Below are 72,089 nucleotides of genomic sequence, written 5' to 3' on the forward strand. Positions count from 1 at the left end.
GAGCACCCAAATATGTAAGTCAATTAATCATCAATTTCAAGAAACTAATTGATAACAATACAATAAATAGGGAACTTTAACACTCCACTCACAGCAATGGACATATCATCCAAGCAGAAAGTCATCAAGAAAACAATGGCTTTGAATGACACCCTGGACTAAATGGACTTAACAGACATATTCAAAACATTTCATCCTAAAGCAGTAGAATACACATTCTTTTCAAATGCACATGGAACATTCTCCTAAGTAGATCACATACTGTGTCACAAATCAGGCCTTGGCAAGCACAAAAAACCTGAGATCATACCATGTATATTTTCAGACTGCAGTGCTATGAAACTTGAAGTCAAGTATAAGAAAAAAATTGGAAGGACCACAAATATATGGAGGTTAAAGAACATCCTACCAAAGAATTAATTGGTTAACTAGGAAATTAAAGAATAAATTAAAAAAAATCATGGAAGCAAATAGATATGAAAACACAAGAGTCAAAAACTTTGGGGTGCAGCAAAGGTAGTGCTAGGAGGGCAGTACACAGCAATACAGGTATATCTCAAGAAATAAGCAAAGTCTCAAAAGCCCAAAGCCAGCAGAAGAAGGGAAATAATAATGATTAGAGTAGAAATAAATGATATAGAAATTGAAAAAATCATTAAAAAGATCAATTAAACTAGGAGCTGTTTTTTTAAAAGAATTAACAAAATTGACAAATCCTTAGCCAGACTTATTAAAAAGAAAAGAGAAAGGGCCCAAGTAAATAAGATCATGAATGAAAGGGGAGAGATCACAACCAACACCACAGAAATACAAACATTTTTAGGAGAATATTATGAGTAACTGTATGCCAGCAAATTGGGCAATCTGGGAGTAATGGATGCATTCCTAGAAACATAGAAACTACCAAAACTGAAACAGGAAGAAATAGAAAATTTGAGAACCATAATCAGCAAGGAAATTGAAGCAGTAAATAAAAAAAAACTCCCAAAAAACAAAAGTCCAGAGCCACATGGCTACTCAGGGGAATTCTACCAAACATTTAAAGAAGAATTAATACCTGTTCTTCTGAAACTGTTCTACAAAATAGAAATAGAAGGAAACCTTCCAAACTCATTCTATGAGGCCAGCATTGTTTCATAATTCCAAAACAAGACAAAGACACCACTAAGAAGGAGCATTATAGACCAATATCCCTGATGAACTTGGATGCAAAAATTCTCATTAAGGTACTAGCTAATTGGTTCCAACAATACATTAAAAGTATTATTCACCATGATCAAGTGAGATTTATTCCTGAGCTGCAGGGATGTTTCAATCAATGTGATACACCACACTAATAAAAAAGGATAAGAACAATATGGTCCTCTCCGTATATGCAGAAGAAGCATTTGACAGAATACAACAACCTTTCTTGATAAAAAAAAAAAAAACCCTCAAGAAAGTTGGGATAAAAGGAACATATCTCCACATCATAAAGGCTATATGCAAAAGATACACAGCTAATATACTTAATGGGGAAAAACTTAGGGCTTTCCCCTAAGATCAGGAACATGACACGAATGTCTGCTCTCACCACTGTTGATCACATAGTACTAAAAGCCCTAGCCTCAGCAGACAACAAAAAGAAATAAAATAAATCCAAATCAGAAAGGAAGAAGTCAAACTTTCACTCTTTGAAGATGACATGAAACTATATGTAAATCTGAAAGACTCTACTAAAAATTTGCTAGAATTGATACAGGAATTCAGTGAAGTTGTAGGATATAAAAATCAATGTGCAAATATTTGTTTTACACATCAATAATGAAGCAGCAGAAAGAGAAATCAGGAATCAATTTCGTTCACAACTGCACCCCAAATCATAAGATACCTAGGAATAAACCCAACCAAAGAGATAAAAGGTCTGTACTCTGAAAACTATAGGACATTTATTAAAGAAATGGAAAAACATTCCATGCTCAAGGACTGGAAGAGCAAATATTGTTAAAATGTCTGTACTACCCCAAGCAAGCTACACATCCGATGGAATCATGTTGAAAATAACACCAGCACTTTTTCACAGAACTAGAACAAACAATCCTAAAACTTGTATGGAACCAAGAAAGACCCCAAATAGCCAAAGTAATGTTAAAAAGAAAACCAAAGTGAGAAGCATCAGAATCCCAGACTTCAAGCTACGTTACAAAGCTGTAATCATCAAGAAAGTCTGGTACTGTCCCCAAAACAGGCACATAGATCAATGGAACAGAATAGAGAAGCCAGAAATAGCCTCACAACTACATGGTCAACTAATCTCTACAAAGCAGGAAAGCATATCCAATGGAAAAAAGTCTTTTCAACAAATGATGTTGGGAAAACTGGACAAAAACATGCAGAAAAATGAAACTGGACTACTTTCTTACACCATACACAAAAATAAATTCAAAAAGGATGAAAGACCTAATTATGAGACAGACAACAGACATTGGCAAGGACACAGAGGAATTGGAACCCTCTTGCACTGTTGGTGAGACTGCAACTGGTGCAGCCACTCTGGAAAATGGTATGGAGTTTCCTCAAAAATTAAAAATAGAACTACTCTATGACACGTAGGACCTCTAAATCCTACGTGTTTATCCAAAGGATGCAAAAATGCTGATTTGAAGGGGAACATACACCCCAACATTTAGAGGAACGATGTCTACAATAGCCAAAATACAGAAAGAGCCCAGATTTCCATTGACAGAGGAATGGATAAAGAAAATGTGGTATAAGTGACAAAGGAATATTACTCAGCCATCAAAAAGAATGCTATCTTGTCATTTTTAATAATGTGGATAGAACCAGACAGTATTATGCTAAACAGAGTAAGTCCATCAGAGAAAGGAAACTATCGTATGATTTCACTTATATATGGAATTTAAGAAACAAAACAGATGAGCATAGACTGAGGAAAAATATCTGCAGATCATATATCTGATAAACACTTGTATCTAAAATATACAAAGAATTCTCAAAACTAAATAAGAAAACAACCCAATTTTCTTAAATGAGCCCCAATTTGAACACATATTTCACTAAGGAACATATATGGATGGCAAGGTAACCCATGAATAGGTTGTCAACATTATTAGTCATCAGAGAATTGTAAAGTAAAGCCACCATGAAATACCACTTCATACTTATTAGAATGAGGAAATTTAGGAAGAGTTACCATAACAAATGTCAGCAAAGATTAAGAGGAACTGAAATTTTCATACAGTGCTGATGGATATGAAATTATTTTGGAAAACAGTTCAGTACTTCCTTAAATAATTAAAAAATCTATATGCTTGTATGGCTTAGTACGCTAAGCATCTGACTTGATTTGGACTCCAGTCATGATCTCAGGTTGTAAGATGGAGCCCCAGGTCAGGCTCCATGCTGTGTGTTAAGCCTACCTAAAATTCTCTCTCTCCCTTTCCCCCTGCCTCTCCCCATCACTCTCTCTCTCTCTCTAAAAAAAAAAAAAAGAAAAATTAAAAATTAAAAAATTAAAAACTCACCTACCATCCAATTCCAAACTTTCCACTCTTAGCTATTTACTTAAGATGTCTGAGAGTGTATGTCCACATAAACACAAAGGTTCATAGTGGCTTTATTTGTAATAATCAAACACTGAAAACAATCCAAATGTCCAACACCAAAATAGATGAATGAACTATTGATTCATTCATTTTTTGAGATTCATTTAACATAAATGAATCTCAAAAAATTACACTCAATAAGAGAAGTCGATGCAAAAGAAAAGAAAAAAAAAAGGAAACAATCTAATTTCATTTATATAAAACTCCAGAAAATGAAAATGAATCTATAGTGATAGGACAGATAATAGCTGCTAGTGTGGGTTGTTGGCAAATGGGAAGGATTGCAATGGAATGCAAAGAAATTGGGAGAATGTTGACTATCTTGATTGTGGGGATGGTTTTATGGGTACATACATATGTCAAAACTTACCAAACTGTATTCCTTGAATATGTTAAGTTTATTGTATGCCAATTACAACTCAATAAAACATTTTAAAATTAATTCAATTTAAAAAATCAAGTAACATATAGTGTAGTACTGGTTTCAGGGAATTTAGTGATTCATCACTTACATATAACACCGAGTGCTTATCCCTGTATGTCCCCTCCTTAATTCCTATCATCCATTCAGCACATTCCCCCATCCTTCTCCACTCCAGCAACACTTACTTTATTCTCTATAGTTAATAATGTCTTATGTTTTGCCTCCCTCTCCATTTTATCTTAATTTTGTTGTTGAATGAAAGGAAAGGACAGAAACAAACTCACATGCCATTATTCCTGGAGCCAAAAACCTTAACTCTCCTTCCTCAAAGTCGTCATGCTGGCTTCCTTGGAAGAAATATTTTCAATCATTAAGTTATAATTTACCCATCAGGGTTTTTTCTTTGTTCCACAGAAATGTCATAGGTTTGATTATCATAACATCATAATTATTCTAAAAATCTGAGGTGTCATTATCTTCTTGCTTTTACCTATGAATTGTAATTTTCATATTTGGAATATTACTTTTTATTTTCTTTTGTCATTAAGTTGGCAATAATGGTAGTTGATTATACTCTACAATTAAAGAATAAAGCAAAAACATCAGTATAAAGAAATTGTATCATTAGGAGCTCATTAAAATCTGCTATTTTAAAATATAATAACACTTTTAATTAACTTACAATGGACTCTTCAATTACAATGAATTAAACTCTTAGATATACATTAAAGTCCTGCTAAGCAAATCAATTAAAATTACAGGAGTCAGAAATGACATCCTGACATTAATAACACCTTATATTATGAAAGGGCTAGGTTGAGGAGAAACAGAATTTCTTATTCCATTTCACAGTTAAAGTAACTGCTTTTTGCAGTAAAGGGACTGGATCAGGCATCAAAAGACCTGGATGTAGAATCCACCTTTACTTCCTGCAAGCTATCTACCAGGCTAGATCTGACTTTTTTCTTAATATAACATTTATTTTTTAAAAAACTTTATTTTCATAGAATATATTTTTACATTAGAGAGTCCTACAGTGAGAAAATTATAATTTATTACTTATAGTTTTATATTTGTAGACAGATTATTTTAGGACAAGTAAAATAAACACATTTGAGGACTAAGTCTCTGATTAGATTCTGTAATATTTTAATACATCTATTAGGGGACCTCTTCCCTACATGGAACTTCTCTATACTCAGAAGCTCATCAGGCTCTTCTTCCTAGGATTTAGAAATTAGTCATGTGAAATATCACTATTTCCTAATTTTAAAGTTTCTCTAGAACATGTAACTATCAGTAACTGGTATCAACTGAAGAGAGAAAAATGTTTTCAAAAATTAAACACTGACTAATTTTTTGCAGAGTCTTTACTTATGAAAGCTTTCCCTTTCTCCATCATTCCCAGGACAAATACAGAAGTTTGATCAGGTATTAAAAGCAATAAAGCTTAATTCCCTTAAAAAGTTTGATAAGCTAACAGGCAAAAGCTCATACATAGTGGTTAGTTATGCTGTGAGTCTTGTAAGTAGCTGAGAACAAGGAACTCAGTCTCGAAATTTCTTGGATACAATTCCTCTCAAGTCTTTTCCTCAAAGACTAAATTCTAAAAATAACCAGGTGATTAGGAGAAGAGGTTTTGACTTATCTGTTATTTCCTCCTTATTGCGAGTTGAGTAGAATGACAGACCAGAGGCAAAGAGGTGTGCAATCAATTCTCAAGGTATTAAGTCCAAAAGGCCAGAGCTTCCATAGCATGGCGATAGCTTTGCAGATACTCACATCATCATAGTTGAGATAACGTAGTCCAACGAAGATTAAAGCTGAGAATACCAAAACATCTGCCTTGGCGTCTGCAAAGTATCCCCTCGAACATAGTTTGTAACCATTTGTCAAAGGCCCCAGTAACTATGGAGAGGAGGGCAGCAGCCAGGGGTAGTCATTGCACAGCCAGGATTCAAATAAGCAGCTGAAATTAGGCTCAGGAGCAAAATATTAACAATCCTCTAACCAGTCCTGTGGAATGATGCAGCCTTGGACCAGAATGGTGGTTGAATGACAGGTGAATGTACTGTGTTCTACACCATTCTGGGGTAGGTTGATCCTGGAGAAATGCTAAAACAGGAACAGGTATGACTGCTGGGATTAAGAGGAACAGAGCTCAGCCTTCTTGCACACTGCACAGGGCATTCAGCCTCCAGAGACTCGCCGTCTCTCTCCTGAGGGCTGGAGGTCCTAGGATTGACTTTTTTTTTTTCCTCTCTAGAGTGAGATGGGGAGGGCTGAGGGGAGAGGGAGAGCATCCCAAGCAGTGTGGGCTGATGCAGGGCTCCATTGCGCAACTCTGAGATCCTGACCTGGGCTGAAATCAAAAGTCCAAGCGCAACCAACTGAGCCACCCAGGGCACCCTTAGGACTGACTTTTAAAGGATGCAGGCCTGCCTGCCCCTTTTCCTAGTCAGAATCTGGTTGAGAGCACAGATTCAGAGTCAGTCTCTTAGGTATTTATTTCCTATGTAGCCTTGGGTAAGTTATATACATGTATAATCATCAGTTTGTCTATAAAATAAGGATAATAAAAATAACATCAATTGTATAGGATTGTTGTAAAGTTTAAAATACAGAATGCAAATAATATGTTTAATATAATACTTGGACAAAATAATTATTATTACTACATCACATGCTTTCATCTTAGAACATTGTTATGGAGAACCAGGATTCTTCTCTCCATCCCTTGCTCTCATAAATTATTACATTTCTGAGAAAGTGGGCAAGAAGTAGTCTGTGGACTGTAAAAGATACCTTTCTGCTACAACAATGATTTTTTTTATTGTTAGCATCTCTTGAATTTCTGGGCTAATTCTTTATATAAGCTGTTTTCAGATTCTCTTCTGTTTTACAGAATTTATTTAACAGGGGTTGGGCAAGCAGGCCAAACTCAGAGATCATTTATTCAGCTGCAAATAAGTTCCCACTACAATTTTATTTAAAAATAAGAGAGTGGATAAAATATTCTCAAAATATTTTTGATTTTATTTCTTAGTGCTAATATGTGCTACTATGGACAAACAAGATTTGTCTCTGTTCTGCATTATGCTCTTAGTTCAATCTAAAATTCAAGTATATAATTCAAGTATATTTGTGGGTGCAATCGTATGTGGGCAAGAAAAGGCCCTAGATTGTTCCCCCTCTCCCATTTAGGTAGCACAATAAACCAAAGAAATACCAAAAGGGACAGAGAAATAATCTTTTATTAATAATATAATGACTCATGAATATAATAGCAGTCATTAGATTTTCAAAAATGTATAAAAACATGTTTTAATTCGTCATCATTTAATATGTGTAAGACAGGCATTCATCTATCTGATGCAAGGAACATCTTTTCTTTCTGGAGGATGTTTGAGTCCTGTTGATGCTGTGTGACCAGCACACTTGGCCCAACTGCCTGCTCCTCCAGAACATGGATTCACCTGGTCATTGGCCATAGCCTCTCCAAAGAACTTGTTCATATGTTCCTGCTCTGTCCCAGATCCCTGCCTCTGTTCTTTCCTGACCAATGTCAGAGAGTAACCCAGAGTAGTAGAAAAACTCTTTATAGACAAGAATAGGTGGAATAAGCAAGGCCAATCAGATTTTCTCTTTTTTAAATGGACAGGGAAGTATGGAGAGAGGAAGGTCCAATCAGTTTCAGGAGAAGGTGCTGAAATGAAGGGGCAAAGAGACCATGAGGGAGCTGGAAGTTTGAGTCACCAGAAACTGCAAGAAAAAGAAAGCTCTTTAGGAAACCAGGTGAGGTGTGCAGGTGGAAGAAATAGGAGTGTTACAGTGATAAGGAAGCTGAATGATCAGAGAATGAAGATGGCACATCCTACTGCTGCCTTGAATCCTTAGTGACCTGCCGCTAAGATTTCTGGCACAATTATGGTTTTCAGTTTTGTGCAAGGCCCATTGACACCCTATTCCTGAGTTCCTATGAGATTCTGCCTCCCTTATTTCCATGTTTATCATTATTATCAAGGCACCACATTTTCTTTCTATTACCCAAGTGACCTAAATAACCTAACAGCCATATTTCTATACAAGAGTCAGCACTGTCAAAGGGAAGATCCCCTATGGTGCAGTATAAGTCAAATGGCCTCATTGGATATTAGAATGTGCTTTCATGTCCTGTTTTGTGTTGGGTTCAATCTGTTTCCATGGGGGAATGGTTCCTGAGGCTTTTCTGGGAAGAAATTACACATGTGCCTAAGTCTGAAAATTGTAAATTTTCACAGAGACTCATCTTCATAACCTTCTTTCATGACCAGGAATTAGTGTAGATATAAAAAGCTATTTTACAGGGAACACAACATGGACAGTCCTTGGCAGTACAGGACTATAAAAATGGCCATCTAACCTGGAACTATGCAAAGAACAATCAAAAGGACTCTTCTAAAACCTTTAGAAATTTTTTCTAACATCAAAATTTATTGAAACATAAAACATTAAAATATTAAACATTAAACATTGTATTTTCAAAGATTTTGTTTTTTTTTTTTTATTTGAGAGAGAGGAGCATAAGTAGGGTGAGGGACAAAGTTCAAGCAGACTCCACACTGAGTGCACAGTAGGACATGGGACTCTATCCCAGGATCATGACCTGAGCCAAAGGCAGACACTTAGTCAACTGAGCCACTCAGACTCCCCTAAACATTAATGTTTTCAAATATAATTCAAATTTTAAAATTTAATGTTAATGTAATTAAACATTGCATTTTAATTTCTTAATTATACTTTAATGTAATTCAAATTTAATATAAACTATTAACATTAAAATTTCAATTAAACTTTAATATTTGTTGAAACATTCAATTTTGATGACACATTAAATGTGTAGGGACATACAGTAAACAGTAAATAAAGTGTATACTATACAATAAATAAAAAGTATACTGGGTAACAGTTTTTTGTGAATTATTTGTTTAAAATTAATTTTGTTATTTCAAATCTACAGAAAAAATGTAAAACTAGTATATGGAACTTTAGTCCATTGTTTCCATTTTATCCTATTTGCTTTCTCATTATTACTTTTTCTCTTTCTTCTTTCTTCCACACTTCTTTTAAATCATCTGAGAGAAAGTTTGGGACCACTCACTGTCTCCAGAGTATATTTTCTTTTTTTTTAAAGATTTATTTATTTTTATTTATGATAGACACAGAAAGAGAGAGGCAGAGACACAGGAGGAGGGAGAAGCAGGCTCCATGCAGGGAGCCCGACGCGGGACTCGATCCTGGCACCCCAGGATCGCGCCCTGGGCCAAAGGCAGGCACTAAACCGCTGAGCCACCCGGGCATCCCCAGAGTAGATTTTCTAAGAACAAGGAACTCTGTATAAAGATCAAAACAGGAAATGTAATATTGATACTGTTACTAATCCACAGTCTGTGCTCAAGTGTTGTCATCTGTCCCAGTAATATCCTTTAGAGATATTTACCCCATTGCAGGATCCAGTCCAAGACCATGCATTACCTTCAAGTGTCACATCTCTTTAGTTTCTTTTAATCTGGAGCAGGTTTGCAACCTTTTCCTTTTTTAACTTTAATTCTTTCCAGCTTTATTGAGGTATAATTGACATATAATATTGTGTGTGTTTAAGGAGTATATTGTATTTTTTTTAGATTTTTAAAAAGTATTTATTCATTCATGAGACACAGAGAGAGAGGCAGAGACACAGGCAGAGGGAGAAGCAGTCTCCCCACAGGGAGCCTGATGTGGGACTCGATCCCAAGAACCTGGGATCACACCCTGAGCTGAAGGCAGAGGCTGTTAATAACCACTGAGCAACCCAGATGCCTCGAGGAGTACATTGTAATTTAAAACATTAGAAATCCTAAGAACTTTTTTTTTTTTAAAAAAAAGAAAACCATATCTGGGGGCATCACAATGCCAGATTTCAGGTTGTACTACAAAGCTGTGTTCATCAAGACAGTGTGGTACTGGCACAAAAACAGACATATAGATCAATGGAACAGAACAGAGAACCCAGAAGTGGACCCTGAACTTTATGCTCAACTAATATACGATAAAGGAGGAAAGACGATCCACTAGAAGAAAGACAGTCTCTTCAATAAATGGTGCTGGGAAAATTGGACATCCACATGCAGAAGAATGAAACTGGACCACTCTCTTGCACCATACACAAAGATAAACTCAAAATAGATGAAAGATCTAAATGTGAGACAATATTCCATCAAAATCCCAGAGAAGAACTCAGGCAACACCCTTTTTTAACTTGGCCACAGTAACCGGAGAAGGACAAACAGTGTATGTTCTCATTCATTTGGGGAATATGAATAATAGCGAAAGGGAATATAAGGGAAGGGAGAAGAAATGTGTGAGAAATATCAGAAAGGGAGACAGAACATAGAGACTCCTAACTCTGGGAAATGAACTGGGGGTGGTGGAGGGGGAGGAGGGTGGGGGGTGGGGGTGAATGGGTGACGGGCACTGAGGGGTACACTTGACGGGATGAGCACTGAGTGTTATTCTGTATGTTGGTAAATTGAACACCAATAAAAATTAATTTATAAAAAATAAAAAAAAAAGAAATCCTAAGAACTTAAGTGTTTATTTCACTGCAAAAAGCTTTCTGGGATCAGTTTGAACAGCACTTGTCTTCTCATGGTGTAGCTTATAATACGGAGTTAGCATCTTTTCTACGTCCTGGTGAACTGTCACGGTCCGTTCTATTTGGATCACTTCTACATTTTATTTTTTGTGTTTTTAATGCTGTAAAATATCCCTATCACATAATTTTATTTTGCCCACCTCACACTTTCTGGGACAACTTTCCTTCTCTTTGTCACAGACGCTTTTCTAATATATGCCAATAAATTCTGCACTAAGATCATCAAGCTGTATATCTAGTTTCTCAAGTGGCAGCAGTGACAACATTCCCCTGGTCAGCTCTTTCCTCTATAACTCTATTCACTTTCAATTCTTTTTTCCCTTCCACTTTACCACTTTTCATTTATTTCTGCATTTTCATCTTTGTTGGCCAATTCTCTTTCAATGATACATTTTTTTGTAAAATGTCAGGTGGGTTTATCACTGAGAGAGGAAGCAACACAGTTGTGTGGTTTGCTGTTTGTGTGTGACTTGATAACAAATGCTCAGTGACCCATCAGCAGCAGACTTGATCCTGCTGCACAGTTATTATTTATGGAGTGGTTTGTAGACTGAAGAGTTAGCAGCTGAGTTCGCCTTTTATGAAATTATTCACAGTCAGTATACCATGTATCTAAAATTCACACATGTGGGAACTACGCAATGTATGAACAACCTGTGTCTGACCCAAATTTCCATTATCTGACAACTATTGAACACTATTTAAAAAATTAAAGTGCTCTGGGACAATGGGACATAATACTTAACACCAAGAAGGACCTAGAAATTGCTGACTACATGATTGATAAGTCAGACTATGCCAAAGAATCAGTGCTATCTCGGAGATATATTTGAGCTCTATAGTGTGTTAGCTGCTTTCTGCTAGCTTTTCTATGAAATATGTTAATGTTGTGATTGTCATCTCTATTAGTTGTGTCTGTTGTGGTGGATACAGTGAACCTAGAAATCACTGCTCAGAGGGAACGCTTTCTGTGTGAAATACTAAGTACTACATGTTTAACTAAGTCAGCTCCATAACTACCTCTCAAAACATGCAATTGTCAGACCAATTTACTAAGAAAGTGATAATATTGTCCAGTGATACCAAACTTTTATGAATTTCATTTTATACTTCATTCTACAAAGAAGGCCTCAGGAGTTCCTTCTGAGATTAATTTAGAAGAGATTTTCTTCTTCATGCTAGATTTAGATTTTTGTGCGCACGACAGCTGCCTTTGCTCCAATCTAATGTTATCTGGATATAACCATAGAAGGAGTATTATTTTCAGCTATATAATATTCAAGTAGACATTACTCAATCTGTAGCATCAGTAGTAAATTGTTTTCTTGCTGTTTCTCATTAAAAAACTAAAAATTAAAAAAAATAAAAAAATAAAAAAAATTTAAAGCTAACATCCCTTGGCTCATTTATTCCACAGGTATTTGGTTTAATTAAGAGGTGTTTTTGTTTGTGTTTTGTTTTTAGAGAGGGGGTGTGGTAAAGGGCAGAGGGAAAGTGAGAGAGAGAATCATAAGCAGGATCCACACCCAGTGCAAAGCCTGTTTTGGGGCTTGACTCCACAACCCTGAGATTAGAAACTGAGCCAAAACTGAGAGTTGCGAGCTTAACCAACTGAGCCACCCAGGTGCCCCAATCAAGAGATATTAAAAAAATTTTTTTTTAAAGATTTTACTTATTAATTTGGGGGGTGGGGCAGAAGAGCAGAGGGAGAGAAACAAGCAGACTCCACACTGAGTGTGGGGTTGGAGGCAGGGCTTGATACCACCACTCTGAGATCAGAGCCTCAGCTGAAATTAAGAGTCAGTCGTCCAACCAACTGAACCACCCAGGAGTCCCACAGGAGATATTTTTGGATAAGGATTATACAGCTTTTGAAAATAAAGATACTAGAATATTTCTGGGAAAATTCTGACTCTTCTATAAAAGGTTTTTATTGTCTTTAGATATAAAATAGATTAAAAATGATATTATAAAATCCGTGTAAGATAAAATAATTCTACATAATAAAAGTTCTGTGCAGGCAACATAGTTTAGGAAAAAGAATGTGACACATGTAAATCCCCTAAGATATTCTTGCTTCCAACTCATTCCCATCCCTGCCCTGCAGCATCCGAGGAAACTACTGTGCAGAATTTTGTAATTTTCATTCTTTCACTTTTCTTTATAATATTAATGCATATATCTGTGTCCCTAAATTGCGCATTGTTTAGTTTTGCTTTTATTCTCTCCAGCTTTATAGAGGTAACATACTGTGTAAGTAAGTTGTTAATTTTTGTTATACAACAATTATTAATTGACATATAACCTTGTGAAGATTTAATATACTCATACATTGTGAAGTGTTTAACATAGTAGTTAGTTAACAGCCCCGTCATCTCAGATAATTACCATTTCCTTTTTGTGGTGAAAGCATTTAAGATCTATTCTGTTAGCAACTGTCAAAAATATAACACAGTATTTAGTTACCATACTGTACATTAGTTCTCTAGAATTTAAGAATTTATTGGTCTTATGACTGAAAGTTTATATCCTTTGGCTAACATTTCCCCATTTTACCTATCTCTCAGCCCCTGGGAACCATCATTTTACTATCTTTTTCTAGAAGTCAGATTTTTGAGATTCTACATATGAGATCATACAGTGTCTTTCTCTGCCTAACTTATTTTACTTTGCATAAGGTTCTCAGGGTCTATACTCAAGGATTTCCTTCTTTCTTATGGCTAAATAACATTCCATTGTATCCTATTGTGTGTGTGTATATATATCACATTGTTTTCATCCCATTTGACACAGGTTATTTCTGTATCTTGGCTATTATGAATAATGCTGCAATGAACATGGAAATGCATATACTTCTTTGAGATTCTGGTTTTATTTTCATTCTTTCATATTTTATTGTTTTTACTGCTGTTATGAATATATTTGTTTTCTTTATTTCTTTTTCAGGTATTTGATTATTATTGTATAGAATCACAACTGAATTCTGTAGGTTGATTTTGTATCCTGCAACTTTACTGAATTTATTAATTCTAAAAGTTTTTTGGTCTTTAGGATTTTCTCCATATAAGAAGAATATATCATTTGCAAACAAAGAATTTTATTTCTTTTTTTCTGATTTGGGTGCCTTTATTGTTTTTTCTTGTTTTGATTGTTCTGGCTAGGATGTCTATTACTATGTTGAATAGGAGTGGTAGAAGTAGGCACCCTTGTCCTATTCCTGATCTTAGGGGGGAAGCTTTCAACCTTTCACTGTTGAATATGATTTTAGCAGTGTACTTGTCATATATGGTCTTTGTTATGTTGAGGTATATTCCTTCAATACTGAATTTGTTGAGATTTTTTTAATGAAATGATGCCATATTTTGTCAAATGGTTTTTCTGCATCTTTTGTGATGATCATTATTTTTAAACTGTTATTCTATGAATGGGGGTATAGCAAATTTATTGATTAGCGTATCTTGAACCATCCTTGAATCCCAGGAATAATCTCTCTTGATCATGGTGTATTTTGTGGCAGACAACATAGTTTAGGTACCAGAAAAGGGTACCTGTGTAGCCAAGACTTTCTCTTTTTTAGAATGTACATGCAGGTAACAAATGCATCTTTCACAACCCTTCCTGAAACTTATTCAGTTTCCCCTGCAAGGCTCCTGCTCAAGAAGGGGAGTCAGAGAAATAGGATCAAGACTCAGAGAAGAGAGTGAGATACTGAGTCCAACAGAGTCTCTTCTCCTGGGAAGGTTGGCCCTAAAACCCATTCACAGGGTAAAAATTGCATAGTGCCAAATTATCCTTGAAAATCCATTGTAAAGGCATTATCTTGTTTGCTGTACAATCTCATAGTAAAAAAAAATATATTTTAGAATTGTTTTTTTTCTTGTTTTTTTTTTTTGTTAGATACCAATATTTTAGAATTTGCTGAAACTCATCGCCCATTATCTAGTCAATAAATTCTTTTTGTGTTTGAAAAGTATGTGTAATTTATAGTATCACATGTTCTGTATATGTTCAAGTCAAGGTTTAAATTTTGCTATGCAAATGTTCTATTGCCTACTTTTATATTTTTGTCTCTTTGGTCTACAATTACCAAAAGAGGTGTATTAATACCTTCTATTAGTATGTTGGATTTATCCCACTTTTCCCTGTTATTCTATCAGTTTGGCTTACCATATTTTAGACTATGTTATTATTTTAAGACTTGTTATTAGTTGCAAGTTTAGAGCTGTTATAGCTCTCTGGTCTTGAATAATTTTGCATTATTTAATGACCTTCTTTATCATTTGTAATGCTTTTTGCCATCAAATTATATTGTCTGATTTTAATATAGATACATCAGATTGTACTAATGGCCCTGTTTTTAGTGGTTAGAACTTGTGTTACTTAATTACTCTTCTGTACTCCAGTTTTTTTGTCTCCAAAATGGAGAGAACAAGATCGGCCTCACAAAGTTGTTTATTCATTAGTTTACTGTATATTTATTAAACATTTATCATGAGTTAGGGCTTGTTCTGTGCTTGGGAGAAATGGCTGAAAACAGAAATTCCTGTCCTTGTGGAACTTAGAGTTTAGTAGATTTAGTGGATTGTTGTTAGAAATAAATGAGTTAACACATATAAATTGTTTACATAACTAACTAGCACACAGTGAGTATTCACTACATCATACCTGTTATTAACTTTTTTCCCCATTTTTTTCTTCCTAATATTTAGTTGTCCTATTTTGGATATGTCCCTTAAACAACATATAGCTGGATTTGGTGTTTATCCAGTATGATATTTATTATTCTTTATCACTTACTTGGTATTTATTCCATTTTTATTTATCCTTATTACTAGTCTATTTATTTGGATTTATTTTTTCTATTTTTCCCCCGGTCTTTCTTTTCTCTTTTGACTCTTTATTATCTTAAAGTTGGGGAAGAGTTCAAGAGATCTTAAACCAGTTTGTAAATATTTTCTTTGTAAATTGTCCATGCAGTGATTTGGTTTAACATATATCATGTATCATGACTTGGTGTCTTTATAGAAACTTCCATTTTAACTTGTTATTACATAAGGAAGTTCTCATGTAATCCTTCATATCTAGTTGATTGATGGTGTTGTTCAGTTTAATTAGGTGTTTACAGATTTTCTGCCTAGGGGATCTGTCCATTTCTGGTAGACAAGCATTAGAGTCTCCAACTCTTTCTTTACTTAATATATCAGTTGTACTTTGTTTTTATGTTTTTTTTTTTAGTGTTTACCCTAGAGTTTGCAGTATACATTTACAACTAATCTAAGTCTACTCTCAAATAACACTATGCTGCACAATGGGTAGTGCAAATACTTTATGTAAAAAAATAATACTAATTCTTCCCTCTCATCCTTTGTGTCATTCATTTGTTCATCACATTTTACATATCCATAAGCACAGATATAACAAAAACATTATTATTATTCTGAACTGTTATGGGTTATATTAAGAACAAGAATAATGAAAGTTTTAAATTTACCTATACATATTTCTCTCCAGTGTCCTTCCTTTATGTAGATCCAAGTTTCGGATCTATAATTTTCCTTCTTTCTGAAGAATTTCTTTTAACATTTCTTACAGGCAGAACTACTGGTAACAAATTCTTTCAATTTTTATCTGAGAGAGACTTAATTTCTCCTTCACTTTTGAAAGATGAGAACAGAATTCTAGGTGCACTTTTTTCTCTAATAAATATTTTACACCATCTCTTCTAGCTCTTGTGATTTCTGAGAAGACATCAGATATCATTCTTATCTTTGCTCCACTATAGGGAAGGTGCTCCCCCCCCCCAGCATCTTCCAGGATTTTTTCTTTATCTTTGACTTCTGTAGTTTGAAAATGATACAACTAGGTACAGTTGTATTTTTTTCTTCTTTCATTCTGCTTGGTGTTCTCTGAGATCCTTATCCTGTGGCTTGGCAGCTGATGTTAATTTGGGGAAATTCTCTGTCATTCTTGTCAGAGTTTTTTTTTTTTTTTGTGTGTGTGTGTTCCTTTCTTTCTTCTCCCTCTAGAGTTCTCATTACATATGAGTTACACTTTTTGCAGCAATCTCACAATTATTAAATATTCTGTTCTCTCTTTTTGTAGGTTTCTTTTTTCCTATTTGTTTTTTAGTTTTAGAGATTTCTATTGAGCTATCCTTACACCCAGAGGTTTTTTTCCTTAGCCATGTTCAGATTACTAAATCCACCAAAGGTATTTCTTCATTTTTGTTAGTGATTTTAACTCCCAGCATTTATATGTTTTTTTTTTCTTAGAATTTCTGTCTCTGTGCTTACATTGCCCATCTTGCTGTTTCCTTTTCCATTAGAGCCCTTTGCATCTTAATCATAATTGTTTTAAGTTCCTGGTGTGAAAATTCCAACATTCCTGTCATATCTGGGTCTGGTTACAATGCTTCCTCAGTCCCTTCTAACTGTGTGTGCTTTTTTGTTTTGCTTTTATTATGTCTTATAATTTTTTCTTGATAGCAGAATATGGTGTACTGGTTAAAAGAACTACCGTAGGGCTTTTACTAATGTGGTGGTGAGGTGGGATAAAGGGAAGTGCTTTACAGATCTATAATTAAAGCTCAATCTTTTAGTGGACCTATGCCTCTGAACTGTGAACTTCATCCATGCTTCTCAGTCTCCTCCCTCTTATTGAAGTAGGACAGGATGGCTAGAGTGGGCTGGAGTTGGGTGTTTCCCTTACTCAGGTCCATAGGCTCTAATAAAACTCCAGCAAGCTAGGTTCTGATTAACTAGTTTCTCCTGGGAGGAGGGGCAAGATAGCGGAAGACTACGGTCCCCAAGTCACCTGTCCCCACCAAATTACCTAGAAACCTTCAAACCATCCTGAAAATCTACGAATTCGGCCTGAGATTTAAAGAGAGACCAGCTGGAATGCTACAGTGAGAAGACTTCGCGCTTCTATCAAAGGTAGGAAGATGGGGAAAAAGAAATAAAGAAACAAAAGGCCTCCGAGGGGGAGGGGCCCCGCGAGGAGCCGGGCTGAGGCCGGGGCGAGTGTCCCCAGGACAGGAGAGCCCCGTCCCGGAGAAGCAGGAGCTGCACCAACCTTCCCGGGCGGAAAGGGGCCCGCAGGGAGGTGGAGCAGGACCCAGGAGGGCGGGGATGCCCTCGGGCTCCCGGGGACACTAACAGGCACCTGCGCCCCGGCAGAGTGCGCCGAGCTCCCTAAGGGCTGCAGCGCGCACGGCGGGGCCGGAGCAGCTCAGAGGGGCTCGGGCGGCGGCTCCGCGGAGGGGGCTGCGGGGCGGAAGCGCGAATCCAACAGCTCAGGCCCCGGAGCACAGGGCGCCGGGACACAGCCCAGGATCCGGCCTCCCCCGGGACAGGCAGAGGCCGGGAGGGCCCAGGACAGCGAGGACGCTCCTGCCCCGAGCTGAGCAGATCAGCGGCCCCGCCCCGGAGCCTCCAGGCCCTGCGGACGGAAAACCGAGACCCCGAGCCCCGTAGTTCCTGCGGAGGCTGAATCCAGGCTTCCAGAGTTGCCATAGCAACTGCTGCTGTTCCTCCCTGGGTCCCACGGGGTAAACAACCCCCGCTGAGCCCTGCAGCAGGCAGGGGCAGAGCAGCTCCCCCAAGTGCTAACACCTGAAAATCAGCACAGCAGGCCCCTCCCCCAGAAGACCAGCTGGACGGACCAGTTCCAGGGGAAGTCAAGGGACTTAAAGTCTACAGATTCAGAAGATACTCCCCCATGTGTTTTTTTTTTCTTTTTTTCTTTTCTTTTTGATTTCTGATTGCTTCCCCCACCCCCCCTTTTTTTTCACCTTTCGTTTTCTTTCTCTTTTTCTTCTCTTTTTTCCTTTTTTTTTCTTTTTCTTTTATCTTTTTCTCTTTTCTTTCCTTCTCTTTCTCTCCTTTTCCCAATACAACTTGTTTTTGGCCACTCTGCACTGAGCAAAATGACTAGAAGGAAAACCTCACCTCAAAAGAAAGAATCAGAACCAGCCCTCTCTCCCACAGAGTTACAAAATCTGGATTACAATTCAATATCAGAAAGCCAATTCAGAAGCACTATTATACAGCTACTGGTGGCTCTAGAAAAAAGCATTAAGGACTCACGAGACTTCATGACTGCAGAATTTAGATCCAATCAGGCAGAAATTAAAAATCAATTGAATGAGATGCAATCCAAACTAGAAGTCCTAACGACAAGGGTTAACGAGGTGGAAGAACGAGTGAGTGACATAGAAGACAAGTTAATGGCAAAGAGAGAAACTGAGGAAAAAAGAGACAATTAAAAGACCATGAAGACAGATTAAGGGAAATAAATGACAACCTAAGGAAGAAAAACCTACGTTTAATTGGGGTTCCCGAGGGCGCTGAAAGGGCCAGAGGGCCAGAATATGTATTTGAACAAATCCTAGCTGAAAACTTTCCCAATCTGGGAAGGGAAACAGGCATTCAGATCCAGGAAATAGAGAGATCCCCCCCTAAAATCAATAAAAACCATTCAACACCTCCACATTTAATAGGGAAGCTTGCAAATTCCAAAGATAAAGAGAAGATCCTAAAGCAGCAAGAGAGGAGAAATCCCTAACTTATATCGGGAAAAATATCAGATAAACAGCAGACCTCTCCACAGAGACGTGGCAGGCCAGAAAGGGCTGGCAGGATATTTTCAGTGTCCTAAATAAGAAGAACATGCAACCAAGAATATTTTATCCAGCAAGGCTCTCATTCAAAATGGAAGGAGAGATAAAGAGCTTCCAAGACAGGCAGGAACTGAAAGAATATGTGACCTCCAAACCAGCTCTGCAAGAAATTTTAAGGGGGACTCTTAAAATTCCCCTTTAAGAAGTCGTTCAGTGGAACAATCCACAAAAACAAGGACTGAATGGGTATCATGATGACACTAAACTCATATCTGTCAATAGTAACTCTGAATGTAAACGGGCTCAATGACCCCATCAAAAGGCGCAGGGTTTCAGACTGGATAAAAAAGCAGGACCCATCTATTTGCTGTCTATAAGAGACTCATTTTAGACAGAAGGACACCTACAACCTGAAAATAAAAGGTTGGAGAACCATTTACCATTCAAATGGTCCTCAAAAGAAAGCAGGGGTAGCCATCCTTATATCAGATAAACTAAAATTTACCCCAAAGACTGTAGTGAGAATGAAGAGGGACACTATCTCATACTTAAAGGATCTGTCCAATAAGAGGACTTAACAATCCTCAATATATATGCCCCGAATGTGGGAGCTGCCAAATACTTAAACCAATTATTAATCAAAGTGAAGAAATACTTAGATAATAATACACTTATACTTGGTGACCTCAATCTAGCTCTTTCTACCCTCGATAGGTCTTCTAAGCACAACATCTCCAAAGAAACGAGAGCTTTAAATGATACACTGGACCAGATAGATTTCACAGATATCTACAGAACTTTACATCCAAACTCAACTGAATACACATTCTTCTCAAGTGCACTTGGAACTTTCTCCAGAATAGACAACATACCGGGTCACAAATCGGGTCTGAACCGATACCAAAAGATTTGGATCGTCCCCTGCATATTCTCAGAACATAACGCCTTGAAATTAGAACTAAATCACAACAAGAAGTTTGGAAGGACTTCAAACACGTGGAGGTTAAGGACCATCCTGCTAAAAGATGAAAGGGTCAACCAGGAAATTAAGGAAGAATTAAAAAGATTCATGGAAACTAATGAGAATGAAGATACAACTGTTCAAAATCTTTGGGATGCAGCAAAAGCAGTCCTGAGGGGGAAATACATCGCAATACAAGCATCCATTCAAAAACTGGAAAGAACTCAAATACAAAAGCTAACCTTACACATAGGGGAGCTAGAGAAAAAACAGCAAATGGACCCGACGCCCAGCAGAAGAGAGTTAATTAAAATTCGAGCAGAACTCAATGAAATCGAGACCAGAAGAACTGTGGAACAGATCAACAGAACCAGGAGTTGGTTCTTTGAAATAATTAATAAGATAGATAAACCATTATCCAACCTTATTAAAAAGAAGAGAGAGAAGACTCAAATTAATAAAATCATGAATGAGAAAGGAGAGATCACTATCAACACCAGGGAAATACAAACGATTTTAAAAACATATTATGAACAGCTCTACGCCAATAAATTAGGCAATCTAGAAGAAATGGACGCATTCTTGGAAAGCCACAAACGACCAAAACTGGAACAGGAAGAAATAGAAAACCTGAACAGGCCAATAACCAGGGAGGAAATTGAAGCAGTCATCCAAAACCTCCCAAGACACAAAAGTCCAGGGCCGGATGGCTTCCCTGGAGAATTCTATCAAACGTTTAAAGAAGAAACCATACCTATTCTACTAAAGCTGTTTGGAAAGATAGAAAGAGGTGGAGTACTTCCAAATTCATTCTATGAGACCAGCATCACCTTAATTCCAAAACCAGACAAAGACCCCACCAAAAAGGAGAATTACAGACCAATATCCCTGATGAACATGGATGCAAAAATTCTCAACAAGATACTAGCCAATAGGATCCAACAACACATTAAGAATATAATTCACCATGACCAAGTAGGATTTATCCCCGGGACACAAGGCTGGTTCAACACTTGTAAAACAATCAATGTGATTCATCATATCAGCAAGAGAAAAACCAAGAACCATATGATCCTCTCATTAGATGCAGAGAAAGCATTTGACAAAATACAGCATCCCTTCCTGATCAAAACTCTTCAGAGTGTAGGGATAGAGGGAACTTTCCTCGACATCTTAAAAGCCATCTACAAAAAACCCACAGCAAATATCATTCTCAATGGGGAAGCACTGGGAGCCTTTCCCCTAAGATCAGGAACAAGACAAGGATGTCCACTCTCACCACTGCTATTCAACATAGTATTGGAAGTCCTAGCCTCAGCAATCAGACAACAAAAAGACATTAAAGGCATCAAATTGGCAAAGAAGAAGTCAAACTCTCCCTCTTCGCCGATTACATGATACTCTACATAGAAAACCCAAAAGCTTCCACCCCAAGATTGCTAGAACTCATACAGCAAATTGGTAGCGTGGCAGAATACAAAATCAATGCCCAGAAATCAAAGGCATTTCTATACACTAACAATGAGACTGAAGAAAGAGAAATTAAGGAGTCAATCCCATTTACAATTGCACCCAAAAGCATAAGATACCTAGGAATAAACCTAACCAAAGAAGTAAAGGATATATACCCTAAAAACTATAGAATACTTCTGAAAGAAATTGAGGAAGACACAAAGAGATGGAAAAATATTCTATGCTCATGGATTGGAAGAATTAATATTGTGAAAATGTCAATGTTACCCAGGGCAATTTACACGTTTAATGCAATCCCTATCAAAATACCATGGACTTTCTTTAGAGAGTTAGAACAAATTATTTTAAGATTTGTGTGGAATCAGAAAAGACCCCGAATAGCCAGGGGAATTTTAAAAAAGAAAACCATATCTGGGGGCATCACAATGCCAGATTTCAGGTTGTACTACAAAGCTGTGGTCATCAAGACAGTGTGGTACTGGCACAAAAACAGACACATTGATCAATGGAACAGAATAGAGAACCCAGAAGTGAACCCTGAACTTTATGGTCAACTAATATTCGATAAAGGAGGAAAGACTATCCACTGGAAGAAAGACAGTCTCTTCAATAAATGGTGCTGGGAAAATTGGACATCCTCATGCAGAAGAATGAAACTAGACCACTCTCTTGCACCATATACAAAGATAAACTCAAAATGGATGAAAGATCTAAATGTGAGACAAGATTCCATCAAAATCCTAGATGAGAACACAGGCAACACCCTTTTTGAACTTGGCCACAGTAACTTCTTGCAAGATACATTCACGAAAGCAAAAGAAACAAAAGCAAAAATGAACTATTGGGACTTCATCAAGATAAGAAGCTTTTGCACAGCAAAGGATACAGTCAACAAAACTAAAAGACAACCTACAGAATGGGAGAAGATATTTGCAAATAACATATCAGATAAAGGGCTAGTTTCCAAAATCTATAAAGAACTTCTTAAACTCAACAGCAAAGAAACAAACCAATCATTAAATGGGCATAAGACATGAACAGAAATCTCACAGAGGAAGATATAGACCTGGCCAACATGCACATGAGAAAATGCTCTGCATCACTTGCCATCAGGGAAATACAAATCAAAACCACAATGAGAAACCACCTCACACCAGTGAGAATGGGGAAAATTAACAAGGCAGGAAACCACAAATGTTGGAGAGGATGCGGAGAAAAGGGAACCCTCTTACACTGTTGGTGGGAATGTGAACTGGTGCAGCCACTCTGGAAAACTGTGTGGAGGTTCCTCAAAGAGTTAAAAATAGACCTGCCCTACGACCCAGCAATTGCACTGTTAGGGATTTACCCCAAAGATTCAGAAGCAATGAAACGCCGGGACACCTGCACCCCGATATTTCTAGCAGCAATGTCCACAATAGCCAAACTGTGGAAGGAGCCTCGGTGCCCATCGAAAGATGAATGGATAAAGATGTGGTTTATGTATACAATGGAATATTACTCAGCCATTGTTAGGAAGAACAAAGTGCAACAGCCCACTTTCTGACTTGCATACTATGATTGTTTTGTTACCTATTCTATTTTATTATTAATAATACGTTAATAATATAATATTATATTAAATATAATGTATTATTATTTTAGAGAGAAAGAGAGTGGAAGTGTTGTTGGGGAGGCAGGCAGAAGGAGACAGAGAAAGAGAGAGAGAGAGAGAGATAATCTTAAGCAGCCCCACACTCAGCACAGAGCCAGAGATCATGACCCTGAGATCATGATCTGAGCTGAAATCAAGTCAGATGCTTCACTGACTGAGCCATCCAGATGCCCCTATTACCTAGTTATTTAAGACCTCTTTTGTTCTTTGATATATATCTCAGAATACCTATTAGAAATTTCTTTAGTTATGGTCCATTGGTGGCAAAATTGCTGAGTTGTTATTTAACTGCAAATACCTTTATTTCCTTGATGTTTTGAAAGATACACGTTCATGTTGTAAAAAAAACCTGTTTCACTGTCTAGAAGTAGACATTTTAAAAATGTGTCCTATGTGAGAATTATTTATAATAAATATCATATATTCCTAAGTGATCTTTAATTAAACCTGGAAAATTATCATTTCAAATGTTACCTGTTATGCTATTTTCTCTCTTTTTTCTCCTGAATTGTTTATATAAGTTAAAGCTTCTCATATCCTGATCTCTCTTTTACATTTCTCATTTCTTTGTATTTTTGTGTTACATTCTGAATAATTTCTTCAAACTGAACTTTCAGGTCACTAATTCTCTAACCTGTTGACAAAATGTTTATTTTTAGTTTACATATTTTTCATTTCTAGAAGTTCTACTTGTTTTTTTTTCCCAAAGCTATGAATTTCATAGATAGATAAAATCTCTGCTCTTCATCTACATTTTTAGTCTTTAGTCTTAGTATTTTTTTTAAATGCACTCATCTATTTTTTTTAAAGATTTATTTTTTGGGGAGAAAGAGAGTGAGCACAGGGAGGGGCATAGGGAGAGGGAAAGAATCCCAAGTAGGCTCCACTCCCAGCTTGGAGCCTGTCACAGGGGTCTATCCCACAGTCCTGAGATCACAACCTGAGCCAAAATCAAGAATCAGCTGCTTAACTGACTGAGCCACTCAGGTGCCCTTGTACTTATCAATTTTTAATTTCCCCATCTGTGACATATTTACAAATCTGACTTGGCTGTCTGCTTCTTTGTGAATTTAGTGATTATTTTACCTTGGACCTTTATCATGGAAATCCGTTGAGTCCTTGTTGCAGTGGTTCTTCAGGGAAGAGACAAACTTCCTTCTCCTACTGAGCAGCAGAGCACTATCAGAGATTTGTTTAGACTGAATTCTCACCTTGAGGTTTTCTTGTGTACCTAAGAAATCCAAATTTAGGCTGAAAACTCCTGAGAGCTGGCTGGTGATCATGGATCATCAATGAGAATATTTTTCCATTTCACTCAGAGCTAAGGTTTGATAGAGTCAGATGATTGCCTTTGCAGACCTTGAGGTTGATGGGTATGTTTCTAGTCTGCCTAATACTACAGTGGCTGCTTGGGGTAGGCAAGGATGCCTCTTGGGCCCCCTCTTTGGACAGGCTCTGATCTTCCCCTCCCTGCTTCAACAGGACTTGGAACTCAAGGCTGAAGTTCACTGGGTCTGTCATATGCTCTCAAAAAATTGGCTTACCTTCCTCAGTTCCAACTTCACTTAGGTTTTGGCTGCTGAATATTCTGCCTTCACTTGCCAAATTATTGCTGCATATAGAAATATCTCATTCCATAGTTTATGTGCAGGTTTAGTTCAACATAAAGGTGTGTTGTAGTAGCTGGCTTGTCCCATTGCATAAATCTAAATTTTGGAATATTACAGGAAAAATAGTCAAGGTACATTCATTTCTTATGAAAAATTTAAAAGTTCACATCAAATTTTAATGGATAATGACACATTTCCTCCTATCAATCTGTCCATTCATAAGGGTCTGCCATAGTAATAATTATGATTTGCAGAAAAGAAATACCAGGCTTAGTATTAAACATTTAAAAACATAACCTCTTCCAGAGCCTGCTTTATACGTCCATGCACGGACTGCTGTTTGCCTGAAAGATTTCACCAGTAGAGGAATCTTATGAACTTCGATTTTATACATTTGTCATATAAATTCCCTTCAGTGGGTCACATTTGTAATCAGTTGGAGCTTTCTACCTTATGTCTCAAAAGACTTTTGATAATTGCTCTTGGGATAAATGTTTGATTTTTTTCAAGATCCGGGTTTAGAAAAATGTTAGTTGTTAGGGTTGTGCAAAGAAGTCAGTCTGACTGAAATTCAGCTCACAACTAAAAATAACCGATTTCTTCATCAAAAGGAGCACACCTCTTTTTATTGCATTATTCAGGTTCTGTCTGACTACATACAAATGTACTAAATATGCCAAATAGCATAAAATTAATAAGCTTATAAACATAAAATTCACTAAAGTTTATTGCCACAAGCTATTAGAAGTGACAAATGTGGGGTGCCTGGGTGACTCAGTTTATTGAGCAGCAAACTCTTGATTTCAGCTAAGGTCGTGATCTCTTAAGTGATGAGATCAAGCCTTAGGTCAGGCTCTGTGCTCAGTGGGGAGTCTGCTTGAGGATTTCTCTCCCTCCAAGCCCCTCTCTGTGCTCTCTCTCTCTCTCTCAAATAAATAAATAAATCCTTAAAAAAAGTAACAAATGTATCTGTCCAGCTTTGTTTTTTTCCCTTTCCTCCACCCAATTATTTGAAAATTAGTCATCTCTAAGTCAGCTTTTGAGAATTGCTGTCCCTGCAAACAGCCTAACACCCTCTGGTTTCTTAGGCTGCTGTTTTTTTTTTTGTTTGTTTGTTTGTTTGCTTTGTTTTTTTTTTTTGCCTACTGTCAAGTTCTCCCAGCCATCCAGTGCTCCCCAGAATTCTCCTCCTAATACTTTGTTACCTCCCACAGGAGGCTTTCTGCCTTTATTGTAGGGCTGATGTTGCTTATTTTGGTTATCCAAATGTGCCTTGGTTTACTGGGTCTCACTCTCTGTCAGTGGAGATCTGGCATTTTTTCTGCTACACACCCAAACCTCCCCCCTTATCTCAATGATCGTCACCTCACATGGTCACATGGCCCCTTTTGGCTTAGATATTTCTTGGCTCAACAGCATGTGCCCAACTGACCCTGCAGAACTTGGTGTTCCAAGATATAGCTACTTGGATTCTTTGCTTTCCTCTGCACACAATTGACATATACACTTCTTAAAGGGAGCACCTCTATATGGCAACCAGGCTGATAGGACAGCTATCTAAAGCTTGCTGGTGGGGGTGGGCAGCCCCAGCAGCAGCATCTATTACCCATAGGCCTGCCTGCTGCAGGGTTCCTTGAGGTCATATATGGAGGAGTTGCTACCTATCGGAGGAGAGCAACTCCAATCAAGCAAAACTTGGGAAAGTAGCACAAACACTACTGAAAAAAAGTTCCCAGAATTAAAACATAGTTGCTACTCATAAGAAGAGATTTCTAAAAGGCTTTCTACTTAGTAGGATGGGAAGAAATTAAAATAATGTAAATATGAGAAGTTTAATGGAACATGGGCTGCCTACCATGAGGTTTTTTTGTTTGTTTGTTTGTTTTTGTTTTTCCAGGGGTTCCTGTCATTGAGATGTCTCCAGTGGAGACATTTTGGGACATTCCTTCCCTGTCTGAAGGAAGAGGAATGGGAGGCCAAGGAGGGCCAGGGTTGAAGCACACACCCAGGGAGGAAATGTCTGGGGGAACATAAGACAGAAGAGTCCTGTATTTCAAAGGGTCTCAATTATAAAATGCCCCCATCTACCCCTCCTAAAGTGGCAGTTGTTGGTTTGACTGCACTGTCACAGTCTTTTGTTGTTATTGTATTCAAAAGACAAACGTAGCATCTTCTGAATACTTACTGGGGCTCAGCACACTGTGGTTGCAGGGGTTTCTAGAGTTAAATTATGATGTAATCTCTTTGAGGCCTGGTTCCTACTCTATTCACTTCTTTTTTTTAAATAATAAATTTATTTTTTATTGGTGTTCAATTTGCCAACATACAGAATAACACCCAGTGCTCATCCCATCAAGTGCCCCCCTCAGTGCCCATCATCCATTCACCCCCACCCCCCACCCTCCTCCCCTTCCACCACCCCTAGTTCATTTCCCAGAGTTAAGAGTCTTCATCTTCTGTCTCCCTTTCTGATATTTCCTACCCATTTCTTCTCCCTTCCCTTCTATTCCCTTTCACTATTATTTATATTCTCCAAATGAATGAGACCATATAATGTTTGTCCTTCTCCGACTGACTTATTTCTTTCTTTTTTTTTTTTTTGACTGACTTATTTCTATTCACTTTTGTGCTCCACACATTCCACACCTGGAGGCTTGTTAAATGCACCTTGAACTGAATAAAATCCAGAGTGGAGAACAGAAGACACTAGCTTCTAATCTTCAGGAAGGGAATGGATCAAACCACACTGATTCAACAATTCAGTAAGCATTTAGCCTGGAAGGGCCAATAATACATTCACTAGTGCCAAACAAGACCAGCAATCAGAATAGTTATGGACGGGGATAGAGATTTTCAGAGACTAGACTGGTAGCTCCTTGCCATTTTCAAAGCCAAATGTAAATCATCATTTAGATTTGAATAAATGCACATTTTGGAGAACTTGAGGAACAGTTTTGGGATATATCTTTAATATAAGAAGATGTGAAGCATCTGAACAGAATTAATATTGGTTGGTTTTTGCTGGCTTTAGAACCCTTGCTCTTATGCTCAAACAAATAAGTGCAGTGAAGGACTATACACACACCCACACATTCACAGACACATTGCTCACACACTTACCCCCATACATACACTCACACTGTTACACTCAGATTCACAGACTCTGACCCACACGTGCACACACAATCAGGCTCACAACTATATATTTATATCCTCATACCCAATTACTTTTGCCTGTACAGTTACACACTCAGATGCATGCACACATACTCATACACTCATGCTCTCTAACCAGGGGATAGACAGCCCGCACCTCAGTGAAATGTTTGCCAGGGCTGGCATCATGGTAGAATCAGTCCATGAATCAGCCAGCAACATTTATGGAGCACCTACTGTGTGCCAGGCATTATGCCATGGGTTGAGGATATAATGTTGCACAGACCATATGTGATGTATCTCTCTGTGGTCTAATGTAAATATAGAGAGGACAGCCATTGAAGTGATGGCAAATAATTGGATGTTAGTTACAAGCATGTAAAAGGCAAGTAATTAGCATTTGTGGAAGTTTTTCAGAGGGTGAGAAGGCTTCCCTGAGGAGGTACAAGTCTTTGCTGCCTCAACTAGCAGATTGTTGAGATGAAAGCATGGTTTCAAAGTGAGTGGGAAATATCAGATAGGGTGACAGCACATGAGAGACTCCTGACTCTGGGGAATGAACAAGGGGTAGTGGAAGGGGAGGTGGGAGGGGGGATGGGGTGACTGGGTAAGGGGCACTGAGGGAGGCACTTGACAGGATGAGCACTCAGTGTTATACTATATGTTGGCAAATCGAACTCCAGTAAAAATATATATAAAAAATCAATCAATCAATCAATCAATTAAAAAAAATAAAAACAAAGTGTGGTTTCAATGCAAAGTAGACAGAGAAGGAGGTTGGAGGGAAAAACCAGTTGAGGTGGTAGGCCAGAGGGCTCCCACTGCTGGAAGGCTGGAGGTGATGGCCAGACACAGTGTTTTGATTAGTGGCAGCCACAGGACTCAGTACCTCTGCTCTTTGATTTTGGGGTTGCCCTCACTTAATGCCCCATCACAGGTCACCTTTCCTCTGTGAACAGTAGCATCTTCCAGCTGGGGTGTGGGACTGGAGGCCTTGAAATCTGAGCATGCAATGCTTACTAGCATGAAAGGCTGGCCACTGCAATTGGGAAGACTGGAGTCATGTAAACTGTGTCATTAACTATACTTCATGAGAATAATTTGAAAATGATCAAAGCCTGCTTAAAAGATGTGCCTATTAGGTTAGTAAATTTGCCATAATTCATGAATTTAGGTTTCTGCTTTCAAGAAACTTCACCTAGTAAAGGAAATATGTGCACATGTCTAGAAATACCCTTCATGCCCCTGTGCTGAGAATCATCTTTGTTTGCCCCTTTCTTTGAGAAGGAAAAGGTGACTGTGCCACAAGCTAAGTCCTGATTCAGAGCCAATCAGCAGCACAGTTTCCTCCACACTGGGTCTCCCAAGTCTTGCTCACTACTCTCCTCTACACATTCTTGTTTTATTGTCTTTTCCTTTATTGCCACAAGAGTAAAACATGATACATAAAGGCATTTGCTAAATAGAAAAAAAGTCTAAAAGAATCATTTGGTCTATTTCTTTTTGGTGCTTTTAATTTTTTTTTTGGTCTATGTATACAATTTTTAAACAAGATGAAAAAAATTTTTAAACAAGATGAAATATACTGCTTATACAGTTTTATTTCTTAATTTTGTCTTTTAACATTCTATCACGTTTTTCCAGGATATTTTCATGACCTTAACATTGATGGTAGCATGACATTCCATTGTGTGGAACTGCAAATCATGGTCACTTATATTTTATAACTTACTCTTTATAGTAATAATTTTCTGTGGAGTGAGCAATGTTTTTTTTAGTGGTTTTCTAGGGGGAGCCCAAATTCCCTCAGTTTATTTACCCAATTACTTGGAGAGTTTGTGCAGAATCACCCCAACCAATGATTGTACTTTACAAAGTACCAGCACTAATACCGGATCAATGTTCTGTTCCTTTCTTTGTGAAACAGTGTATAGCTATAACACTGGCTATAAAAAACAATTTCCTCTAAAATGATATTGAGGTGATTGCATTTCTAGAATGAAAGTTCTTTCTAAAAAAATCTGCTTCTTATTAAACCTACTAACTCTGAAAGAGGTTTAAAATATTAAGCTAGAGGTAGATTTTTAATATGTCCATAGGCAATCTCTGAGAAAAAAATCCAAATGAATAGGTCAGTTTGCCTAATGCTGATGGAGAGTTGTACCATTTCGTGTGTACCTTAATGTACTTCCTTCTTTGGCAAGATGGGAAGGAGCCATTGTTTTAGGATGGCCATATCTAAAATCCCAGAGTAAGACCGCACATATTTATATGATAGCACAAATTTTTATTAAAAAATACATTTATAGACTCAGCAGTATTAAAGCATCTCTTTTTCTTGTTAGCACAATCTGTCACCAGGAAGGCTTTAAATGCTTTCCTTACAAACAGCGCCTGCCTGAATTATTCAGTAATTAATCATGCATAATACCTTAAATTCCACAAGTGGTTGGCTGACAACCTTCCAGTGATTACTGCATTTGGTAACAGAAAGTCAACTCCTAATCATTTTGGAGGGGGAAAAACAAGAGAGGTATTTTTTGCTTGTTTTTAATGTTGACATTGGCAATCCAGCAAGTATATGATCATTGCTATATCCTACCACTGTATTGACACCAACCAACTGCATATCTAAGAAATATTAATTAGCTTATGGGATCTAATAAAAATGGATAATTTCTTGCCGTGGCTGGCACCAAAATATTTTCAAATACGCAGGATTAGTGCTATGGCCTGCCTACTATGATCTGATTGGTTTCATTTGAAGTATCAAATCAGATGCTCATTTATTAGACCAATTTTGTTACAGTGGTGGTGGTGATGATGATGATGATGATGATGATTATGGTGGTAGTCATTGTGATGATCGTGGTGATGGTTATTATGATGAAAATAACTATAGTGGTGGTGGTAATGATTAGCACTCTGGATTATACATCAGTTTCTCTCTCTTGATGGCTTAAAAAATTACCCCATATATATTACCTTTATGATGAGATAGGAAATATGCCCCAGTTTTACAAACTATGAAATTATTATTATTTTTCTCTTCTTTTTGGTGTATTTTTATTGGAGTTCAATTTGCCAACATATAGCATAACACCCAGTGCTCATCCTGTCGAGTGCCCCCCTCAGTGCCCATCACCCAGTCACCCCATCCACCTCCCTTTCCACTACCCCTTGTTCATTTCATGTTCTGTCACCATCACTGATATTTCCCACTCATTTTCTTTCCTTTCCACTTTATTCCCTATCACTGTTTTTTATATTCCCCAAATGAAGGAGACCATACAATGCCTGTCCTTCTCCAATTGACTTACTTCACTCAGCATAATACCCTCCAGTTCCATCCACATCGAAGCAAATGGTGGGTATTTGTCGTTTCTAATGGCTGAGTAATACTCCATTGTATACATAGACCACATCTTCTTCATCCATTCATCTTTTGATGGACCCCGAGGATCCTTTCACAGTTTGGCTATTGTGGACATTGAGGTGCAAGTGTCCTGCCATTTCACTGCATCTGTATCTTTGGGGTAAATCTCCAGCAGTGCAATTGCTGGGTTGGAGGGTAGTTCTATTTTTAACTCATTGAGGAAGCTCTACACAGTTTTCCAGAATGGCTTTACCAGTTCACATTCCCACCAACAATGCAAGAGGGTTCCTCTTTTTCCACATCCTCTCCAGCATTTCTTGTTTCCTGTCTTGTTAATTTTCACCATTCTCACTGGTGGGCGGTGGTATCTCATTGTGGTTTGATTAGTATTTCCATGATGGCAAGTGAAGTGGAGCATTTTCTCATGTGCTTGTTGGCCATGTGTATGTCTTCTTTGGTGAAATTTCTGTTCATGTATATTGCCCATTTCATGATTGGGTTGTTTGTTTCTTTGCTGTTGAGTTTAATAAGTTCTTTATAGATCTTGGATACTAGCCCTTTGTCTGATAGGTCATTTGCAAGTAACTTCTCCCATTCTGTAGGTTGTCTTTTAGTCTTGTTGACTGTTTCTTTTCCTGTGAGGAAGCTTTTTTTCTTGGTTAAGTCCCAATAATTCATTTTTGTTTTTGTTTCCCTTGCCTTCATAGATGTATCTTGCAAGAAGTTACTGTGGCCAAGTTCAAAAAGGGTGTTGCCTGTGTTCTCCTCTAGGATTTCAATGGATTCTTATCTCACATTTAGATATTTCATCCATTTTGAGTTTATCTTTGTGTCTGGTGTCAGAGAATGGTCTAGTTTCATTCTTCTGCACGTGGCTGTCCAATTTTCCCAGCACCATTTATTGGAGAGACTGTCCTTTTTCCAGTGGATAGTCTTTTCTGCTTTGTTGAATATTAGTTGACTATAGAGTTGAGGGCCCATATCTGGGTTCTCTAATCTGTTTTATTGATCTATGTGTCTGTTTTTGTGCCTGTACCACACTGTCTTGATTACCACAGCTTTGTAATACAGCTTGAAATCCAGCATTGTGATGCCCCTGGCGTTGGCTTTCTTTTTCAATATTCCCCTGGCTATTCAGGGTCTTTTCTGATTCCACACAAATCTTAAGATGATTTGTACCAACTCTCTGAAGAAAGTCCATGGTATTTTGATAGGGATTTCATTGAATGTGTAAATTGCCCTGGGTAGCATAGACATTTTCACAATATGAATTCTTCCACTCCATGAGCATGGAATATTTTTCCATCTCTTTCTGTCTTCCCCATTTTCTTTCAGAAGTGTTCTGTAGTTTTTAGGGTATAGATCCTTTACCTCTTTGGTAATATATATATATATATATATATATATATATATATATATATATATATTTGCAATATAATACCATAATCTCAGGAATATGACTAGGGAGCAAAGGTCCTGAGAGCCATCTTAAAATTCTGCCTCTACCAGGAGAGAACCATATATTTGAAACATAGCTTTCTTATGAGACTACTCCAAATGTCCAAAACTTAGCTTTGTCAAATTAATATTTTTTTATCCCTCTCCCACCAAAAATCTTGTCACCTATCAGCAAAGTGGAATTAATGACAATAATGTTCTAAAACATCCTTGGTCTGTCCATATTTCTCTTTGTTTTTCAGACTTTTCCCCTCAATTTTGAACTCCTTAACTCTCTATATGTTATCCTTGATAACATATTTAGATTCTGCTTTTTCTTTTTCTATACCCCATCACTTTGTATTTTCAAAACAAGCAGTTACTCACAGGTGTCATCTGCTAAGAGTTCTAATTAAGTACCCTTTGAGGAATTAATATAATGATCTGTAGAGAGCTTCATTGTTGTCTCTTTTGCTAGTCTCCATCTCTGCAGCAAATCAGGATAATAACAGGCATTGACTGAACAGTTGGGAATAGTATTGTGTTAGTCAGGGGCAGGGAAAAGTGGCTGTATGGAAATGAACCAATAATGATTTGATGTATTAAGCACACAGATGTTTATTTTTTCTCATCTAAAAGACCATAAATATGAATATATATAAACTCTTGACTCCATGTGGCCATTCAAAGAACAAGGTTGCTTCTCTCTTGTGTTCATGACATCTAGAAGTTTACTCTTGTTTTGTTTGATTTCAACTCTTGGTTAGGGGAAAAGGCATGGAGGAGGATGTTATAGAGTTTTAAGACCTTGGTCTCTGAGGTACACAGGATCATTTCTACTCACATTCTATCAGAAAGTATTTGACTTTTGGTTACCTCTGGCTGAAAGGGCATAGAATCATATAACTATCCTCATAATTAATTTTAGAACTTCTTCATCACATCAGAAAGAAACACTATACTCAGTAGCAGTCAGCTCTTACAGCTCCCCACTGCCAGCCCCTAGCAACCACTAATCTACATTCTAGCTTTATATATTTGCCTATTTTGGACATTTCATATAAATGGAATCATACTGTATGTGCCTTTTTGTGTTTGAGGCTCATTCATTTGGTAGAATATATTAATACTTTATTCTTTCTTTTTTTTTGTTACTGCTGAACTGTATTCCATTGTATAACTATACCACCATTCTCGTTTTCTTCAAATTTTTATTTAAGTTCTAGTTAGCTAAAGGGTGCCTGGGTGGCTTAGTTGGTCAAGCATCTGACTCTTGATTTTGGCTCAGATCATGATCTTGGGGTTGTGGGGTCAAGCCTCACATTGGGCTCCATGCTCATCAGGGAGTCTGTTTGAGATTCTCTCTCTCTTTCTGCCTCTCCCACACTTGCTTTCTCTCTCTCTCTCTCAAACAAATAAATAAATCTTAAAAACTTCTGATTAACACAAAGTAATTGTTTTCAGGAGTAGAATTTAGTGATTCATCACTTACATATAACACCCAGTGCTCATCATGAGGAGTGCCCTCCTTAATACCCATCACCCACTTAGTCCATACCCCACCCACTTACTTTCATCAACCCTCAGTTCTCTATTGCCAAGAGTCTCTTATGTTTTTTTTTCCTCTCTATTTTTCCCCTCCCCATATGTTCATCTGTTTTTTTTCTTAAATTCTACATATGAGTGAAATCATATGATATTTGTCTTTCTCTACCTGGCATTGCTTAGCATCATACCCTTTAGTTCCATCCATATCATTGCAAATGGCAAGAGTTCATTCCTTTTGGTGGCTGTGCAAGTTCCATTATATGCCATATTTTTATCCATTCATCAGTTGGTGGATATTCAGGCTCTTTCCGTATTTTGGCTATTGTTGATAATGCTGCTGTAAACATTGGGGTGCATGTACCATGTTGAATCAATATTTTTGCATCCTTTGGGTAAATATCCAGTAGTACGGTTGCTGAGTCATAGGGTTGTTCTATTTTTAACTTTTTGAGGAACCTCCATACTGTTTTTCAGAGCAGCTGCACCTGTTTGCTTTTCCACCAACAGAACATGAGGGTTCCCCTTTCTCCTCATCCTCACCAACACCTGTTGTTTCCTGTGTTGTTAATTTTAGCCATTCTGACAAGTATGAAGTGGTATCTTACTGTGATTTTGATTTGTATTTCCCTGATAATGAGTGATGTTGAGCATCTTTTAATGTGTCTGTTAGCTATCTGGATGTCTTCTTTGGAAAAAGACATCTATTTATGTCTTCTACCCATTTCTTAACTGAATTATTTATTTTGGGGGTATTGAGTTTGATGAGTTCTTTATAGATTTTGGATACTTTTATCTGCTATGTCATTTGCAAATATCTTTTCCGTTTCTGTAGGCTGCCTTTTAGTTTTGTCAATTGTTTCCCTCACTGTGCAGTTTTTATTTTGATGAAGTCCTGATAGTTCATTTTTGCTTTTGTTTCCTTTGCCTCCAGTGATGTGTCTAGAAAGAAGTTGTTATGACCAAGGTCAAAAAAGTTTCTACCTGTGTTCTCCTCTAGGATTTTGATGTTTTCCTGCTAAACCTGTTTTTAACCATTTATGAGTGTATGGACATTTGAGTTGTTTTCATCTTTTTGGCTATTATGAATAATTATGCTATGAACACTCATGTGCAAAATATTGTATAGACATATGTTTTCATTTCTCTAGGTTAAAAGCTTTACTGGGTTGGGTACTTTCCTGCAAAATTCACATCCACCCAGAACCTCAGAATATGATCCTATTTGGAAGCAAGGTCTTTGCAAATATAATTAGTTAAGATGAGATCATACTGGATTAGGGTGAATCTTAAATTCAATGACAATGTGAAGACATAGAGACATTAAGACATAAGGGAGGAGAATGCCATGTGAAGATGGAGGTAGAGAATGGAGTGATGCAGATACAAAGCAAGAAATGCCAGATTTCTGTCAACCACCATATGCTTGGATAGAGGCATGGAACAGATTCATCATCAGAGCTCCCAGAGTGAACTAATGCTGTCAATATCCTGATTTTGGACTTCTAGCTTCCAAAACTGTGAGATAATACATTTCTACTGTTAAAAGTAATCCAGTTTGTTCTTCTTTGTCACAGAAGATGTAGGAAACTGAATATAGGCATATATTAACTATATATATTAACATAAATATTATATATAAATATATGTATATAAATATATGTATAATATATTATTAAAGGTAAATAATATACCTTTAGTTCTGTGTATATCTCTGTCCTTATTTGTATATCCACAGATATCTCTATCTCATATTTCATATATATATGCATACACACATACATGTATTGCTGCATCATATGATAGATTTTAGTCTGTGTTCTGAGGTCATTTGCTTTCAGTCTGAAGCATTTCCTTTAGTATTTATTATAGAGTGGGCCTGCTAGTAACAAATTATCTGTTTTTATTCATATGGAAATTTCTTATTTTCCTTCATTTTCTTAAGACAGTTTTTCTGGATATAATATCCTTGGTTGTCAATACTTTTCTTTTAGAACTTTGGATATGTCATCCCAAAGCCTTCTGGCTTCTATAATTTCTGATGAGACATCAGTTGTTAATCTTATTCAGGTTTCTTTGTGTAAGACAAATCATTTTTTTGTTGCTTTCAATATTTTCTCTTTTTCTTTAGCATTTTTTAAAGGTTTTATTTATTTATTTATTCATGAGAGACACAGAGAGAGGGAGAGGCAGAGACACAGGCAGAGGGAGAAGCAGGCTCCATGCAGGAAGCCCAATGCAGAACTCGATCCCAGGACTCCAGGATCATGCCCTGGGCCAAAGGCAGGTGCTAAACCTCTGAGCCACCCAGGGATCCCCTTCTTTAGCATTTTTACTGTGGTATGTCTGTGTGTGAATCTTGTTGAAGTTAATAATTGGAGTTTGTTGAGCTTCCTGGATATGTAGATTAAGTTTTTTAAAATCAGATTTGGGAATGTTTCATCTGTTATTTCTTTAAATATTATTTCCTGCTTCTTTCTTTCTCTCTTCTCTAATACTCCATTGAACTTGTTAGTGTACTTTATAACATTTCACATTTGAGGATTTGTTGAGTTTCTTCATTCTTTTTCATTCTGTTCTTTGGATTGTGTAATCTCTATTGATCAATCTGAACATTCTCAATTTTTCTGCAAGCTCACATCCAGAAAATGTTTTGCCATCTCATAGCCAGATCATTTTCCTAATAATGTAGCCATACATGATAAAAGCAAATTTATAGCTCTCTCCTTCAGCAACAGAAGATGCCCAAAGGAAAGAAGTTGAAGAGGAAGAAGGTGGCTCCAGTCCCTGCTGTTGTGAAGAAGCAGCAGGCCAAGAAGGTGGTCAATCCCCTGTTTGAGAAAAGGCCCATGAATTTTGGCATTGGACAGGACATTCAGCCCCAAAGGGACATGATATGCTTTGTCAAATGGCCCTGCTACATTCAGCTGCACTGGCAAAGGGCTATTCACTGTAAGCTCTGAAAGTGCTTCCTGTGATTAATCAGTTCTCTCAGGCCTTGCACGGCCAAACTACTACTCAACTGCTTAAGCTGGCCTACAAGTACAGACTAGAGACAAGGCAAGAGAAGTATCAGAGATTGTTGTCCCAGGCCAAAAAGAAAGCTTTGGGCAAAGGGGATGTCCCCACTAAAAGGCCTCCTGTCCTTTGAACTTTCACCACTTTGGTGGAAAACTAGAAGGCGGGCAGCCCGGGTGGCTCAGTGGTTTAGTGCCATCTTTGGCCCAGGGCGTGATCATGGAGACCCTGGATCGAGTCCTACATCGGGCTCCCTGAATGGAGCCTGCTTCACCCTCTGCCTGTCTCTCTCTCTCTCTCTCTCTCTCTCTCTGTCTCATGAATAAATAAATAAAATCTTAAAAAAAAGAAGGCTTAGTTGGTAGTGATTGCACATGATGTGAATCCCTTTGAGTTGGTTGTTTTTCTGCCTGCTCTGTGTCATAAGACAGGAGTTCCCTACTGCATTATCCAGGGAAGGGTCAGCCTGGGGCATCTGGTCCACAGGAAGACCTGCACTACTGTTGCCTTCACACAGGTTAGCTTGCAGAAGACAAATGACCTCTGGCTAAGCTGGTGGAAGCCATCAGGACCAATTGCAATGATAGAAATGAAGAGATCCACTGCCACTGGGGAGGCAACATCCTGAGTCAGAAGTTGGTGGCTCACATCACCATGCTGGAAAAGGCGAAGGCTAAAGAACTGGTCACCAAACTGAGCTGAGGGGATGCTGTTGAATTTTCTGTACATAAAAGTAATAAAAAAATCTTTTAAAAAAATACATATTCTTTATATAATCAACAGCTTAGAGTTTTTTATTGTATTGGGCAATTGATGATTTGTAGGTTTGTTTAATATGAAAAACAAAAGCATTCAGAGCCCCTCCCCCTGTTGCCAATACAACACAATTCTCTTGTGTCATTACTTTATTAGTGGTTCAGATTTATTCCTGTTACTATACCTTGTATCAGTGATCCTTGTGGTTATTTTCTGGAATATTTTTACTTTGTTTCCCAATATTTATTTGTAGAAATCCTAGAATAAGTTTATCAAAACATATAAAACTATTTAATGGGAATTTTTAAACGTATCAAAAGAGAGAATAGTGTAATAAGTTCACATGAGTCATTTATCCAGCTTCAACAATTATGAACATTTTGTTAATCTTATTTGGTAGAACTCTCCACCTTTTTTTTTTTTATCTCCTGATATATTTTAAGGGAAATCTCAGATCTCAAATCATTCAGTCTATTATGGTTTCATCTCTAATAGAGAAAGATTTCTTTTTCTTTTTTTTAATCTTTTTTTTTATTTATTTATGATAGTCACAGAGAGAGAGAGAGAGGCAGAGACACAGGCAGAGGGAGAAGCAGGCTCCATGCACCGGGAGCCTGATGTGGGACTCGATCCCGGGTCTCCAGGATCGTGCCCTGGGCCAAAGGCAGGCGCCAAACCACTGCACCACCCAGGGATCCCAAGATTTCTTTTTCTATAATGTCATTATCAACCTGTCAAAAACAACAATATAATATATAATATCCAATTTATATTAGCATGTTTCCATTTGTCTCAAAATACCTTTTAAAAACAAAGCTAGTTTATTTACATTGGGATCCAAATAAGGTGCATAAAATGCATTTGACTAATACGTCCAGATACATCTCTCTTTTTTGTTTGTTTGTTTGTTTATGATGGCTATGAAAATATGCCACTGACGTCTGCTCTGGGACCACAATTGAGTTTCAGTCCCAGCTGCTGCTCTTGGAATTCTCCAGTGCAGTTGCGCTGAGATCATGATACTCATGGGTTCTTCCCAGTCAGTTTTGGATCATGGCTGGGATTAGACTGTACCCTCTTTCATATAGGCAAAGAAATCATTCAGGGGCCAACATTGGCTCAAAGTCTCCCATCAGCTTGTTGGTACTTAGGAAGGCATAAATATGCTACAGTTATGATTCTTCCTACTCAACCCTCCTTTCTTACTTCCCTCCTTCAGAGGGAAGACATGTGTTGTAATCTGAAGGCTCTTCCCATTTCCTCTTTTTCTCAATTTTTTCCCTTTATAGGCATTTTGCCTAAATAAATGCTTTGCTTCTTGGAGAGGTTGAACCTATAATTTTTTTTATTATATATCATTTTCTCCCTCATTTTCCTCCCATAATATTTGTTAAACAATATGTGTCATTTTTCCTATAAAATTTCCTATATATTTGTCAATGGATTCCTTGAGGTATAGACTCACTTGTTCCTCTCTCCCCATATTTCCTACATAGTGGTTTGCTTTAATGGTATGTGAGATATGGTACTGTGTGCTGACTATTCCATTAGAACAGGATAAACATATGTCTGGATGTCCCACTTTAAGTGTAGTTAGAGTGTTTAGATATATGTAACTCCATATCCACTTTCTTTTCCTTCCACATCCACTTTCACATAAGGAATATCATATCAAATGATCTTAGACTGGTCCCATGATCCTCTTGGGTTATAAAATGGTATACATATTTTTTTTATAATTCTACCATTTTCTTGGCCTTTATTAGCTGAACTTCTTCATAAAGAAAATCTTGCCATATGAACAGTTTGGTTGCCCTGTATAACATAATAAGATACATGCTTGGTTCTTTTCCTTTATATGTTGGTTTTCTGAATACTGAGTTATGCACTTTACTACAATGATGCCTGGTGGATTTTTTTTTTTTATTTTTCAGTGTCATTTTGGATCCTAGGATTTTTTTATGTATTTGTTGAATTTCAATTTATTATAGTTTTCATTCTTTTGATGTTCAAATTATCCAATACTTTGTCAATAAGAGCCCTTTTGGGTTGATTCTGTGTCATTTTGATACAGTCTCATCAATTTGCTATAAATATTTTTCTGTCTTTTTGTGAACATACGTATACATTTCTCTTGGATAAATATCTAAGAATGGAGTTACCAGGTCATAGAGCAGGCATATGTTTAACTGTATCGAAAAAAAAAAAAACTGTTATTTTCTAAACTCACTGTATCACCAACCATGTTTGAGAGTTCCACTTGTTCCACATTCTTGTCAAAATTTGATATTATAAATCTTCTTTATTTCAGCCATTTTAGCATATGTGAAGCAATATCTCGTATGCTTTTAATTTTCACATCCCTGATAACTAAAGATATTAAGCTCCCTTGCTTGTGTTTCTGGATATATATAATTATAATATCCTATTGATATAATAACATATTTTTCTCTGCCAAATGTGTATATTGCACATATTTTCTCCCTGTATATGATTGTCCTTTAATTTTTTTAATGGTGTCTTTGGACGAACAGAAAATTATTTATTTTTTTTAATTTATTTTTTATTGGTGTTTAATTTGCCAACATATAGAATAACACCCAGTGCTCATCCCATCAAGTGCCCCCCTCAGTGCCTGTCACGCGGTCACCCCCACCCCCCGCCCACCTCACAGCTAGACGAACAGAAAATTTAAATTGTGATGACATTCAACTTATCATTTATTTAAATGGTTAGTGCATTTTTGTCCTGTTTTAGAAATATTCCCCAAGGTTAAGCAGATATTCTGCTTTCCATAAGACTTTATAATTTATCTCTTATTTAAGCCTATAATTCACTTTAAATTACTTTTTTCATGTGGATATTCAAGAGTTCCAGCACTATTAGTAAAGAGACTTTCCTTTTCCCATTGCATTGCCTTGGACTATGGTAAAAAGGCAATAACATGAAATCTTTGCATCTCCATGATATAGCATAGTACCAGCAATTACAATCCCCTGGAAAACATTTCCTACCTCTCTCCTTGCCCATATAACTACTATTCGCCCATAGTATCTGTTTAGATTTCCATATTCTAGGTTAGGTGCCCTCTAATTTGTGTGTCAATATTCTTCATTAAATTTTGAATTCATTTGGATAGGAGCTATGTTCTCTTGACACTTCTATTGGTAGCTCTATGTTCCCTAAGTAAGTATTTGAGTGTACAAATGGTGAACTGGAAAGGCAACAAGAAGACCTATAAAACCTTTTTCTTTCTTTCTTTTTTTTTTTGGAGGGAGGAAATTCTGAAATTAGAAGAATAAATTCATTGTATACAAAAAATTAATTAAAAAATTATATGCACACCCCCCAAATTAGGTCTCATTAGTGCCTTAATGGCTCAGAAATGAAGGGATAAATCAATGGAACATAATATATAGTCCTGAATCCTGCATTGAGTTCTAAGAATTTCGAAAATCATATGAAAAGAATTTAAAATCATTGGATATTATTGGGCAAATGAACTATTTGGAACAAAAATGAAAATAAAAATTTTAATGGATTAAGACAGCTTTTGGTGAACCATAAATGTTGTATTTTCAGAAAAAGTTAAAATGATGGTGCTGATTTTTTTGAATTTTATATTTCACAGCAGTTCTCAAATGTACAAAAACTTCATAAAGTAGTGCTTTTTCACTGTCCTTAGAATTGGAACTAATGCCTCCACAGTTAAGTTGGATAAATATATACAGACATTTCACATATTACAGGATAAATATATAGGTAAACATTTCTTCTGTAAAACTAAATTTAGGAGTTAGGGTGGAAATACTTTTTTACTATTTATTTATTTGAGAGAGAGAAAAAAAAAGGCAAGAGGGAGGGACAGACGAGAGGGAGAGAACTAGACTCTACGCTGAGTGCAAAGCCCAACATAGGACTTGATATCACGACCCTTGAGATCATGATCTAAGACAAAATCAAGAGTTGAGTGTCCAACTGACTGAGCCTGGGTGGAAATATTTTGAATATTACTTTGTTTTTAAAGATGCAAGATAATACCTTGTGCAAAGTATTTTTGTAAAGATTTTCAAAATATTTGTCTTTGGTAGGTTTCTTTGCCACCAAATTGATAAAGTGCTACTGAAAATTTTAACTAAAGAATTTTAATATTTAGAAGTGCATGCGATATTTCAAATGAATAATAAACAGTATATTTTTTCTCAAAAAATATATTTTACCATTGTAAAAATACAGATGAAATAAAGTCAATTTAAAAAAATCAAACCATACTAAAAATATAGAAAACAGTATTGCCTAATAGTTAACCAATTCTTGGATAAACAAGTGCTTTTTAAATATTTTTATTTTATGTATTTATTCATGAGAAACACACAGAGAGAGGCAGAGACATAGGCAGAGGGAGAAGCAGGCTCCCACTGGGGAGCCTGATGTGGGACTCGATTCCAGGACCTTGGGATCATGCCCTGAGCCAACGGCAGATGGTCAACCACTGAGCCACCCAAGTGCCCTAAACAAATGCTTTTTAAACCTGAAAACACTGGATAAATTTCTAAAGAAAGAAAAAATGGACCTATTTTACTACATAGTTAGAAAAAATACAAGGGAAAATGCCAATAATAAGAATACAGTGAAGAAATGTTGACACGCTTTTTCTCTCTCATATATACCAGGGGTTGGCAACTTGATTCTATAAAGGATAACATACTTAGGTTTTGCATGACAGAGGATCTTTGTCTCAATTACTCAACTCTACTATTCTAACACAAAAGCAAGTATAGACAATATGTAAAATAATTGTGGCTTTGTTTCAATAAAACATTTTTTATGTTTCAATAAAACATTTAAATTTCATTAGATTTTCACATGTCACAAGATATTCTTCTATTTATTGGAAAATTTCAATTATTTAATAGTGCAAACAACATTCTTAAGCTTGTGGTATATACAAAAACAGGCAGGTTGCCAGATTTGGCACATGGGCTTTAGTTTGCTGAATCCTGATATACAATGGGTTCTTAAAAATTAATACATATTATAATAAGAAATTTCCTAAGTGACCAAGCATAAGAAATCAAAATGGCAAGACTTAACACAAAAATGTTCAACTTCATTGATAACTAAATGCAAAATAAAATGAAATAACATTTTTTTGGCTTGACAACTCAGCAATGATTAGTAAAAAATTTATAATCTTCAGTATAAAACTCTCTGAAAGGCAACACTGCATCATGTTTTGCAAGTCTTGAGGGACTCCATAACCTTTGTAGAGGATTTCCACTTTTAGGAATCTATTTCAAAGGAGTACTACAAATATATGAAAAATCATGTTCATGTGAAATATTTATAAAAACTAAAACTGGAAGCAATTCCTCTACCATTAAAGGAAAATATATGTAAATTAAAATATATTCACTAAGGAAAATATACATAAGTCTTGAAAATCACATTTTCATTAATAATATGAAGAAAACACACCAAAATATTAACAGTGGTTATCTCTAAATAGTGAGACTATGGGGATTTTAGGTCTTGTTTATATTTTCCCATATTTTCTACATTGTCTTCAAATAAAATAAAGTACATTTAAAGTAAAAATTAAAATGTAGCAACATGAGTTGGGTGTGATGTGAGAATGAATAATAAGAATAATGGACCTGGAAAATAGACCTATGTTTGCAGAGAAGAGACAATTCTTCAATATGGGATGGACCAGCCAAGGAATAGAGATAATAGGCATTAATGCAAAAGTGAAGGTTGCCTTTGGACAACAGCTAGCCTTGGTTATTTAGAGAAGGGACATCAGTCTTAATAAGTGTTGTCTCAATCAGAGCTCTGACTGAAGATGAATAGTCCGCCTGCAATTGGCAACAGTGATTGTAGGAGCAGAAACTGGACATTGCAGTCAAGCCGAAGTTTATTGTGATTGTCTTGGTGAAAGGAAAAAAGGTCTGCATTACTGGGAACAGGCACAAGAAGAGGAGATACACAGGAAAGAAATGCCACAGAATTGATGGTACTTGAGACTGTCCATTGTTCAATGTCTTGGAATAGGTATGAGAAAAACTTAAAAAGAGGGATCTGAAATTTTGAACCTGAGAAATCATTGATATGGGTGGCATTGGGTGACTTAGAGTAGGCAAAAACAAAAACAAAAAACAAAAAAAATCCATATGGAATCAAATGATAAGGTAGATATTTTATAGGACATTGAAGTGGAAATTCCTGGGAAGTAGAATTTATTGATGGTTTTAGAGCTCATGAGGAAATGGATTAGAGACTGGTGCACTACCCTGTGAAGAAGTCATGTGGTGGTCCAGCTTCACCAGAGGCAGCTCAGGCTCCTGTGCATTCAAATAGTACAGAACTGAATCATGTCCTCTGCACAGCATTGCCCCACTTAAATACTTAGACCTTACATTTTCTTTCTTTCTTTCTTTCTTCTTTCTTTCTTTCTTTCTTTCTTTCTTTCTTTCTTTCTTTCTTTTTTCTTTCTTTCTTTCTTTCTTTCTTTCTTTCTTTCTAATTCTATTTATAAAAGGCATACATACTTATCCTAGAAAATTTGGAAAGAATAGAAGTTTATAAGTAGAAAAAATTTCCCTGAATCCCATCATTTAAAATTTTGGCACATTCCCTTCTCTCCCTCTGTCTCTTTCTCTCTTTCTTTTTTGAATTTTAAAACAGTTGATGAGGGTGGAGTTTAGTAAAATGGGTGAAGGTGGTCAAAGGTGAAAACTTCCATTTATAAAATAAATATATCCTGGGCATGCAATGTACAAGATGATAACTAGGTTAATAATACTGTATTGCATATTTAAAAGTTGCTAAGAGAATATGTCTTGAAAGTTATCACAAGAAAAATAATTTGCAACTATGTGTAGTGATGGATGTTAACTAGACTTAAGTTACTATTTCACAATATATACATATGTCAAATCATTATGTTGCATACCTGAAACTAACATAATGCTATCTTTTGATTATATCTCGATAAAAAATAAATAAAACTTGGAACACACACACACAGAGTTGAGATGTCTGTCATTGCATATACAATTTTTGTATTAACTTTTCCATTTGATGGCATAGCATAAGCAACATCAGTGTTATTTAAAACTCTTTGTATAAAGGGAAAAGATGGGCATCTGGGTGGCTCAGTGGTTGAACATCTGCCTTTGGCTCAGGTTGTGATCCTGGGATCCTGGGATTGAGTCCCACATCAGGCTGCTTACAGGAAGCCTGCTTCTCCCTCTGTCTATGTCTCTGCCTCTCTCTCTGTGTCTTTCAAGAATAAATAAATAAAATCTTTTTTTTTTAAGGGAAAAGATGACTAAGAAAAAAAAGAGGAAAGGAGAAAAAAAGGGGGAAGGGGGAAATAACACTGAATCTGTTTTGTCTTTGTTGTATAATAAAGAACTAATTTTGTCCCAGTTCCTGGCACAGGGCTTTTAAAACCCTTGTGATTTCTCAAGTGATAGAAGAGCCTCTGTTAATCAGGAGCCATTGGATTTCTATGCTTTCACTGTCATGTCAATGAAGTGAGTCAGAGTTGACCTGTAGGTAACTTCAGGATTGGGGGCTTGGTCCAGGAAAACTATTCACATAATTAGAAGATTAGAACTTTGAGCCAACTGAACCTCCAGGGAAGGGAGTGGGTGTGGGAGTTGAGTTCAAACAAGTGGCCAATGGCTTAATCAATCACGGTTCTGTAATGAGACTTCCAACATGAAACCCTGAACACGAGGCTCATTAGGGCTTCCTGGTTGGTGAACACACTGATATAATGGGACAATGACATGCTGCCCTGATCTATAGAAGGCATAGAAGTTCTGCATCTCTCCTTGATCTTGTATCATGCATCTTTTCTTTTGACTGGTCCTCCTGATTTGCACCATTTACAAAGAAAACTGTATTATAAGTATAGCATTTTCCTGAATTTTGCGATTTGTTCTAGCAAATTATGAAACCTGAGGGGGATATAGAAACTCTGAAATTTATAGCCGGTCAGCCAGAAGCATGAGTGGCCTGGGAATACCTCATGTGTTCCTGACCTCCAGAGTAAGAGTAAGTGTTGTTGGGGACCATGCCCTTTAACATGTGGGGTCTGTGCTTATTCTGGGTGGTTAGTGCCAGAATTGAATTGTAGTACAACTGGTTGGGTATCTACCAGATTTGTCTATTTTTGGAAGTGTCCAGGAGAAGGAAGTCAGGCTAACATATGAAGTATATCAGGTTTTGAAATAAAGTCACAGAAAGAGATTTCTTATTTATTTCAACAGCTTTTCCCTTGCTTTAAAATACTTCCTAAGTATCATGGAAGCACATGTCCTCAGGGGAAAAATGCCTTCAGTAATTGCATATTTAGAGTTTTTTGCCTTCAAAATGCTAGTTTCCACAATGAATCATAAGGTTTATCTACTGCAGCGTGAGTTGGAGAGCAGATGATTCTATCCGAAGTACTGATGACATTTCTAATGTGTATAACATCTAGGTTTTTCTTTTTTATTATTAAAATAATTGTATAAACCAGAAAATCCAGCAGGGGGTGTCAAATTCCAATTTCTAGGATATTTCACATTTCTTTGAAAAACAAGTTCTTTCTTTATAGCTACAATTCAGTAATTCTGCTTAATATTGACCACAGAATAAAATGAACTTCTTAAATGCCATTGTGCCTGAGCAGTGATTGAAAGGCTCTTCTCTCTAAAAGGGCACATCTCCTTTTTGAGTTACCATTAACAGATGTGTTCTTGTAGCTGCTTTGCAAGCAAATATTTGTCGGGTTGAAATTTCATATAAGTATTCATGCCATGTGAATGGATAACCAATATTCTTACTAATATTTATGAAAATAATTGAGTGCAATACAATTTTTTATAAAAGCAGAAGCTCTTTTCAGAGAGAGAAGTCTTATGTTCTCTATGTTACTTAAAATGTACCACATTATGGACATATATTATATTCTTAATAAGAAACATCTTAATAAGAAATATATCTTTCAGATGGTTTTAAACTTGTCTCTGAGTGTGTATATGTATATTTATCAAAATAAATATCTATAGGTAAAATTAATTATTTCCCACAAAATTATTGCAAAGGAAATAATCAAATATCCTTCAGAAATAAATAATATTTTCATTGTAAATTAGAAAAGTGAGAGAAAATGTGATCATATTCCTGGGAAACAAAACTGCTCATTTTTAGAAATGTCTTCCCTCTGGACCATTAGAGCTCTTAATATTCCTTTCTAATATTTTATCCTTCTGGACCAACAAAACTTAACTAGATAGACTATCATCAATACAAGCTAGAAAAATAATACTGGAAGGCTGAACTAAGGTAAAGTTAAGGACATGCCTGAAACACATGCCCATAATCATAAGATGAATCTTATGATTCATAAGTGATAAAACTGAAGGAAGAATCAATTATTGCCCTTTCCTTGGAATCAAAAAGGCCCACTCAGGCTACCAGGCCACTTACCTGCTCTTGTAGCCACCTCCAACTGGGTATCCTGACCTCATTTCCCATCTCTGCCATCTGCCTATTTTGGTGATGGGGTTATGCCTGGCCTTAAATGGGAAGAAGTGGGGGAGACTGCAGAGGGGATAAACTTTCTGGGTCTTAGTGAGCAGATCTGGTTCGTGAGGAGGAGACTTGGAAGACCTAGACAATCTTCTTCCCATACTCATCAGGTTAGAAGCAAACAGTTGTTTAAAACTCACTCTATGAGGTAAAGTCAGGAAGGATTGATTCCTTGGATATGGATGGGTCTTAATTTCTTGTCTTTAGGAGAACTGTGCCATTTCATACTGTATTAGAAGAAATATATCTTAGGTGTCTAATTTTTCTGACAGATTTAAAGCATTTTCAATTACTGTATCACACTTCAATTATTTTTCCCCTTGGTCATTTGGCTGAGGCCAGAAAGTGCTCTGGCTTTGCTTTCTGGCCCTTCTGTATTCCACTATCTTCTTATAACATTTCTGAAGTTTTGATAACCAACCAGCACCTCATCTTCTTCTCCTGTAAGTAACATCTTCTCATCTCCTGGGGTTTATGAGAATTCAGTGAGTTGATCTTGACTGTGAAATATTTGGCACGAGGACAGGCATGGAATAACTATTCAATGAGTTATTGAAGGAGGTGAGTTTCCCCTCCTTCAAATGGAAACTCCCTGTGGAGAGGATATACCTATTCTTTTTTTTTCTTTTTTTTAATACATTAATTTTTATTGGTGTTCAATTTACCAACATACAGAATAACACCCAGTGCTCATCCTGTCAAGTGTCCTCCTCAGTGCCCGTCACCCACTCACCCCCACCCCCCACCCTCCTCCCCTTCCACCACCTCTAGTTCATTTCCCAGAGTTAGGATATACCTATTCTAAAGGAAGTCCTTGTTTTGGTGCCCAGTGTGTGGTGGTGAGAAAAACATGAGAATTAGAATTACATGGTCCTGTCTAAATTCTGCCTTTCCAGCTCTGCAACTAGAGAAATGTAGTTTAAGCTTTTGAGATCTTGACATCTTTACCTTCAAAAAAAAAAAGATTTTATTCATTTATTTATGAAAGACACAGAGAAAGAGGCGGAGACATAGGCAGAGGGAGAAGCAGGCTCCCTGAGAGGAGCCTGATGTGGGGCTTGACTCCAGGGCCCTGGGATCACAACCTGAGCCAAAGGCAGATACTCAACCACTGAGCCACCCAGGTTCCCTGACATCTTTACCTTTAAAATGGGTATCTCCTTATCTCTCAGATGGTTTTAGACTTTAGTGAATTTGTAATATGTCAATGTAGCTAAGCTCAAACTATGTTCCTCAGAATTCTCTTTGCATGTTTCCAGTTGGAATGGGCCTCAAGAAACATGTTGCATGGATTTGGAGGGCAGAAGTGAAACAGTTGTGTGTATATGTGCAAGCTATTCACTTCCAAGCTATTATGCTTGGAAGGTTGGAGCAAGGGCACACATGACGTCACTTAACTGCTGGTTTCCTTGTTGATGTGCACCAGCAGTCAACCCTGCAGCTGGTTTTCCACTAGCTTCTCCAATTCCTGGGTCAGGAGCTAACAGTGAAGGGTGTCAGCTTCTCCTACATCACTTATGTCATGAAAATTAGAGGCAGTGAGAGACTGATACACAGAGGTGTATTAAGAAGTGTTTTAAGGCAGCCCACATGGCTCAGTGGTTTAGCGCCACCTTCAGTCCAGGGCATGATCCTGTAGAAACGCGGGATCGAGTCCCATGTCAGGATTCCTACATGGAGCCTGCTTCGCCCTCTGCCTGTGTCCCTGCCTCTCTCTCTCTCTCTCTGAATAAATAAATAAAATCTTAAAAAAAAAAGTGTTTTAAAATCAACTCTCCTGAAAAAACAACAAAACAAAAACTAAAGCTCTGATTTGCTGTGTTTGCCAGTATGCATGGTGCCAATACATCCTTTTTGGATAATTTCAAGGTACTGAATGGTGGTCTGACTGAATGTGAACCTGGGAAGAGATATGCACAATAGACTCTTGTGAGTTGGAACGAGAAGTCTCTAGGCTCTAACCCACTGCTGGCATGGGTCCGGCTCATTTTTATCAGTTTCCACACATGCCTGTGAGTTCCAGTTCATCCTTAATTTTCTTCTCTTTGCAAGCATCTGCCTGCTCTGAAAACTTCAAGTTGAAGATTTAGGTAAGAGACACAAGCCTTTCAGAGACTATCTAACCAATTCTCATAGTTGCATCAGATCAATTTCTAGCATTGATCCTTATTTTATTTTTATACATGTCTATTTCCTAGTGGTTTCACTTCTCTGATTAAATAGTGTCTCTTGTCTGATATATGAAGCTTGAGATTATATATGTGAAACACACAGCAGTATCTGGCACACAGTAGACACTAAAAAATGTTCATTTCATTTATGAACAATTGCCAACTATTTTAAATTTAGTTATATTCACATTTCTTTTCCTGATATGATGGCACCCAGAAATATTCATAATATATATGGAATAATGTTCCTTTTGTATTTTTCTAAGGATATGGATGATACAGACCAGCAATATCCAAGAAATATAATGAAAGCCATGTATGCAATATGAAATTTTCAAGTACTCCATTAGCAAAAGAAATAGGTAACATTAATTAATATATTTAATTTAACTCTATATATCCAAAATATTATTTCAGCATGTAATAAATATAAAACACTATTAATGAGATATTTTAAGCTTTTTTTGTACTCACTCGGGTATGCATTTTACACTTATAGCACATCTCAATTTCAAATAGTCACATTCAAGAACTATACTGTAGTAGGTCATGATCCCGGGGTCCTGGGATTGAGTCCTGCATCAGGTTCACCACAGGAAGCCTGCTTCTTCCTCTGCCTATGTCTCTGCCTCTCTCTGTGTGTCTCTCATGAATAAATAAAAATAACATCTTTTTTTTTTTTGAAAAAAGAAGTTCCCTATGGTAAATGACCATAATGTTGGACAGTGTAGATAAACCCATACGAAATGCAAATAGAATGTAACAATTTTTATCATGTTTAATTATCTGTGTCTTTAAAATGTATGTATTTGATCTCAGCATTGGCTGTAAAAGTGGTAGCACCATTCACTTGTGGGGTTACTAGGGTTATTAGTAACTAGGACTAATCCTAGTTACTAGGATTAGTAACTGCAGCGAGAGCTGCAGTGTAGTGCTAAGTGATTTCTGTGCACCTTATCAGCATTGTCACTTACGGATTAAACAGAAACAAGAGCTCGTAGTCTGGCTCGGAGCTGGGAGCCAGATTATTCTGGCTTCAGAAGGGCTGCCTTCTACTTCATTCATGGGTCACAGGTGTCCAAAATTAGAAGACAATGGCTGGCTGACTTAGTTGGTAGAGCATGTGACTCTTGGCCTTGGGGTCATGAGTTTAAGCCCCACATTGGGCACAGAGCTTACTTAAATAAATAAATGTTTTAAAAAGAGGATTTAGAAGATCGGGGCAGCCCAGGTGGCTCAGTGGTTTAGCGCCACCTTTAGCCCAGGCCTGATCCTGGAGACCTGGGATCGAGTCCCACGTCGGGCTTCCTGCATGGAGCCTGCTTCTCCCTCTGCCTCTCTCTCTCTCTCTCTCTCTCTCTCTCTGTGTGTGTGTGTGTGTCTCTCATGAATAAATAAATAAAATCTTTTTTTTTTAAGAGGATTTAGAAGATACTAAGTCTTTTCATCCCATCAACCATCCTGCACTTAATGTGTTCAGTAATTTGCAAAGCACATCAGGTCCTCCTAGCTAGCTGGACACAGCTATGGACGGCAAAGTTGTGGCACACTGGCCTGAACTCCTATTAACCTTAATCATGCTCTGTAAATTACTTAAAAAGAAACAACAGGGAAACCCACAATATACATGTTACTTGTTTAGTAAAAGTAGAATATAGTAATTTTTATCCCGTTTTACTGCAATAAACAATGGCATACATATTTTTGACTGAAAATAAGGTTTGGAATACAGCTATAGTATATCAAGAATTGTGCCATATCTCCCCAACCCCTCTTCCCTGTTATCTCTTTCATCTTTGGTTGTGTTAATATAGAAATCTCACAACCAATAATGACTGTACAATAAGTCTTTGCTATTCTCAAGCCATCTGCAGAGCTTGCTTATTTGCCATAGAGTCCCCTGTGGTGGGCATAAGATTTCATATTACAAACTTCAGTGTGAAAAGGAAAATGTGGGTTATTTTCTCATGGCTTAGTTTAATTCCTATTTCAAGTTCCTGTTTTATTTTATGAGTCCCCCTTCAAAAAGAAGAATACATCAATTTGGGTTTTCAAGTTTTCTCCCTTTCTTCTATGGAGAATTGGTAGTAGATTCCTATGGCTTGAGGGGCAGGGTTGAGCCTCTCTTGCACACTGTGTCTGCATCATGAATGCTTTCACCTTGAGAACTCCTCTAACTCCTCCTGAATATTCATAAAATGCATCTTCTGTAGGGCATGGTCAAGGACACTCTCCAGGCAATGTGCCCTGGTCTTAACCGGAGGACCTTCCAGAACCTTTGCTGTCATCCCCACACTTGAGTTCCTCCAGGTGATGCAGGAAATTTTTTGCCATTTTCCCACACCCCTGCAGAGAGCTGAGAAACTCCACAGCTTTATATTGTGATACTGGTGTAGGTAGGAGAGCTGTGGGTGTCTTGGTGTAGAAGAACCCCTCCACAGCTAACCCTTACTCAACTCTCTTATTTCTTCACAAACTCTTTCTTTCTCTCTTTCCAATTTATAAGATCCTTTGTATATTTAGGATATACAAACCTAAACCTAAAACCTAAAACCTTTCTATATTCGTATGCCCCTGGGGTTTCTTATTATTTCTAAAGCTTAAAAGCTAAAAATTTAACATCCTTATGTCTTGAGCTGGCTAAGTTGGTTCTCCCAGGGGCATGACCACCTCATGTCCAGCAGCCTGGGCCATGGGAAAGGCTTCAGACTACTGCCAACTAAGGCAATGAATGAAGCAATGGGGTGGGGGTATGCCAGTAAATCATTGTAAGGCACAATTCAGGGGCATGAAATCAGGTGACTCATTCATCTTCATAAATGAGTGCTGTGTAAATAACTGAAGTTATTGATGACATTGTACTATTTCAAAACTAGGTCACTGTAGCATGTAAATGTATTTCTCCCATTAGATTTTCAGTAAGCCATTTTATGATGATCAAATTTTGAAGAGCAGTTTCAGAAAATCATGGTAGGTTGTATAGTGAGTTGACTCATGACAAAAAAAAAAGATTATTGGAATGCTTAATCAAAATAATCAAAATAAACTCGGGTTTGTAATAAAAGAGGATTCACCCAGTTTTTCACATTAGCAAGAGATTGACTTGAACAGCTTTGCTCCTGGAACTCATTCTAAGGAAATTTTTAGTTCTCTGAGCATTTTATACTTCCTTGGAATGGTGATGGCTGCATGAGACATTTGGTTTGAGGTTGGCCTGGTATCAGTGTGCAGTTGTTTCCTTGATGTTTCTTTGGTTTTGACTCTTACAGATCTTGAGCTTTAAAAACAGTAGAAGTTCTCTGGATGATCTCTGGTACCACACTGATAACTCAAGTCAAGCAGAACTTGTTATCAGCCTAGACAAAATAAAATAATTTTTGGTTTACAGAAATGGCACTGATTTGATTCTATAACTATCTTCAGAAATGAGGTCACTTTCTGTTCAATGTCTCATGGTACTTCAACGGGTATTCAGGTATGTGGGCTGTCATTTGAAGGAAGAACTAAAGACCAGAGATGCCTGGTCTTTGGCACTTTTTAACTTGGTGTCTCTATCCTCTCGATAATATGGCTGAGAAACTAATGCTGAGCTGCAATTCTTCTTATCCATCATCCTCGGCCTCTAGTCATGAGCTTGCACCTTACACAACGAGGGGCATCATTGCTGCAGAATTGGACTCAATGAATGCGTGTCAGGTTATCCAGCCCTTGGAGGTCAGGAGGGAAGAATAAATTTCCCTGCTTCTTGGGGAGAGGCTTCTGTGGCCTTCTTGCTGGCCTGTACAACCCACCTCTTAAGTTGGGCTTCAAGGTGTTATGTTGCCATTGCTCCTTTTTGTCATATATTCTTTTGTCTGTTGGCTTACTTTATGAAAGCTTGCACACTCTCCAGCCAGCTACCATTTTCATGGGCTCTATGACCTTGGTTTAAGTCTTGTCTTTGTGTTGATAGAGTCTGTGGAGTGGTCTAGCACCCACTCTTTCTCTCCTCAGTCTATTTTCTTCAAGGACTGACAGAAGACCAGAAAGGCAGATCTGATCATGTCCCCTTTCCTGCCATTGTACCTTGGGCACACCTGCTTGGCCTCTCACTTATCACTCTTTCTGAACTCCAGCCACACTGGCCTCCTTCCATGTACTGATGAACTATGTTCCCTCCTCACCCTGCTGTTCCTTCTGGACCAAAACTCCCCTTCCAGGTAGTTAAGTCTTATCAATTGTATCTTAACTCAGTTGTGATCAATCAGGCCAAGTCAGATCCCTCCATCACTCATTCTCCCAAGTCCCCATTGGTTGTTTGGATGACAGCTAACTAACTAGTGTGATAATGTCACATTAGCTGGCTGCTGCTCCTTCACTAGTCTGAAGCCTCTTTGAGGACAAGGACCACACCTGTCTTTGCTCATGACTGAATTCTTTGTGCTTGGCACTGAGTAGGTCTGCAATAAATGTCCAGTGTGTTAGATGGGGGAACAAGTAAACTGTACATTGTATCCTGGCAGAGCTTCCACCCCACCCCGCTCCACTCCTGGAGTGCTTGGAATATCTTGGTTGCTTGTAAGTTAATTGTACCACTGTGATGAATACACGACTAAAATATTTCAGGAATCACATATGACATCATCAGATATTCCAAAGTCATTTGTAGTAAATGCTATGTTATTTGGTATTCAATTATCAAGACTTTAAAAAATCCCCTTTTCCCATCAACATATAATAATTGCTATCAGAAGCATAAAGAACCCAGTCGATACCTTATGTATGTTTATTGATGACCATAATGACAGCATCTTTAGTACAGAGGTGATTGATTTTCATGGTGACAAAGCTGAGGTTCTGTAATGAGCAGAGGAGGCACTGAAGATGCTGAAATGCTTTCCAAATAAAAGCAATTGTTTCCATGTGGTTTTACTAAGTGCTTTCATTGGATTTCAAATATTTTAAATTAGTAATTCCTATGGGGCATACACAGCAACTGCACTGAGCAGTATATTTGATTGATATAATGACTCAGTTTCAGCTATGACAGCTCATGGCACTGGTGCCAAGTGCCAGGCACACTCACACATTCACACTTGGAGTTTGCCCTGGAGCTCAAGGTTCAAATTCTTATACCTCCTTTCAGTTCTCTGATGCAACTGCTGGCTTTTCTGATTTTTTTTGTGTGTTTTTAAAAATAATCACTGTAAGACTGGGCAGTTGTTGACAAATCAATGATTTAATTAATGAATGCCCGCTTTACACTTTCCTTTTCTGATGGTTATCTAAACAAAGTGAAGCTTTTTGTGGACAATTCCAGAGTAAATATGGCTCAGATTCAGAAAGGCTGAAGTAAATAGGGCTTCAGAGAAAGAGTGGCTCAGATTCAGGTTCAACTTCCCCTGCCTCATGGGTGCTGTCCCCAGATGCACCATTCCATTCAGTTCTCATATATCCAGGTGGCTGGGAATCCCTGTGCACATTTTGCACATTTTTCACATGGGGAAGTGGAGAATTGAAGGTTGGAAAACTTGCCAAGGTCAGGTCTAGCCATTCTGTCTTCTGGCTGAGAGGCTTCACTGCTCAACTAATCCTTGCCATTCTTTTGTAGAATCTCGAGACATGAGTGGCCTCAGCTTTTACCAATGTTTCTCTTTTTAAAGATTTTATTATTTATTCATGAGAGACACACAGAAGGGGAGAGGAAGAGACACAGGCAGAGGGAGAAGCAGGCTCCATGCAGGGAGCCCCATGTGGAACTCGATCCCGGGACTCCAGGATCACACCTTGGGCCCAAGGAAGGCGCTAAACAGCTGAGTCACCCAGGGAATCCCAGCTTTTACCGATGTTAATAGAGAAAGTGACCAGAGGCAGGTAAATTTTGACTTCTGAAACATGCAGTAAAGGTGGTTCTGTTATGGCAGTATACAAACGGAGTCAATAAAATTCCAAATCAAGCACAACAAGAGGGCAGTTGGGTAAATCCTTCTAGCTTCTTAAATGTTCATGCAGTAATTGGTGGCTCTTATTTGCTATAATTTGTCAATTGAAAAAGCAAACCATTTGAACTCAATTGTGGAAAACTAGATTCAGGAAAGTGTAACAATAATTATGAAGCAAAATGTTATTGGAAACCATTAAACAAGAATTTACAAGAAGATGAAAGGCAAGCTGTCCCCTAATCCTATGCTGTTGAGTGTTCCCTGGAAATGGCCAGCTGCCAATGAAAATCAAATTGGAATGCAGAGTCAGCCAATCAAATAGCTTATCAGTAAGGAAATGTAGGCAATATGGAGGTATTCTGTCTGAAGGGAACAGGGAGGAGAAATGCCTGAAGGCTCAAGTTGCATTGAGTGCTGAATTTAAACTGGCTGAAGGGGAGAGAATGTACAGGCTACTAAAGCAAAAAGCAGTTATATTTCAACTGAAAATTAGGGCAGATTACGGGACAAATCTAATCATAAAACCCTTCTGCAAAACACATTTTACAATAAAAGGTAATCAACCCCAGTGACATCTGCCACATGTTTTAAGGGATAAACTTACAATATTGTCCTTCTGTTCTTTCCTCCCCCTGTCTCTTTCTCCCTCTGTTCCTTCTTTCCATCCATTTCTTTGCATAATTCTCTCTCTGCCTCTCCTTTACTTACTCTGTCCCTCCATCCATTTCTTCATCTATCCATCCATCCATCCATCCATATATCCACCCACTAGCATACATTCAACAAATATCTTTTTATTGTGATGTTCTATGGACTAGGTTTTAGGAATACAACAATTTATAAAAGTATCATGGTCCCTGGTCTTCTTGGAGTTTATAGTTTTGGGTGGGTACAGACACATGACCACTCAGTAGAATTCTTCTTGACATGTGCAGAATATACCTCCTTTGCAGGGATTTTGTAGCACTAAATGTAGAGTTTCTAGCTACATAACTATTGATGTGGAAGGCTGCACTTACATAAATCCTTTGGAGTGCCTCCCTGTTCTGAAGACTTCATGTATAGTGATTTATTTAGTCCCATAATAACCCTGTGTAAGTTTGTTCTGTTTTATACCTTAATCAATTAGGAAACTGAACTGCAGAGAGATTGAGCGATTTGCTGAAGTGCCCTAAGTCATGGTAAAGGGCCAATGCACTGGATGCAGGTGGTCCCTCTCTCCCTTCTTCCTTCAGTGCTTTGTGGTCATATCCCTTCCCCAGAGGAATTTGGGACATGTGTACTTACTGTGGTAAAATATTGTTTACATTAAGGAGCTTGAGCTAGGTTGATGAGTACATAAAATATCATCAAAGTTGTGATTCTTTGTGTAAAAATTAATAAAAAGAAGTTTTATTCAAAATGGAGTCAGGAGGCCAGAAAGGGGAGTTTCATGCTCTCCCTTCCCAGTCAAACGCAGACCAAACAGGAAGGGAGGTATCCTGCATTCCCACCAGGAACAGCCTATACTTAACTATCCAGCAGTGGGAAGAAGGATTTTTCTCCGCGTGGCTATAGCCCAGCCAATGACAATCTGTCGCAACTCAGCCAATGAAAAGCACAACACTTTGAACTCCTCGTTGACTCCAGTAGCCTTTTGTTTATAACACTCCTTCCTAAAACCTCCTTCCTCTATAAAAGAGCATTCTTCTCCTTTGTTCTGTGAACTTGCTTATGGTTTTTCTGTAGCTTGCTTGTCCTGGGTTATAATTCTCTGTTGTTCCTGAATAAGTCCATTTTTACTGGTATAATAACTGATAGCTTTATTTTTAAGGTTAATACCCACAACTCATTTTGTGTCTTTATCCTTATAAACCCCTCCTCTGGATACAGTGGAAGGGGCTGGTGAAGTGACATGTGCAAGTCATGGGGCAAAGCCTTCAGAGAACTGATGAAACCTCCCCACAGGAATATCTCTTCCTGATTAGCACATGACAGTAGCAACATCTGGCAAAAATAATGAAGAAGCCAGGGATTGAGAGCTGGGCAGGAGTTGTTATCACCACACAGATACCCTAAAAGATAAAAGAACTGCCCACATCCTACTGTCACATGTCACAAAGCAAGGAGGAGATTTACAGGCCTCCTCACAATGACTGAATCACAGAGATCTGCTTATTCTTGCATCATCTTACCTCTCTTACATCTTAACTCCTAATGACTCTCTTTTTCTGGTCAGTCCTCCGTGCGTCTGTGCCTTCCCTCAGAAAGTATCACAGCTTTAAGCTATTATTTCTATGAACATGATTCGAAAATTGCTATTCCAGCATGTTTTCTGTTTAAAGCACAAGCCCTAGTTTTCCTTTCTGTTGTGTTTTTGCATTAGACTCGAACTACAAACCAAACTTCCCCTTTCCACTTCAGCCTGGCTTCTTCTCCAGAATTCTGTTTCTGATGGTCCAGTCATTCTTTTTCTATGAGCTTATTTTATTTCTCTAGCCTGTTTGCCCCTATGATCACGCATCCCACTGATTTCTTATCTTTCCTGTTCTACTCTTGAGGCTTTTGCTTTTCCTTTCAATAAACTTCGTGTTAGTATCTCTGCTTTTAGCCCTGGCTACACACCTTGTTATCTGATTCACACTTTAAAACTCCCTAGAATAACAGCTTAATCACACATCCCTCTTTTTAAAACACCATTAATTACCTTTCTTGTCATTGAAGGCTCTGGGAAATATGGCTTTCACTCACAATTCCAACTGTATCTTTATCAGTTACCTCCATCTTAGCCAATTGGTGAACTCTCTCCAGCCCCTACATACTTAGTGTTTATTCCTACCATTATGAATTCACAAAATAGTTCATCTTACCTGAATACTTTCTCCACCTCCAAATCCCAGCCATCATCCTGAAACCACTTTAGTTCTTCCTTCTTCCATGAGTACTTTTCTCATTGCTCCATCTATCAGTCATCTGAAATATTTATGAGCAGTAACCCATTTCCTCCCAAATATTAGTCTGTGGAACAGCCCAAACCGGTATATAAGTATACCTGAGAGCTTGTTAACAATATAGTATTTGTGGGTCTATTGTGAGAGCTGGGAATTACACTTTTTTATGAACCTAGAAGATTTTGATGTGCAGTATGTGGGGACTTATTTGACAATTACTCTCAATCTAATTTATGTTAACTTTTTATGTATTAGATGTCATTTACCCAGCTATATTGTGTGAGATGCTTCAGAGTGGGGCCCTTCAGAGTAATAACACGCCACTGGGAATATAGAAAGCACTAGGAAGAGAGGCTAGATTTAGTTAAACTTAAAAATAGCTCCAAATTGATTTTTCCTTTACAATAATTTTTATCTACAGCTAATACTATGCATTCATTCATTCATTTTTTTTTTCATTAATTCCATCCATTAATTAATAAGCATTTACTGGCCATTGCCACACTCCCTGTGAGAGTAACAGGAGACACTACCCATTCCATGTGATAAAGATTCTGCTGCCACTAGGGACAGAATGCTACAGAAGCCCAGAAAGGAAAGCAATTATTTTTTTCCTTGGTGAGTCCATAAATTTGTCAAAGAAGAGATGGTATAGATGACATTGGAGCTGGGCAGTGAAGGTTTAGCAGAGGGAGAGAATTGGGAGGCATTCCAAGATATAGAAAGAAGAATGATAGAAAGGAGCAAAGGTCAAAGGGTGACACTACTTGGAGAGAAGAATGAATGATTCCAAGTGGCTCAAGGGAGGTAAATAGGAGGATGACACACAGAGAGATAGTATAAGAAGAGGTGGAAGTAAGAGAGGAGGACAGTGGTAGGAGAGAAGGAAAGGGTCAGACTATGGTCTTCATCTTGGAGGGGTTATCTTAAGGCTCTTAGAACAATCACTCCATTAGATCTGTGTTTTGGGTTTCGGGATCATAAATTTGGCTACAGTATATAGAATAAGTAATAGGAGAGAGCTTGTAGGTTGAGAACATAACCATGAAGATGTCACAAGCAACCAAAGAAAGGGCAATGAGGTCTTGGTCTTTTTTTTTTTTTTAAGATTTTATTTATTTATTCCTGAGAGACACACACAGAGAGGGGCAGAGACATAGGCAGAGAGATAAGCAGGCTCCATGCAAGGAGCCCGATGTGGGACTCAATCTCCGGTCTCCAGGACTACGCCCTGGGCCAAAGACAGATGCTTAACTGCTGAGCCATCCAGGGGTCCCAGGTCTTGGTCTTCTGAAGTGACTGTGAAGATCCAGAGTAGAAGGTAGTGATTGGATGGACTGAGTTTTGTCTCTGCATCATTCCATTTAACTCTCTCCTTCTGCCTCTCCATCCATCAGCAATCCCCAGAGATTCCTCTCAAGTTGTCAACTTAGGCTACTGGGTGAATAGTGATGTTATTAACCAAGGCAGGTACCAAAAAAGAAGTACAGATTTGTGGAAGAGAAATATGAGCATGGCTTTTGAAGCAAATAATTTTTTAATTGCGATAAGACACCATGATGACTTGTTCAGAATGCAGGAGGGGGATGCAAAATGAATATGCCTACTTGGAATTACTAAAACACAGGAAATAGTGGGAACCTTGAGAATGGGTGGCATTTAGACATGGTTTTGAGATGATTTAAGTTTAGAAAATTTTATCTACATTGAGCAAGAAGAAAATGGATGAGCTTGCATGTTATTTTAGTTTGTTCCTTCTGTTTCTTCTGCTTGGTATGCTAATGAATAAATGAGTCCCATGAAGAAAGAGAATAGATTGGGTTTATTAAGAATTCATGAGTTAAATAATCAGTACCAACAACCAACAAACAAACAGTGATGAACTAAATGAAACTATTTGATGATAGTCTACAGAAATATTAAAACTTCACTGCTCTAGCCTGTAAATAGGCCTTCTGAATCCAGAATTTGGTGTAAGAATCATTATCCATCATCCATTTTTGAAGAAGAAAGGAGACAGAGATTTATTGGAACTATCAGGAAAATATTATGTATAAGGAAGAAACCATTATTTAGAATGTATTCTGGTAATTATATATCCAGAATCTATCATTACAATGAATTTCATTATCCTTTTAATTGTTATAATTTCTTTACCTTCTCAAGAGCTCAACAAACTTTCCCATATAAATGGAATTTTAATTAATAGCTATACCTTGTACATCATTTTTAAAGATAAAGTCTAAAGTAAAGTAAAATAGAGGAAAAGAAACACTTTGTTTGGTTTGTCTGAATTTTCCTGAGAGGTTAGGAAATGATAAATGATAACACAACAATCTTGGTGTTCATCAAAAAGTTTTCTGAGCTCCTAGTTATAGGCATTGTTTTATATGGTTGTTTAAAACAATCTGAAAGTGGAATGTTTCATATACATTTACTTCTAATGAGACTAAAATCCTCAATATTTATTTGTCACCCAAATTTTCTTTCAATATGAATAAAACTTTAAAAATCTCAGTATTATTTTAATCAGTGTATATTTTGTATAGGATGAGACTTACAGAGACTTATGTAATGTCAAAGAACGTTTTTTCTTCCAACTTTATGCTTCTAGGCTCTTCAGATCTTTTGTGAGAAATGAGTTAAATATAAGATTATTAAACTGACATTGATTCTTAACAATTCCTTATTTTATATCATCCATCACCACACAATAATTGAAAAGCATTAGAAGCATACGTATGTGAGGCAATATCAGGATATATGAGGCATAGTATTACCATCAGAAAATTTAATTTGATAAACATTTGTTGAGTTTCCCTGATGGAAAAGACATATACTAGGTAGACTTGGTGATACCCCAAATGAGTAAGGGATAGCCTCCTTCTTCACAAAACATATGATCTACTGTATTAGCTACAGATTATGGTATGCTAACTCTAACACAAAGATTACTTGTGGTATGGGATAACAATGTTTTTACACCCTTCACTTCATGTGATCCTTTGTATGGTCTTAGAGCTAAAGGGGAGTGGAGTTGAGCTATCACCCACATTTTCCACTGCCTTCAGTTCTGTTATGGTACTCAATGAGTATGCTATAAATGGTGTTTACTCAACAACGAGGTTCTTTAATGAGAAACAAACATGAAAATTCAGAGTTAATTTAGAGGAGACTGTGCTTTTAATCTACTGAATGTTGTGGTAATTCAAAATACAAAAATGTAATTCTCCTTGCGCACAAATTAAATAATTTCTAAAATTATAATAATCAAAAAGTTTAAAAATTCCAATAGAATTCCTCCATATTTTTGTATGCTTTGTGACTTTTGTTTTTATGTTTCTGTGTGCCCTCTGTTGTCTTTTCCTCATTTATCTTGTATACCACACTGTCCTTGAATATTTCTCATTTCTGCACCAGAGCAGATGAGAGTAGGTGTCCTAGCTCTACTCTCATGGTACAGTGGACGTACCCTAACCTAACCACCATGTACTGGAGTCTGAGAGTAACAGATTTTCATTACTTTCTAAAGTCAATGGACTTAACAGTCACAAAATACTCAAAGCCACTAGGTTGTGTTCAACCTTTGAGTCTTGTATGTACTATTTCCTTACATTGCACAATTATAACCAGCATATATGTTATTATAATTGTATGATGTATTAAAATATTACACAATCCCAGAAAAACAATCTTAAAAGAGAGTTTTATGGAAATTTAATTGAATGTTTTTTGAAAGACAATAATGTTGTTATTGAATAGGCAAGGGTCAAATTCAAGGAAAACATAAAAATTTGGGAAGATTCTACATACAAATTGCTTTGCAATTGTATTTATTTATTTATTTATTTATTTATTTATTTATTTATTTATTATTTATGAGTGACACAGAGAGAGGCAGAGACATAGGCAGAGGGAGAAATAGGCTTCATGCAGGGAGCCCCACGTGGGACTTGATCCCAAGTCTCTGGGATCATGCCCTGGACCGAAGGCAGGTGCCAAACCGCTGAGCCACCCAGGCATCTCTGCAATTGTCTTTAAGTTGTTCACTTCACTGGCTGATAAACAGAATTGCTATAAGTGTGATTAATGCAAGAGAAGCAAAGAGCTACAACCATACTCAAAGAAAAAATCTTGGTCTATAGACAAGAGCTGTGGATAAATGCATATTTATTACATATGTGTTTAAATCTGATATTTTTTCAAAGTATATTTCAGTACTCTTTTTAAAACCTTGCCTTATGTGACTGTTAAACAATTAGTTAACCAGAAGCTGACCCCAGTGGAAGTATCTGCCAGGTCAGGCAGTGGGGGCTCCGTAAGTCCTGGCAACCAGTTCAACAAGTACCTCTGATTCCTTCAACTTTTAATGATAAACAAAGGACCATCTAGAAGCACTTGAAAAATGCTGCTAGAGTGTAATTTCTTAAAACATGCATCTGCCTTCATATCTCACAATTATTTTAATAATTTTCAGATTTTTCCTTAAAAATTTGCAAAGATTATTCTGAAATAGCTCTCTTCATCTATTGTCTGTCTCCTTTATATCTTATTTATTCTTAATTTACTATTAATGTTTGTATCAATATATGCTGTCTGTCATTTTCTTGTTTAAGGCTTTCCCTGTCACTATTTCTTCTAAATCTATCACAGATGAAAGACTCATTTGCACAATTTTCTGACAACCATTTCATTTCCCCAATGTTACCCTGGGATATATAGCAAATAGCAAAATTTGCATGGGCTTACAGAGAATAGGACTGACTTTATCTATTTCAAGAAAGACCTCTAGCAAGAGCTAGAGAGGCATTAAAACAAAATAAATATTTGTTTCAAACAAGAGAACTCAAAATAGCATATGAAAGAAATATTAAACTACAGATTATGATTTGGTCTTGAACGATAAGAGACCAGAATGGCTTCTAAATGAGTCTGAGAAATTTTTTAAACAAAACTAGAAACACCAACTTTAAGACTTGCCATGAAAGCCCTGGAGTGTTAGGAACTACACTGAAATTTGCTTCCTGGTTTGAGTACGAAAAACAAAGTGAAATTCTTCAAAAAGAGGTTTTGCCACAGGGAATCTGCATAACTGCACACATCTTTCCAGCTGGGGAAGGTTCAGGTTTTCAGGTAATTGGGACTTGAATTTTTTTTTTCAAATAGAAAATGGGCTATGAGCATTCCTAGAGAAGAAATATTTATGGAACCTTTCTGTTTATTTTGTGGATAGAAAAAATAATCTCATTTGCTTTTGAGACTTGTCAGCTCTACTGGAATGGTTTAACAAACACCAATTCTAACTCAGAGAGGAATAAATAAGTCATGAATTTCAAGGATATGACAGAAAGAGAACAAAAGCTGCCTTATTCAACCTCCTCCTGTCTTATATATCTATCCATCCTACTGCATAAGAAGCTACAGAATTAATACATTGCTGAAATGTTGTAAGGAGTGAGCTTTATGTTGTCACTTTGTGCATGAGGATAACACATTTCTTTGTCTAGAAAAGAAATGTGTTACCCTATACCTAGAACTCTAGTTGCAAGAATGAAATAAGATAGGATAACAAACTTGGCTTTACAAAGCAAAGGATTGACTTTATCTATTGACTTTATTATCTATTATCTATTCCCAATGAATCTATTCAAATTCATGAAGTTACTTTACTTTGGTGACCCACTCAATTTCCCACAATTCAACAGTATCCAGTAGGTGAAAACAATGTTACTTACTTAGTTTGTGGAAGTGGAATCTCTCTTAAGTATTACATCTCACAGAGCCCTACCTACAACCAGAAGATTAGCTGGCATAGTACTAGACTTGTGCACTTACAAATAAATTTTTCAGGGCTAGAATTTCTGCTTTATGTCTTTGGACACTGGACACATTACTAAAAGAACACATGAATGGAGTAAAACAAATTCCTTACTACACAAGGCACCTAAACAGGTAGCATTAGCATTCTAGACCTTCAAAGAAAACTCTTTAGGGTCTTCCAAATTCAATCTCTTATAAATCATGATGTTCTGGAATCCTCTATTTCTATTTCTATCATCCTTCCATGCATACTTCCATGAACACACACACACACACACACACACACACACACATAAATCATGTGACTTTGTTTTTTGACTTCTGCCTCTATATTCCTCAATAACAAAGGGTAGTGCAAAAGTTGAGACTGTTACAGATTTTGCTGTGTTGTCTTAGAACATAATGGTCAGTGAGGGAACATCTATTATAAATATATACCTTTGTCTTTAACAGACTTAGGAGTATACATAGTAGCATCACTTCCATGACTAAGAAACACCCTCTATACAAACTTAACTTCAACTATATCTTCAAATTTTACCTAATTATCAATGAGAAAAAAATGGGCTTAAGTGTGAGTAACAAAATCAGGTGTCAGTTAATTAATTCCATTTATTCACTTTCTGGTTTACATTTTGGTACTTCCTTTCCATGCCTATAATATCAGTCTATTGATAAATGTATTAATGTAAACTTTAGTTTTTTCATCTTCTTAACCTTAAAAAAATGAAACTGAAAATTTTGCATATATAATTTACAAGGAAGTCCTGTACCAAAACAGCATTCCTCTGACTACACATTTGTCAAAGCCTTGGGAGAGAAAATAAATAGAGTAGCTTTCTTTGCTATACAGAGAAATACATACTCCAAAAAACAAACTGTGTCCTGAATTTTTTGAATGTTACAAAGACAAATCCAATGCCAGAGATTTTTTTGGAATACATCTTTTTAGTTCTATGTAACTACACTGTTAGCATTTGCAAATGAATATGGAAAATAATAAAATATATATTTCACTGATAAAGCAAAATGAAAAAATGTAACTTAAAAACTTCAACAAATGTTTGAATATCTATAAATGCAGACAAATGTATACTTAATGAATTGGATACATTAAAACAGATTTTACAATCTGAAGACTTCTTTACATAATTCTTTCTTGAAGTACAATTATTCTCCATTGTGTCAAGACTTTGTCATTTTGGGGACACCTGGGTGGCTCACTGGTTGAGCGTCTGCCTTTGGCCCAGGGCATGACCCTGGAGTCCAGGGATCGAGTCCCACATTGGGCTCACTGCTTGGAGCCTGATTCTTCCTCTGCCTATGTCTCTGCCTCTCTCTCTGTGTGTCTCTCATTTTTCCCCATGAGTCAACCATAGGATATCTTGTAGCAAAATTCTGCATTCTACCTAGATTATTAGGGGCTTGTACGCAGGGACAAAGAATTGTTGCTTTTGTTTTTTAAGCACATTTTATTTTTCTGGCAATAGTAATCAACAAAATATAATAACACCAACATAATCATTTTTTGATATAACTTCCCTGATTAAGCTGCTTATAATTAATGCTTCTTATGAATGCTTAACAAATTATGATTAAATAAGTAATTTTTTTAGTCAAATCATGCATGATCCTTGGTTTCTCATCTGCATAAGAAAAATGTATAGGCTACAAGGTATAAAAATCCATTCAAGTTACTTATGTGAAAAAATGAGAATTAAAGAGAGTTATAGGGCCTCTGATGGAAACCAAGTTCCACGGAATAAGCAGATTTTAGGGAAGAACTACTCCAAGGAATGATCTATAGTCAGTAATCTCTCACTTTCTTTTCTTTCTCCTCCTCTCTTAAACCTGCTTTGTATTTCTTACAACATAAGCCTTCTCTACTCTGGATTCCTTTTTTTTTTTTTTTAACTTTTTTTATTTATTTATGATAGTCACAGAGAGAGAGAGAGAGAGAGAGAGAGAGAGAGAGGCAGAGACACAGGCAGAGGGAGAAGCAGGCTCCATGCACCGGGAGCCCGACGTGCGACTCGATCCCGGGTCTCCAGGATCACGCCCTGGGCCAAAGGCAGGCGCCAAACCGCTGCGCCACCCAGGGATCCCTACTCTGGATTCCTGATAAAATATATTGGAATATACCATCTGCAGCCTCGGTCTGTGTTTCTTCCATTGAAGTCAGCCAGAAAGAAACTGAAATGTCCTCCCTCAGATTCCAAATTTTTATATGAACATGGTCTCTGGTTGACTTGTCTGGATCAGGTGATCACTCCAAGATTGTTTACTTTTGATGAGTGAGGATCAGTTGTGTTGGTATCCAGTTGTGTAAGCCCAAATGTTCCCATTGGAATCATGGAAATGAGAATTGGATAGAAAGAAGGGAAGTAGGAAGAAAATCCCCAAAAAGTGTGAAAATAGCTAAACTACCAAGACAATTTCTGCAAGGGTCTTGGATCAGAGGCTTCTAAAGTTGCTCCTTTTTTTTTTTTAACTTTTTTTTACATTTATTTTTTAAAGTTGCTTTGGATTCTAAAATTTACAATTCCTTTTTCAGATTAGATGTTTCTTATAAATTTTTAATTTCTTTTTTCATTGAGGTGAAATTCACATACCATTAAAATTAACCATTTTAAAGTCTAAAATCAATGGGATTTTAGCACAATGGCATTTGTACAACCATCACCTTCGTCAAGTTTCAAAATATATTCACTACCCCAAAAGAAAACATACCATGCCCATTAGCAGTCACTCTTTATTCCTCCCCTTCCTCTGTGTCTGGTAAACCCTAATCTGTGTTCTATTTCTATGAATTTATTCTGAGTATGGCATATAAATAGAATTATATATTATGTGACCTTTTGAGTCTGGCTCTTTCTTTTAGCATAATGTTTTTAAAGATTTATTCATATGGTGGTATTCATTTTAGTGGTTTAATAATTTTCTATTTTGTGTATATACTACAATTTCTTCCTCCATTGATTGAGATTTGGGCTGTTACCACATTCTAGTGCATGGAACTGTTATGAACATGTGTGTACACAGATTTGTTTAAGGACCTTTTTCAATTCTTCTAGGTGTACATCTAAGAATGCTGAGTCATGTGGTAATTCTACATTTAACTTTTTGGCAACCACCAAACTGTGTTCCACAGTAGCTGAAAATTTTACATTACCACCAGCAATGTATGAGAATTAAAATTTCTCCACATGCTTGCCAGACTGGTTATTTTCCTTTAAAAATACATACATATATATCTATATATGAAAAAGAAATTAAAAATGTATAAGAAACATCTAATCTAAAAAAGAATTGTAAATTTTAGAATGAAAAGCTACTTTATATTTATATATATGCCAGCCATCCTAGTGAGTTTGAAGTGGTACCTCACTGTGGTTTTCTTTTTCCTGATGACCAAAGGTTTTGAATATCTTTTCATGTGTTAGTTAGCCATTTGTAAATCTTTGGACAAATGTCTATTTAAACCTCTTATCCATTAAAAAAATGTTTAGGTTTTGAATTGTGATAGATCTTTATGTATTCTGGGTACTAGACTTATGTATTCTGGGTACTTATCAGATTTGCTAATTTGCTAATATTCTGCTCCATTCTGTAAGTTGTCTTTTTACTTTCTTGATAATGTCCTTTGATGCTTAAATAGTTTTTCACTTGGATAAAATTCAATTTGCCTTTTTTTAATTGCTTATAATTTTGGTTCACATCTAAGAATCCATTGCCAAGTCTAAGATTATGAAGATTTGGCCCTATGATTTCTTCGGAAAATTTTACAAATATATCTCTTGCATTCATTGAGCTCTTTAGTCCATTTTGAATTATTTTTAATATGATGTGAATTAAGGGTCTAACATTATTTTGCATGTGGTTATCCAATTTCTCCAGCACCATTTGTTGAAAAGACTATTTTTTCCCCTTTAAATGGTCTTGGAAAACTCATTAAAAATCAATTGGCCATAGACATATGGCTTTACTTCTGGACTTTCACCTCCATTTCATTGATCTATATGTCTACCTTTATGACACTGCCATAACATTTTGATTACTGTAGACTTATAGTAAATTTTGAAATCAGGAAAAGTGAGTCTTACAACTTTGGTGGGATATTTTTTTCAATATTGTTTTGACTATTTGGTGTTTCTTATAATTCTATGTAAATGCAAGTACTGTCTTTTCTATTTTGTAAACAAGGCCACTGGAGTTTTGATAGGGATTGCATTATGTCTGTGGATTGCTTTGGGTGGTATTGTTATCTTAACAATACTGAATCTTCTAACCCATAAATAGAGTATATCTTTCCATTTATTAAAGTCTTCTTCAATTTCTTCCAGCAATGTTTTGTAATTTTCAGTGTGGCTAGAGTGTTGCTTGGTTTAATCTATTCCTAGATGCCATATTCTTTCTGATTCTTTTGTGAATGGGACTGACTTTTAATTTCCTTTTTGGCTCTCTTCTTACTATTATACAACTCTTAAATCTTACAACAGTGCTAAATTTTTATTAGCTCTAATAGTTTTTGTTGAATTCTTTAGGGTTTTCTATACATGTGATTTTGTCTTCTATGAATAGAATAGTTTACTTCTGTCTTTTCTGTTTGAATATCCTTTATTTCTTTTTCTTGTCTAATTGCTTTGACTAGAACTTTCAGTACAATACTGAATATGAATGTCAAAAGCATGAACCCTTTTCTGGTTCCTGACCTTAGGGAGAAAGTTTTCAGGCTTTCACCATTGAATATGATGTTACTTGTGGGTTTTTTATAAATGCCCTTTATCAGGTTGAGGAAGTTTCTATCTACCTAGATTGGTAAGTGATTATATCATGAAAGGATGCTGGATTTTGTCAAATGCTTCTTCTGCATCTTTTGAGATTATCATATAGCTCTTCTCCTTCATTCTATTCATATGATGCATTACTTTGACTTATTTTCATATGGTGAGCCACTCTTGCATTTCTGGGATTGATGCCACTTGGTAATGGTATAAGTCCCTTCAATATAATGTTGGATTCAGTTTGTTAGTATTTTGTTGATATTTTTTGCATCAATATTCATAGGGTACTTTGAGTGTAGTTTTCTTGTGCTGTTTTTGTATGGCTTTGGTATCAGGGTTGATGTTAGTCTTATCAAATAAGTTAGTATTTAGTATCAAATAAATAGCATTCCTTCCTTTCTATTTTTGAAAGAGTTTGAGAAAGATTGCTGTTAATTCTTCTTTAAATGTTTGATAGAATTCACAGGTGAAGTTATCTGGTCCTGGGTTTTTCTTTGTTGGGAGGTTTTTGATTCTTCATTCAATCTTTTTACTTCCTATAAGTCTTCTCAGATTTTCTATTTTTTCTTGAGTCACTTATGGTAGTTTGTGCATTCCTAGGAATTTGTCCATTTCATCTAGGTTATCTAAACTGTTGGTGTAAAATAGCTTATAGTGTTCTCTCATATTCCTTTTTTTACTCCTGTAAGGCCAGTAGTAATGTCTGTTTTAATAATTTGAGTTCTCTCTCTCCTTTATTTATATACCTAAAAGCTTGCCAATTTTGTTGATTTTTTTCAGAGAATCTTCTTTAGGTTTTGCTGATTTTAGCTATTGTTTTTCTTATTATTTCCTTCCTTCTGTTGACTTTAGGTTTAGTTCTTTTTTATTCCTATTTCCTTAAGATGTAAAATTTAGGTCATTAATTTGAGATCATCTTTTTTAATGCAGACATTTACAACAATATATTTCCCTATGAGCACTGTCTTCATGGTATCCCAAAAATTTTAGTCAATTCACATCAGATGTTTTTGATGATAGGCTATTTAAGTTCATCATATCTTTGTATCTAGGGCTTCTCTGTACACGACTCTTGTGGCTATCTCAATAAGTCACAGAAAATCAGGGACAGTTGTTTTTAGAAGGTTCATTTATTTCTAGAGTTCTTTATGTATTCTAGATTGTAGTACATATAAAAGAAACTAAAAAGCAAATTCTATTTTCAAATACCACCTAATCAAAGCAATAAAAATTATATATACCAGGAAACATTGATAGACTTAGGAATGTAAAACATCTTAAGCCAAAAACAAATTCAAACATGTCATTCCTAAGCCATAACCCTTTACTCTTTCCTTTTTTCCAAATAAATACCACGTGCCTTTTCAAGGCAAGCAAAGATCTTTAATACATGATTGCTATTCACATCTCCAACTCCCCACCTCTCCTTTTTATTTTCTAAAATACTTGTTGTGTCTTTCCTCATAGCCTCCAAGTTTCCATGCCTCTGGGTCTTTGTCCATACTCTTCCTTTTCCTAGAGTGCCCTTATTCTTTCTTTCCATTGTTAAATATTCCTCATTTTTAAAGATTCATTTCCAGCATTTTTCTCCAAGAAACTCCAGATATTCTTAAGTATAGTTTGTACCTCTGCCTGGACTGTGAATATCTCTATTTTACTGACTTATACTAAAATTAACCTGTTTTTGTGTTGGTTCTCCCTGACACACACACACACTAGACTGAAAGCACATAGTCTGAAATCTAAATTTATTCATCTTTTTTTCCACAATGCCTCTTAAAAAACTTAGCACATAGTAAGTACTCAATGAGTACATGTAGAACTAAATAAAAGGAAGCCATATATTTAATTCCAAGTAGTATGGAGACCATAAGAATAATAGAGATTAAAAGCAAGTTAAGAGGTTGCCAGGAACTAAGATGCTAAGAGAAGTCAGCAAGAAAACAGGGTTTAGATGGGAGGGGAAAAAAAAGTAAGTGGGTTTACAATGAGAAAGTGAAGTCAAATGAGCAGAGACCTGTATTATCTTGGGAATAATGAGACTGGGCAGATTAGAAGGTACAGGGTGTTTAGGGAGAATGGAGAACTGCCTGTGGATGTATGGTGGGCTGGTTGTGGAAGTTGGCTGGCTTGATACTGTAACCAGACACACTCCCTTCCTGTGGTGTGTCTTCCCCATCTGTCCCTGATAGCAGGTAGTTAGGAATCCAGGAATGTCATCTGTACCTTGCAGAAGGCTGCTTTTTCCCAACTTTCCATCACATAAAGGCTTTGTCCTCAATGAATGTTGGAGTTGGTTATAAGGAAGTGGTTGGTTGGAAGCACTGAGAATCCCAGGAGTGACCTGGACTGGGTCAGTGAGCCCCACAACTCCTGAATGGATGGGGCCAGCTTAAGGCTAAATATTGCTTGTTATGTACACCTGAATTTCCCTTAAACCCACAGTTGTTTTGTTTATCTACTATTTTACAGGATACTGATTATATCCTAGGGCTACAGACTTCTAATGAGCCAGCACCTGGGAGATTAAACCTGGACTTGCTTCTTTGTGGAGATTTTATTTTTTA

The 72,089-nt window shown here is 36.9% G+C and overlaps 2 pseudogenes; one reads left to right on the forward strand and one right to left on the reverse strand.

The window, feature by feature from the left end:
* Positions 1-5,691: 5,691 nt before the first annotated feature.
* On the reverse strand, positions 5,692-24,693 carry LOC129510222 (succinate dehydrogenase [ubiquinone] cytochrome b small subunit, mitochondrial-like; annotated as a pseudogene).
* Positions 24,694-37,269: 12,576 nt separating this feature from the next.
* On the forward strand, positions 37,270-38,254 carry LOC129510223 (60S ribosomal protein L7a-like; annotated as a pseudogene).
* The last annotated feature ends 33,835 nt before the right edge of the window (positions 38,255-72,089 follow it).

The sequence above is a fragment of the Nyctereutes procyonoides genome, unplaced genomic scaffold (genome assembly GCF_905146905.1).
Source record: "Nyctereutes procyonoides isolate TBG_1078 unplaced genomic scaffold, NYPRO_anot_genome, whole genome shotgun sequence".
Taxonomy (NCBI): domain Eukaryota; kingdom Metazoa; phylum Chordata; class Mammalia; order Carnivora; family Canidae; genus Nyctereutes; species Nyctereutes procyonoides.